Below are 72,089 nucleotides of genomic sequence, written 5' to 3' on the forward strand. Positions count from 1 at the left end.
CAATCTATCTTTTTTCCTTCCCAAATCTCTGTACCACTTTGCCAGCTCGAACCTCTCTGAAAAGTGCCAGGATGGAGAGGAAGGGGCATGAGCCAGGGAATCCCAAGACCAGGGTCATACTCCTAACTGATTCTGATGCCATGTGAGAATTTGGGGAAATTCCTTCTGTTTTTGGCCCTCAATTTCCTCCCCTGCCAAATGAAGGAATTGGACTAAGTGATCTCTAAGCGCCTTTCTGAATGTGGGAGTCTGTGATTAGAAAATTCTGGGAATCAAGGGCAGAAGGAGCGAGATTTCTCCCTCTCTGTCTCTTCTTCCTCCTCTGGACTTGCTCATGGTCCTTCAGTCTCCAGGCCCCTTGCCAGCTCTAGCCTCAGGGTGTCAGAATCCTACAGAAAGCAGGAACTTCCCTCAAGGGGGTTGACCCTGTAATTTCCTGCTCTTAATTTCCTGCTCTCTATCTAAACACCCTCCTGCAAATATTTACCTCTGGCTCTGACAGGTGCTGGTGAATGGCAGACTCTGGGATGGCTGCCCTCCCTGCCCCATCCTGTCCTGACAGGGCGACTAAGGCCAAGAGGAAGCATCTTCCTCTCTGACAAACTTCCCAGGGAACCTGGGAACCTTCAGTCTGGAGGAAGGAGAAAGGAATACATGCTTATTAAGGACCCACTATGTGCCAGGCACTGTGTTAAGCACTTTATAAATGTCATCTGCACAATTGTGTGACTCTCGATGAGTCACTAAACTCTGTCTCTGTTCCCTCATCTGTAAAATGAGCTAGAAAAAATAATGGCAAACTACTCCAGCATCTTTGCCAAGAAAACCCCAAGCAGAATCACAAAGAGCTTTTTTTTTTTTTTTTAAACATCTACATGTATGTCTGCACAATAACTCTGTGAGATAGGTATATATTCTGGGAACAGACTGATGCATTAGCATGCACACGGAACTGCTGGTCAGGAGATCTGGATCCCAGTTTTCCCAAAGGAGGCATTCAATATATGTTTGCTGACTGAGCTTGGCCCAGAGAGAGTTAGTAATCTTCAGAAGAGGGAAGTGATAGGGAGTTAGTCTTGTCTGTGGAGTAATCAGTGGGATGAATTAGAAAGAATAAAGAGTATTGTTATTGTTGTTTGAGTTATTTCAATTATGTCCTATTTTTTGTGACCCCTTTTGGGGTTTCTTCCATTAGCAAAGATAGTGGAGTGGTTTGTCATTTCCTTCTCCAGCTCATTTTACAGATGAGGAAACTGAGGCAAACGTGATTAAGGGGATCTTCCTCTTCCAGGATCACATAGCTGCAGCTAATAAGTGTCAAACTGAAAATTGAGTACTATTCTGGTTTAATTATCTACTTTCTAAAGGCTTTTTTTTTTAAAACAGGTTCCGACTTGGGATGGGAAGAGTTTAAGATAAAAAATGTATAGTTCAGGAACTGGAAGAAGCTTCATAAATGACAGGCTGAAGGATGTACTTGAAAGTGCTTTCTCCTGTTGTTCTTCACATTTTCTTTCCATCTCTTAGGCTCTCTTTACATAGAATCAGTATTGGGAGCAAATCAATCTTGTAAATGGCCTAATAGTCTGAAAACCTATTTCAGTAATTATGTGCTTTTGAAATTGGAAAATCCTTCAACTTAAAATTTAGCTTTTTATGTCTACCATTAACAAGCACTGATACTAGTCATAATTCTCAGAGAAGTGGTTTCATTTCCTAGAACTTCTTGTTCTAGAGTAGATCCATTGCTGGCTCAAATTTCTATTATAATCATAATAATATATTATAGAAGGGTGAATCAAATGTATAACTTACAGTTATAAGCAAACATGGTCATAATAGTACATTATTGAAGGGAGAATCAAATGTATAACTTAAAATTATAAACAAATGAAATTGTATAATTGAAGTGGGTACCAACTAAAATAATAGCTTTAGATTTAGGTCCATCTTTATTAATCATGAAATAAAAAATATGAATTGAGTAAAAAAAATCTTCCTGGACTGGTACTTGTGGTTGGGACAGTGATGACAGAGATCTGGTAGATGTTAGATGCCTAAAGGCCGATAATTCTGAGTCAGAGGAGGAATGAGGTGGAACAGAATCAGAGCCAGAAAATGTGTATCTAAGCACTGGAAATACAAAAAGAGGCAAAAGTTAGTTCCTGACCTAAAAAAGCTTACAATCTGTTGGGGAAAAAAGCATGCAGATAAATCTATAAAAACAAACTACTGAACAGGAAAAATAGGAAATAATAGAGGGAAGGTGCTGCAATTAAGAAGAATTGGGGAAGGCTTCCTGTAGAAGGTGACATTTGAATGGAGACTTAAAAGAAGGCAGGGAGGTCAGTGGTTGGGCCAGAGGATGGAGACTATTCCAGGTATGGAGAGAACAGAGCAGAAATGAAGAATCTTGTTTCTGGAACAGCCAACAGGCCAGATTAGATTGGAGAGTATATGATGGGGAGTAAGGTGTAAGAATCCTAGAAAGGTAGGAAAGAGTTAAGTTATGAAGGGCTTTGAATGCCAAATAGAGCATTTTGTATTTGCTTTTAGAGGCAATAGGAAGCCAGAGTTTATTGAGTAGGAGTGTGAGATGGGCTGAATTTTGCTTTAAGACCCATCTTTTTAAACTGTGATTTATTTTATTTTATTTTTTAAATTTTATTTTATTTAATAATAACTTTGTATTGACAGAATCAATGCCAGGATAATTTTTTTTTACAACATTATCCCTTGCTAAACTGTGATTTATGACCCCATTTGATCTCATGACTGAATGAATGGATTGTGACATTATGATTTATTATCAGTAAATCAATATTATCAGTAAATAAATCAGTAAATTTGATTTGTATATCTATTTTATAGATCTATATACCTGGGATCACATAAAAATTTCCCAAGAGAAAAGGAACCAACAATGGAAAAAGTTTAAGAAACCTTGCTTTAAAAAAGTCACTTTAATGGCTGAATGGAGGGTAGATTGGAGTGGGGAGAAACTTGAAGGGAGGCAGGCCCTCTAACAGTTATTGTAATAATAAAAAATGAAATGATGAGACCCTGTACCTAAGTGATGGTGGCACAGGGAGGACAGAAGCGTGTATCTGAAAGATGTTGTACAGGTAAAATCCACAGGCCTTAGAAACAAGAAATGAGAGATAGTTAGAAATGCAGAATGACTCCCAGGTTGAGCCTGAGGCACTGGGAGGATGGAAGGTAGGAAATCTGGAAGATAGGAAGCAGGGTGCATTTAGGGGGAAAATAATGAATGTATTCCTGACTGTATCCCGAGAGCTACATTAGAGCCAGGATCCCTTCCTCCTTATTACGGTAGAAGTATTGATGGAGATGGAGGGTAAGAAAGGGTCATTTCAGCAGCTCCAAATACTGTTTGGGGACTTAAGAAGCAGCAGATTTTCTAGAGGAAGAAAGCGTTGAATGCTTCACTGTCCATGATTTGAGAGGGGGAGACAACTATTGTATGTTTCTGGGACAAATATTTTTATTTAGAAACCAAGGTAAGGATGATACAAATAGACAACCATTGCACTTCAGGTGCCATAAGACACAAGATGGTCAATATTTCTTTTATGAAGTTCAGAGGCATCTAGCCAGTAGGTGCGTTGGGGGCTGTGTTCTGGATAGGAGATAGGAAGAATAGAGATCTCCAGGGAGGCCCCATGAGGTCTCAGATCCTTAAAGTGAAGCCATTTGAGCCTGCTCACAAACTCCCTCTTTTTTTGGATAGGAGTTAGGTTTTTTACTTTATTAACTCAGGCACCAGGCTTTTCTCTTCCCTATGCCTTCCACCTCTGTGGAGAACTTTTGTAATTTCTTTTTCTGAGACCAGTCCTTAAGTATTGAGGCCCAAGATGAGTCTTGGTACTTTCAAGTCCAAAGTCATCAGGGAATAAAGCAGCTACAACTCCAATATATGACTAGGGGAGGAGAGGTAAAGTGTTCTGTCTGCCCAGGGAGAGAGATAAGCCTCTCAATGTCAGATGATGCTATATAGAAATCTCTTTAGCATGGAATAGCCAGAGGAAAGTCTGGGATTTTTTTTTCAGCAGCTTAAAGCAGATTTGTTTTATATTTTTAATTAAATAAACATTTTTCTGAAATCACTGTCACTTTCCAAATAGTCTTCACTCCCTCCCCTCATGGAATCCTTTCTGTAAATAAATACAGAAAATTTCTTTGTTTGACAATGTATGCCTTATGCTGTAACTATAGTCTGCCATGTCTCTGCTGAGAGGAAGGAGTTGAAATAGAAGTTGAAGAAGGAATCTTCAAAGGAAAAGACTTGGGGAAACTTAGGTGGTGCAGTGGAGAGTGCATTAGCCCTCTAGTTGGAAGGAATCAAATTCAAATCTGGTCTCAACACTTACTTATTTGGCAAGTCACTTAACTCTGTGTCTAAAAGACAACATCCCTCCCCCCCAAAAGAAAGAAAAAACTTAGAATTTGAAGGAGCAACTTCATCTATTCTTGGGTTCTTTCTTTTTAGCTGAGGTAACTGGGATTAAGGGACTTGTTCAGGGTTACATAGTTAGTGGGTGTTAAGTGTCTGAGGCTGGATTTGAATTCAGGTCCTCCTGACTGCAGGGCTGGTGCTCTATTCATGTGCCTTCTAGCTATCCCCATTCCTGGGTTCTTAACATTTTGTTTGTATGTGTGTATGTGTGTGTGAGATGATCTTTTTGTCAGTCTGGGGAGAACTATGGACTCCTCAGAATAATGGTTTGTTATCTATATTCATAGGAAATGGCAAATTTCAGTTAGAGATGAGTGAAACTAAAGATGTAATTTTTCTTCCTCCAATTTCACCAATTACCTGCGATCTATACAGATCTATACAATCCATCGAGGAATCAAATGCAAGAACTCCTCATCTAGTTAAGTTACAATGGGTAGAGAGAGTAAGGGGGAAAAAAAGATATACCAAAGGCTTATCATAAGATGTAGGATGCTCAACATCAGAAAATAGTAGGCTGTGAAAGAGAGAAACTCAAGTTAGAAAAGAGTTAATTGAAAAGCTATGATGGACAAAATAGAGTTCACCTATATAAAAACATGGAATGTGTTTAAAAATTCTGTATATAAGTGTAAGTGTAAGTGTAAGAACCACTGTGGGAACTTCATAAAGTTCATTATGGCTGCTGGTGGTAAAGAGATGGGGAGAGATAATTCTGGATAATCCTCTCTCTGGGACCCCGCTAGATCCTGCAGAGCTATAAGATATAGTCTCTATAAGTTGTGATTACTTATCAAGCTTTAGAAGCCAATAAGTTAAGTCAACAATCACTTATTAAGCACCTACTAAGTGCTGGGTAATGTGCTATTGGGGATGTTCTCCTGGAACTAGTCACCAGATGAGTAGGCAGGACCAGTCTAGGAGTAGAGTACTTGGTATATAGAGTATAGATGGAGAAGTAGCCTTGTTTTTGGAGTAAGTGGATGGGAAGGTGATTGAAAGGCAGAGAAGAAAGTGAGGGAACTTAGCATGAAAGCTAGGAGAGTTTGAATCAGCGCATTAGGGTTTGTGGGGACATCTCTGGGAACTGGAAGATGTTTCTGATTTGGATACCCAGATGTTTGTGGGATCTCTCTTCCAAGGAGGATTTGGGTTGCTCAGTAGAATAAACCTAAATCTAGTAAGATTTGGGAGAGTGAGAACTGATGAAATCAGGGGAGGTGGGAATCCAGCACACCTTTAGGTTAGCAAGAACGAGTGCTCACTGGGTCCTAATGTCAGCTCCTACAGAATAACTCCACTTTGGGGGATAGTAACGCCAGAGCCCTGGCAAATGTGAAATATCTGAGGCACAATTCTGAGATCCTACGAGTCTCCAAATATGGAAAGAGACCACTTATCATACTAGGAAGGGGAGACAATAGGGAGAAAATCCAGAGCCAAAGCATCTGGATATATGGGAGAATGAGTCTGTGAGAGGAAGGACTCCCCCATATCTAGGATTCTATATTCTAAGGTCCCTTTCAGCTGACATTCATATGACATTCCATATATTAAGGCATGAGTGCACTCACTGTGACGTTGTAGAAAGAGCATTGGATTTGAGATCAGAGGGATAGGGTTCTGTGACTTTCAAATAAATCATCTCAGATTGACCTTCTGTAAACTGAGGGAACTGGATCTTCCAAGTCTAAATTTATAATCTTTTCCCAGTTCTGGCATCCTAAATTCTAAAGTTTTTCCAAATGACATATTCTAGTCTTTCCATGTGATTGATACATACATACATACATACATGTTTGTGTGATTATGTCTGACCTTATGCACATCTCTAAAAGCATTTAAGTATATATGTATGTGTATATATATATACACATATAGATACATATGTCTCTATATATGTATCTCTCTGTCTGTATATAGATACATATATTTACATACATGTACCTATATCTATAGCCCTATCTATTTATTTATAAATTATATATATAATTTAAATATATTAAATAAAATAAAATAAAAAATATATATATAAATTATAAATAGATAGATATAGGTATATTTGAGAGTATGATTCCCAGGCCATGAGCAGATGTGTGGGAATGTCTGTGTGCCCAGACCTATTTGGGAGGGTGTCCAAGGTAGGCTGGTCTCCTCCCCTCTGCTCTCCCCACCACCTGGGGCCTCCCTGGGTCACAGCGACCTGGTCACACTCCAGAAACAACCTACTGTTCCCCGGGGCCTGCTGAGCCTAGTCCAGTGGATCTGCCCAGAGCTCTAGAAGTGGAGGCCACTCAGTCAGAATAAACAGCTTTAATTCAGGACGTCTCATTACAGGAATTGTTTACATCTGATATAAATACACATGACATTTTCTTCTACTAAAAAAAATAGTTTGGGGATTGGGGGGAGGGTGGTGGTTTGCAAATATTTGTCACCTTCTGGCCTAGTGGAAAGAGCCCTGGCTAGTCGGGGCCTCTGGAGACTCCGATTCTGTCCTTGCTGGGTTACCCCCTAAAAATCATTTCCTCTCTCTAGGCGTCTCTTTCCACTTTGGTAAAATAAGTGTTCAAATCAACTCAACAAACATGACTTACTATGCTAAGTATGGTGAGGGACTGTGCTGGGAACTGGGGAATACAAAAACAGGAACAAAATCACCTCTGCCTGAGGATATCGTGTTCTCCCAAGGGGTACAACCTGGACACAAATAAGTAAATGCAACATACATACACCAAGAGATCTAAGACATTTTCAGTAAGGAGAGAACACTAGGTCTAGATTGGGAAAGACCTTGCTCAGGACTTGGAACACCAGCAAGCTTGCGTCCCTGACCTCTCACCCTAGAGAAAGCCTTCACAGGCGAAAAGCTGTATCTTCCAGCCCATACCTAATACCTCTATCTTTACCCAGGCTTATGTCACAGACCAAGAAGCGGATGCTCCCGGTGATACTGAAGCAGGACAGCCTGGAAGATCTTCATCAACATCGCCAATTATTCCTTATTCCTATGGATTTGGGTCTTAGAGCTTCAGGGAGCCAGGAACATTCAGCTAAATAGTAGCATCTTTCCAGTTCAGGAGGTCTCCCACCTCTTACTCTGGATTCTCCTGGAAGCTCGTTTTAAGGATTAGGGGTGGACCTAAAAATATCCCAGAACTTCCTAAAGAAATATATCCAGGAAGTTTCTCTGCTTGGGCAATGCTTCCCTCAATAAGAGGGCAGGGAACTAAGCTGCTGGCCAGGGTCACTTCCCTAATTCTTCCTCTATCGTCTTTAACATTTTTCTCCTACAAATTGGAGTTGGAGGAATCAGCTCAAGGCACAGGGAGAAAATGCTCAAAGGTAGAACCAGCTTTACACATAGGAAGAATAGGTAGTCATCCTTCTGGTGGGAACTGGATGTTATTGAGAAAACTTCCTGCTTAAATACAGGGAGAACATTCTGATCTGAGCATCTCAAGTCAAAAAGGATTCTTAGACATTTAAGTTCCTGGACTAGCCTTGAAGTCTTTAGATAGTCCATCAACAAGCATTTGTTAAGTTTTTACTATATACCAGGTACTGTGCTCAGGGCCATGGGTACGAATCAAGGCAAAGCAGCCTTCCAATCCTTCAAGGAACTTCCATTCTAATGGAAGGAAACATATAATTTATATTTACAAGATGGATATAATGCAATGGAAGGTAATCTCAGAGAGAAAGCATTGCCGGGGGAAGAGGGAGCAATCAAAAGCTGAGAAAGGCCTCTTGCAGAAGGTGGGATGTGAATGGAATCTTAAAGGAAGCCCGGGCATGAAGGTGAGAAGGAGCATTCAAACATGGTGGTCAGCCATTGGGAAAGCATTGAGTTGGAAGGTGGGTTGTCCCATCTGAAGAAAAACAAAACATCTGAGCATGTTGATGCTGGAGTGGGAGTGGGAAGAAAATATCAAGACTAGAGAAGTAAGAACTAAAGAGGGGATATGGATATTTCTAAATATGAACTCTTCAGTGTCTCCATTTTGTCAAGGACCAACTAGCTTAGAACTCAGAACTATAGGACTTCAGAACAAGGACTCATAGACTTTGTCCAATCCAGGGCTTCTTCAATTTTTTCCACTTCCAACCCCTTTTCACTTGAGACCTTGGGTATACAGATATATAAAATAGGTATACAAATCAAACATTTATAAGTCACAATTTTACATTCAGTTACATGACCCCATATGGGTTTGCAACCCACAGTTTAAGAAACTTAGTCCAGTGCCCTCATTCTACACATGAGGAAACTGGGGTCCTAATTTATGATATGCTGAGAGTAATTAGGAGAGCCTGGATTTGAATCCAGGTCCTCTATACTTCATAGCTGGTGCTCTCTCCAATGCGCCACACCAGGTAATTCCTTTCTGACCTAGGAGGAACTTCTAAAGAGGTTACTGAATGAGTAGGATTTCTGGAATGATTTCTTAGGACCTCAGAGAAGGACGAGCTATTAGGACGTTCAAAAATTAGCTCTCAATAAACAGAACCATTGGTTTTTAGCAATGGGACTGTGACAAATTTAGGGGAGGGATTCAGCACTTCTTCCCTTCATCAATGAAGCATGATTTTTTTTTTTTTTTTTTTTTTTGGTGGTGGTGGTGGGGAGGCAGAGCTCATAGAATAAAAATTACTAATATTTAGATAGTACTTTAAGGTTTGCAAAATGCTTTAATATTTTTCCTTACTACAACTTTGTGAGGTCAGTGCTATTATTATTTTCATTTTACAGATGAGGAAACAGAGGCAGACAGAGGTTATGTCTCTTGCAAAGAGCCACATGGCTAATATCTGAAGCAGGATTTGAATTCAGGTTTTCCTGACTCCAGGTCCAGAATTCTATCTACTCTACTGCCTCCATGCTAGCAGCTAAGGCATGACCTATCTATATTCCAACTCAAAGGCTATATTTGCGGAGGCAGACTGGGAATGGAAATTCAAGCAATACTGCTTGAAGGAGGCAGGGTACTTTCAAAGTACCCTCTACCTATCCTGAACACAAAGAGATGTCTCTGATCCACTTTGGGCAGGCTCTAGATTAATCTCTGGACTAAGAGCTTTCCATCAGTACAGCTGGAGGTCCTCAGGTTCAGGAAAATGTCCCTGTTTAGTCTAAGTTTCTATGTATACCAAACATGTAAGTCAGAAATTCTAATTGGACACCCTACTTGGAACTCCCTCAGAAGTCTACTCTCCTTTTATTCAGGTGGGACACACATAGGAGACTCTGGTGTGGGGCTACCATCAGCAGTGGGAAGCTAATGCTTAAGATGAAGAGAGGTGATGATGTTTAGTGAAAGGATCCCTTGATTGAGAGCCAAATCCATCCTTAAGCAAATCACTTCTCTGCATGTTAGTTTCCTTCTCTAAAAACAATGGGGACAATTGACATCATTGTGCATTTATTAATCACTTTGTTCCCAGCTCCAGGGTAAGATCAGGATAGAGACCTTTTCCTGCAATCCTTCCAGTCTGTTTTAAAGCTCAGACAATGGACTAGATGGGAAAGTGTTTCTGAAAAGCTTCAGATCCTAGACCAATGTGAGGCTCAGGGGACGTCTGTATATATTCATCCTGAGGTGATCATGGATGGTATCTCCTCTATCCCTCTCCATTTGAGGCATCTTTTGTTTGCTCCTTTCTTACTTTGATTCTTCCCCCTTTCCTTTCTCTCCTCTTCTCCCACATTTCCCTCCCAAATCTCCCCTTCCTGTGCCTAAGACCTATGGGGGCAGACTGTACCCACATACCAAATTAGCCAAAATTAGGGAAATGCCTAGAACTAAAGAAATAATTGCTAACTAACCACTCAGTCACCAGAAAACACTATTTAGGGGAGGATCAGGTAACTAAATCTGATGTCCGTTTGCCCAGATGTGTCTGTAAAAATCTGATGACATACACATCACAGGCTGCTCTCACCCTCTCTACTCCCCCATGAGGTAGGAAGGTCAGACATTATCTTCCCCATTTGGTAGACGAGAAAATGAAGGCACACACAGTTAAGGGACTTGTGTGAGTTCACACACGGAGGCAGAGGCGGAATAGAGGTGGAAGCCCACCTGGAACCATCCTTAGAATGTCATCAGAGTCCCAGTGGAGTTGGAAAGAATATTTCTGAGCTCTTATGTGAGCTTAGAGCTCACGTGAGTCAAGACTTGATTTTATAGATGAGGAAACTTTTCATCTCCACCTGAGCGGAGACTCGACTAAGATCACACGGAGAGTCAGGAGCAGAGCAAAGTCCACGACTCCAATTCCAGGATTTTTCCGCGACACCTTGCGCGTTGTCCGGTCTCTCCCACGACCCGGCTACACTCGGGGCCCGTCGGTGGGAGCGCGGGGGCAGGGGACGATGGCGTTGTGGAGGGAGCCCTTGGAGCTCTTGTGCATGCTGATGACCTCCCCGCTGGTCTGCTCCGGCTCGCTTCTGCGGAAGAGGCCCCGGACGGTGGCCTGGAAGCTGTTGGTCACAAAGCAGTAGACGATGGGGTCCATGCAGCTGTTGAGGCTGCTGAGGGTGATGGTGACGTGGTAAGCCACCAGCCCCGCTTCTTTGGACACGGCTTGAGGACGGAGGGAGACGGCCAGCTGGCGCGCGTGGAACGGCGTGAAGCACACCAGAAAGATGATGAGCACCGAAAGGAGTAACTGGACGGCGCGCATTCGCCGCTCGCGGCTCTGGTGCATGAGGTTGGGCTTGGACAGAGCGCACATGATCCTCCCTGTGAAAAAGGTGATGACCACCAGAGGCAGGAAGTACTCAAAGACGGTCAAGGCGAAGAGGCGGCAGCAGGAGCCTCCCTGCACCGCCGCGGTGAGGACGGAGAAGGTCACCACCACGGCGAAGACCCAGATGAAGACGCAGATGCCTTTGGTACAGCTGGGGTTCCTCCATTTCCTCGAGGCCTCCAGCTGGACGATGGCCAGGTAACGGTCCACACAGATGCAGGTGAGAAAGAGAATGGAGCAGTACATGTTGACGAAGTAGCTGAAGACGTGCACCAGAGAGCAGTTGAGACAGTTCTGAGCCCCATAGTAGATGATGAACCTCGTGGGCAGTGACAGGCCCACCAGCAGGTCTGTCACCACCAGGTTGATGGTGTAGATGATGGAGGTGGTCTTAGTCTTTGTACGGAAGCAGAAGACGTAGAGGGCCAGGCTGTTGAGGGCCACGCCCACGAGGAAGATGGTCCCATTGACGGCCATCAGGGCCACCCACAGGCTGGGAAAGCTGTCGTGGAGCTCCTTGTCCAGGAGTGAGAAAGCGTAGAAGAACTGGCTCTCTTCCAGGCTGCTATTGGCTGGAGTTGTGGCGTTGGGACCGACAACAAGGGAGGATTCCTGAGGGGAGGAGGATGGCATGATGGCAACCAGCACCTGCAAAGAAAGCAATGAGATGGAGAGGAATATGAGCCCGCGGTGCAGATATCCTGGACCTAGTACGTGGCTAACGGGGCTTTGTCCCAAAGTGTCGATTTTTTTGTGAGGGATGCTCCTTCTTTAGTACTCCTCTGGCCTCTCAATTCTCCTCTAGCCTCTATATTATATAGCACAACTTAAGATCTCAATTACTGTGTTTCCCTTCTCATAAAGTTGCCTTCTCCCTCAACCCGTAGAACCCCTTTCCTGGCTTAAACTTTGCTCCCCCTCTCCACTGGCTTTGTTCAGCTGGAAGTACCATTAAAAAGCACCAGTGGCACAGTGGATACAGCACTGAACCCGGAAGTTAGGAGGTTTGAAGATTGTAATAGATGCTCAGAGCATTTTATGCAAAGGACTGAATAGAATGGGATGGGATTATTCCTGGGAAAGATAATAGTAGCACATTATAAATATGCTTAGGATTTAACATATATTTTAACATGTATAATATGTACAGAACTACTTGCCGTCTGGGGGAGGAGGTGGGAGGAAGGAGGAGAAAATTTGGAGCACAAGGTTTTGCAAAGGTCAATGTTGAAAAATTACCCATGCATATGTTTTGAAAATAAAAACTTTAATAAAATAATAAAAAGATAATAGCACATTTATCTGGTATTTTAAGATTTATTCCCAACAAATGAGAGAAGTAATTATTAGTCCTATTTTGTAGAGAGGGAAAATGATTTCAAATTTGGTCTCAAACACTTGCTAGTTGTGTGATGATCCTGGTCAACTCAACCCTGATTGACTCAATTCTTCCTCTCTCCCCCAAAACATCATATCCAACTGTTCCTTTTCTTTTTAATGGAGGAAGACACTGAGGCTCCAGAAAATGGAAGTTCAAGGTTATCCAAAGAATCATTGGTGGAAGTAAGACTAAAATCCAAGCCTAATGATTCCTAGTTCAATGAAAAAATAGTCCAGTTATGGATGTTAGTAGGCAACCAGCCGAGGTAGGATATACAGGATAATAAGAGTTCCTTAAAAATTGTAGGAAATTCAGTGTGGTGCAAGGAAAAGAGGGCAGGGTTTGAAATCAGTAAAACCTATATTCATTTTTTTTTGATTTTTAAAAAATAACTTTTTATTGATAGAACCCATGCCAGGGTAATTTTTTTTTACAGCATTATCCCTTGCATTCATTTCTGTTCCGATTTTTCCCCTCCCTCCCTCCACTCCCTCCCCTAGATGGCAAGCAGTCCTTTACATGTTGAATAGGTAAAACCTATATTCAAATACGACCTCTGAACTTAATTTCTCTCAATTTTTACATCTGTGAAATGAAGACAATAGCACCTGCCTTTATGGGATGTTATGAAAATCAAATAAGATAATGTTTATAAAAAGCTCTTTGCTGACCTTAAAATCCTATATGAATGCCAGTTGTTTTTATCTAATTAAATGTCATGATTTTACAGGTGAGGAAACTGAGGCCCAAGGGACTTACCCAATGTCATGTGACTAGTAAATGGCAGAGTGGGTGTCTGAACCCACAGCCAGACTCCAAAACATGAGCCTTTTCCACAATTACATAGCCTAGCTTCCTGCTGCTGGTGGGAAGCAAATGGGACAACTTGGCTCAAAACTCCTTTTTTCCTGCTTCCAAAGCTTACTAGCCATGTGACTGTGAGCATGTATATCATTCCTCTCAGCATCAGTTTACCTTTCTATAAAATAGGGATAATTACTTCTCTCATTTGTTGGGAATAAATCTTAAAATACCAGATAAATGTGTTACTACTATCTTTCTCCTGATTAATCCCATCTCACTCTGTTCAATCCTTTTCTTTAGAATCATAAAATGCTCTGAGGACACCTCTAGAGCATCTATTACAATCTTCAAAGCAGTCTTTTCCATAGCATCACAGGAATCCAATCTCTCATAAATCAGCCCATTCCATTGTTGGACAGTTCTGAGGGTTACCTCCTTTTAACTTCCATTTTGTTGCCAAGTGGCTCAGTGAGAAAAGTAATAGACTAGAATTTAGGAAGATCTGAAATCACACTTTCTCCTTGTGTGACCCTGAGCAAATTACAGGAGTCTTTGCTTCCCTCACTTTCCTCATCTGCAAAATGGGAATAATAATAATAGCACCTTCCCTTTCCCCAGGATTGTTGTGAGAATCAAATGAGATCATAGTTGTAAAAAATCTTTGTGAACTTATATAAATATTATATCAACTATTGATTCTGCCCTCTGGGGCCAAACAGAATAAGAATATCTCTGATATTAACTGATATAATATCCATACCAAATGATGACACAATTTAAAATTTAAATTCTCTCCCTAGCCTTGTCCCAAACTCCCACTACACATATTTCACAAATCAGCAACTGTGACTCAGAGAGATAGTGACTTGTCTGAAGTCAGATAATTTTGGGGGGCTGAAATGAGACCACAACTCAGGGCGATGACCGTTCTGTTGCACTCTGTGGGCCATGTGGAATATGATGTTCATTTCTGGGTGCCATGTTTAAGGAGAGACATTGACAAACTGGAATCGGTCCAGAGAAACAAGTTCAGGGTGAGAAGGGGACCGAAAACCCTGCCATATAAGGATAACTTGGAGGAACTAAAAATGTTTATCCTTGATAAGCTAAGAGAGAACCGATAAGGCTATTCTTGTACCTGAAAGGGGGTGAGGAGGAAGAAGGATTAGGATTATTCTGCTTGGTCTCAGAGGGGCAGTGGGGAGAGGAGTCAGATCAATTTTCAATATAATTCAATTTAAGAAGTATTTATTAAGTAGCCACTACAGGCTTTGGGCTTAGATGCTGGGAACATTTGTAAGGGACACCTCTCAATGTCTCCAGAGAGGATTTTTGTTCAGGTAAGATTTAAGGTCAGATGCTCTGAGTTCCAATTCTAAGATTCTGGGAGAGATTCTTCATTCCTTTGGTCAAGGGAGTCCACAATGGGGGAGCCATGCCTAAGGCTGGGGGGTTCACAGCGCAGACCTTGTCAGATGGAATGACAGCCTCAGCTGAGAAGAATCCAGGGCCATGTTCCCAGACAGCCTGGGTGTCATTCAAATAAACACCAGGGCTTCCATCTCCCAGCACCCCACCCCCTGGGTCTAAATCCCTGCAGCAGCTGGGCCTGAAGTTGTCCAGTTCCTCCTGGCTTCTCCTGGACCCTCCCCAGAGTCTCTGCCTCCTGCCCAGAGAATGGCTTTGAGCTCTGTTTACATTGCTGCCTGATGGTGTTTAAGCCCCCTCCTGTGATCGCTTGTTTTATTTATAAACTAAGGGTTAAATCAGAACCTTCACTGCTGCAGGGACCTGGCTGGCTCAGTTCAGCCAAATAAGGAGATTTTTTTGCTTTTTCGGGGAGAAATCATAGAGGATTCTGGGGAAGGAGTGAATTCAGGGTCTCCTCTGCCTTTCTTCAGGGAAGCCTGGCTGAGGAGGGGGAGGAAGAGAGGCTAATTCCCTGAAGAGGCAGCCCTGGTGGGCCCTCTGCTTTCCCCAGGTAGGTGGTCTGGGAAAATCACAGAATCTTCAACCTGGAAAGGACCTCACAGGGGGATCATTTACAAGGATTAATACTGGTTTTTGCTTGAAGACCTCCAATGTTAGGAAACTCAGTCCATTCCATTAAAAGGCTCTATTGAGAAGGGACTAAAGAAAGGGGAAAATAAGGACTAGGGGAGTTTCAACTTTTCCTTCAAAGGGGGTCAACTTTAGTGCCACATACTTTAGAAAATATTTCTGAACTCTTGAGTGAAGATCTGGATGGGAATCTTATTCTGGTCCGGGGGGATTTGTGATTAACTATCTTTTAGTGCAGCCTTGGAGAACAATGGAGCTCACGAATGCCACAGTGTTTCTGAAATAGGAGACTTATAAAAACAGGGACTGTGCTGGAGTGGAACCACTGCCACTTAATAGCTAAGGGACCTTTCAATGCTCCCAGGACAATTTTTCTCAATTATGGATCAGTTGATCGCTGATCTATTTTGGCAGAGAGAGTATCTTCTTCATTGGGAGTTTCTTGCATCGCAGGTCCAGTCCAAAATGAGGAGCAAGATAATTGGAATTGTCAAATTGAAGTCCTGGGCCTGAATATGAGTTCCACTACTTATTAACTGTGGCTTTGGACAATTTCTCTTAATTTATGTAGCCACAGGTTTCTCTCCAGATGGTCCCTCCTAACTCTAACATTCCATGAGATGCAATGAAATAATTGTTGCTGCTATTATCATTGTTATTACTTTCATATCATTCCCCTAGTGGCTCCCTATTTCCTAGTCCAGTAGATACAAGCTCCTCATTTTGGTATTCAATTTCTTCTTCAGTTTGACCTAAACCAAGCTCTCTCTCTCTCTTTAGCTTCCACAATTTCTCTACAAGAATATTCTACTCTAGACAGACTGGTCTTGTCTCCTGCAACCCATAAGCTCATTTCTAGCCTCTGAGTTTTGAATCATTCTGTTTCCCTGGACCTCAATTTCATTTTATCTACACTGAAGTTGAGGGTGTGTATAGAATATGTAATCTCTGTGGCCTTTTCCAAATCTTATATAGTTATCCCTTCCACATTGCAGGGGTTAGGGATATGGTGCTCCCACGATCTGGAAAATCTGTGTAAGATTATTTGGCCTTCCCTTCATAGCAGATAAGTCTGAATTATTATGTTATTAAAAGATAGAATATACATAATGTTTTAACACAATAACTATACACATTTTATTCATTTCTGAGTTTCTAAACATTTTCTGTGTCATGTGCTGGCCTTTGAACGTTGTCTGCAACTTCTGCAAATCTCCCTAAAAATTCCCAATTAAATTCTTAGGCCAATCCCGAGATATATCTAAACCTCGATGGGGAAAGTTGTGATGTGGAGTGGTACCTGCCTTCTTTCCTCCAAGCCATCTCTTACCTATTCTTTTTTTGGGGGAGAGGGGAAGGAAATGAGATTAGGTGATTTGCCCAGGGTCACACAGCTAGTAAGTACCAAAGGCTGGATTTGAACTCAGGTCTTTATCCACTGTATCACTGAACATCACCTAGCTGCCCCCTTTTCCTCAAGGTGCAGTCTAAAGTCACTTTCTCCAAGAAATTTTCCCAATTTAATCCTTATCCACAAAGTCATCCTTCCATTCCTTGAAATTACCTAGCCAGTTATATATCTTTCACATTTGTTGATATGGTGTTTTGAATTTGTCTCTTTTCTCATTTCCGCTGACAAGTCCAAAAGACAGAAACCATATCTTTTCCAACTTTTTTATATCCCTTTAGTGCCAAATATAGAGTTGACTACACAATTTAATTCGATTTTGTATCTGGGTCTTAGGCAAGGACCTTAATTTCTGAAAACTTCTTGTCACCTTCAGCATCAAGCCCAGAGTTTTGCTTTCAGTAGGTGATTGAGAAATGGCTGTGAATGAGAACATCTCCCTCTTCTTTCACAGAGAGAGAACTGAGGACTAAAGAACAAAAATTTGCCCCAAATCACCTGGCTAGTGGGCTTTGACTGAACCAGGCAAGATTATCAAGTAGGAGGGCTCTCTAGTTTCAGCTTCTGAGTTCTCACCATTATACTGTACTGCCTCTCACATCACCAAAGAGTTTTTAGTTTCCCTAGGGGTATAGCATGGATGCAGATAGATGTCCATGTAGAATGTCAGAGAAAAAAGGGGAGACCCAGAGAAAGAAAATCTGAAATCTGAAAATGTAAAGCAGTCACCAAGTGTTTGCTGGATTAAAAAAAAAAAAACCAAACATGATAAATCTTTCTCAGTCACTTGGCTGAACCTTGACCTTGGTGAGAGATTGATTTCTGATCTTGACATTACTTTGTAATCTTGATGACAGGCAATCCTAACTATGGTTCCAGACTGAGCCTTTGCCCTGATATCAGACTGAGCCGAGTCCAGACCTAGTATTAAAGAATAAACCTTAACTGTGACCATAACTACACAGACTGAGGAGTTCTGACCTTGATATGAAGGGGAAGAGAAAAAAATAATCCTTAAGCAGCTATAACCGCTTTGGATGCTAGATGGCACAGTGGATAAAACACCAGGTCTGTAATTGGGAAAATTCATCTTTCTGAGTTCAAATCTGGACTCAGATTTAATAGTGTGTGATTGGGCAAGTCACTTTGCCCAACCTGTCTCAGTTTCCTTATCCTGGAGAAGGGAATGGCAAATCCCTCTAGTCTCTTTGCCAAGAAAACTCAAATGGAATCATGACGAGTCAGACATGACTGAAAAAATGATATATCTGAGTTTTATAAATATTACCCCATTTGATTTTCACAAAACCCTGGAAGGTAGGTACTATTATAATCCCCATTTTACAGCTGAAGAAACTGAAGCAGGCAGGAATTAGGGGTCACAAAACTAGTAAGTATCTGAGGCCATTTTTGAACTCAGTTTTTCTGATTATAAGCTCAGAATCCTATCACTGCACCACCTAACTGCTTCTAAAAGACAGAGACTTTAACCTGAGCTCTAAAATAGAGCAAACCAAGCCCAGTTTTTCTGTGTCTTCCTCTATGGGTGTCTCTTTTTGTACGTCTGAGTTTCAGCCTCCCCCACTTTCTCTCTGTCTCTGTCTTTATATCTCTGTCTCTGTCTCTCAGTCTCTTTCTCTTTCTCTCTCTTCTATCTTCCCTTCCCAAGTCTCTAAATATAGCCTTGGTATTGGCATTTGGGGAAAGTAAAAAGAGAATTTGCCATCTCCTTGTTCAGAGTCCAGGACTGCTTCCCAGTCACTTGGCCACTTGCCAAAACTTGTCTGAGATTTATGATGTGTTGAAAAATGCTTCTTCTCCATGATCTTCACCAACCCCTTTCCCTTTCTAGGGCAGTTTCTCTCAGTTTTAGGGTGTGGTTAGTGAAGAGATTCCTAAATAATCATAGGGATTTTAAAAGAGTTTGAGTAATATGAGAGGGAAGAGAACAGGAGAATTGGGGGAACTCTAAGTCTGAAAAGACCAAGACCTGTTGTGAAAGACCCCTTAAGGTCCGAAGAGGTGACAACTTCTGACACAGCTTTTGGTCTACAGGACAAATTTTGCCCTAGATCTCAGGGAGCCCCTCCACTATCTCCAAGTGCAAAAGTCACCTCCATCTGGATGTTCTAGTAACTCAACACATCCAAAACTAAACTCATCACCTGTCCCTCCAAACCTGGCCCTTTTTCTTTCCCTTCCTCTAAATAAGGGGAAAGAGACAGAATGACATAGTAGATAGAATGCTGAACTTGGAGTTGGAGGACTCTTGCTTTTAATATTTACCACCTATATGACTCTTTGCAACTTTCCATTCTGTCATCTGTAATGAGGTTAGACTAGAGAGACTCCAAGATCCATCCCTTATCAGTCCTAATTCCATCACTCTATGCACCTATAATCCTAAGACCCTCCCAATGACCCAGAGAATTATTTTTGAATCTTGCCTCTTCCTCCCTCCCTACATCCAATGAGCCACTAAGTAGAAGGAAAAGTGGTGAGTTGGAAAAATCACTGGTTGTGGAGTTAGAAAACCTTGGTTCAAATCCAGACTATACCACTTCCTCCCTGGGTAAGATTCAGCAAGTCAGGACCTCTTCTGAGACTGGTCCACGATGAATTTCCTTATCTGTAAAGTGAGGGGGTTGGATCCCAGGATCTCTAAGTTTCTTTCTAAATCTACGACTCTATGATCCTTATTGCACGATACTATGTATCTTTCATTTCTTGAATCTATGATTTTATGGCTATATGGAGCTCCCTAAGGAAGACCTCCCTCCCCATGAATACAGATCTACAACCATTTGGTCTGCATATTACGGTCTTAGAGGATTGTCTGAGGCATTGGAAGGAAAGGGAACTTGTCCAAGATTATAAAGCCAATAAATGCCCCTCAGAAGGGGGATTTAAACCATCTATTCATTAGGCCATGTTTATCATATGTATCATACTGTTCATATATATATTTCACACATTTAAATGTATAAATGTCTGTATAGATATGTCTGAATATATATGTATCTGAATATATATATGTCCTCTCACTCTATATTAAATTGTTAGTTCCTTGAAGGGCCGGATAGTGTCCTTTTTATCATTGTATCCAATATTGGAGACAGTAATTTATACCTAAAAGTTAAGCCATTTTTTAGTAATGTCTGATTCTCTATGACTCCATTTGAGGTTTTCTTGGCAGAGATGATGGACCGGTTTGCCATTTCCTTCTCCAGCCCATTTTACTGAGACAAACAGGGTTATGTGACTTGCCTAGGGTTATACCGCTAGTAAGTGCCTGAAATCAGATTGGAATTCATAAAGTTGAGCCTTTTTATTTCCAAGCCCAGTATTCTATTCATTGTGCTATCTGTCTTAGTTTGTACCTAATAGACATTTAATAAATAGTTTTGAGTAGATTAGATGATAATGGGATGGGAAGAGAGCCCAAAGGGAACCGTATAAATGGCAGCTATTGTCCCTTCTTTTAGATACCGAAGTCTGATTGGAGAAAATACAGCCTCTGTCTTTTGGTCTTCTCATTACTCAGATGAGACCTGAGTCCCTTCCTAGTTTCCCAAAGTGCCCACGCAGCCTTGTTGAAAGAAAGAAGGCAGAGTCTGTGACTCGGAGCCAATTGGCCATGGGCCCAGCCAAGGAGTAGGCTGATTCCATGGTTCCTAAAACGCCCAACATATTGTTGGTGCTCCCTGATGCAAATATAGCCTAGAGAAAACAAATTTCAAGCAGGGGCTCTGGCTGGACCCTACCCAAGACTTCCCAGTAAAAGCATTAGGAAGGATTTGGAGACCACATGGCCTGAGCGATGGGGTGCCAAGAAGGTCTTTCTGGCCCTAAATATTTATCCTCTAAAGGAAAGAGCTCTATTCCCCCTATATCACTAACTTGTGTAACCTTCAGCAAATGACCTCTGTGAGCCTCAGTTTCCATATCTATAAAAGAAGGGTTACATTTCAGTCCACATCTAATATTGTATCAGTTCATGAGAAACTCCTTCCTGCAGAACTGGTGGGGACTGACTGTGCTCCCTTCTCCAGGGAAATTAGTATTTTGTTATGGGGTTATAGGAAGGATAATGTTTAACCCAAAATGATAAATCATGAATGATAAAATCTTGAGAAGAATAATTGACTCTACCAAGCAAATATTCTCATGGACTAGAAGCCCCTAAATTTGTTGCCAGTAGCCCAATAGCTAGGGGCTGAACTGGGATTTTTGAGAAGTGCTCTTGCAGGATCCAAGGAAATTTATATCCTTGTTTTCTCTCTAGTTCAGTGCCTTCCAATAAACACCAACAATATGCTGGGTACTTCATAAATTGGCCTGTTCTCTGACTGTGCCATAGGATAAGTCTCTCATGCTACAAATTGTCTTCTCTCCTCTGGAAAAGTGTTTGGGGAGAGGGGCACTTTGGGAAATTAGTGTGGGGGGGGAAGGATGATCAGGTCCCAGTTGGGTTGTGAGATGCCTGTAGAATAAGGGTGTGTTTTATCTTTCCCCTTCCCTTAAGTCTTAATCCTCTCAAATTCTCATATCCTCCCCGTTTGTTATAAATCCTAGAACTGCAAGATGTGGAAGGGCTTTTGGGACCAAGAACATAGAACGTCAGAGATGGAAGATTCATCTTAATATATTGTTAGAGATCTTGGAACCTAAAATCTAGAATGTTAGTGTGGGAAGGGATTTAGAACCCAAAATTTTAGAGTGTGGAGGAATCTTACTTCATAGATCTAGAATGTTAGTATGGGAAGGGACTTAAAACACAAAATTTTAAAGAGTGAAGGAATCTTAGAACTTGAAATCTAAAATGTTAGCGTGGGAAGGGACTTAGAACAAAATTTTAGAGAGTGAGAGAATCTTAAAACAAAATGTCAGAAATGGAAGTAAGTTTAGTACATTAGGGAAACTGGAGAATGTCAGAACTAAATGGGATCTCAGTGATCATTTAATGTAATGTCCTCATTTTACAGTTGAGAATACTAAATTCTTAAAAAATTTGATATGCATGGTTAGCTACTTAATGACCAAGTCAGAGCCAACCACTTTCAGAACTGAATTCTATTCCAGTCTCTCTACCTCTTCCTAAGAAGTGAGACTGAGTAAATTGCCCCACTTACTTTTCTCATTTCTGAAATGAGATAATGACAAGAAAATGAAAATGATAAATGCTGGAGGAGCAGTGAGAAAACAGGTTCACTAATGCCCTGTTTGTGAAGCTGTGATCTTAGTCCTATTACTCTGGAATTCTAGCCCCTTCAACCCAGGAATAGCTAGAGTTATACCCTAAAGAGATCAAAGAAAGAGAAAAACAACTATAAGTTTTGGACATATTTATAGCAACTTTTTTGTGGTGGTGGTGATGATAAAGAATTGGAAACTAAGGGGAACCCCATCAATTAGTACATGACTAAATAAGTTTGAATGTGATGGAATACTGTTATGCTATAAGAAAGGATGAAGGGAATAGTTTCAGAAAAACCTGGGAAGACTTATATAAACTGAGGCAAAGTGAAATGACCAGAATCAAGAAAACAATTTATAAAATAATAACAATATTGTAAAAATAAACAACTTTGAAATACTTAGGAACTCTGATCAACCCAATGACCAACCACAATTCCAAAGAACTTATGATGAAACATTATATCTACCCCTCAATAGAGAACTGATAGACTATGAAATAGAAACTTAAGCATATTTTCTTTTCTTTCTTTTTCTTTTTAAAACATGATTAATATGGGGATTTGTTTTGCATGACTTTACATATTGGCAATAAGTTTTATTTTCCTTTTTATTTTGTTTTTCTTGCCTTCTCAATGGATGGGAAGAGGAGAGAGAGTTCGGTGCAAAAAAAATTAAAGTTGAATTTCCAAAGAAGGAAGGATGTTTTGGGGGAGCATTTTAGGTGCCAGTACTTGGACACTCACGGGGTCTCGAGTCCTTCCCCACAACATCACCCATGGTCATTGTTCTGAACTCTTATAGTCAGGAAAAGCCAAGACCAGAGAGATGAAGCTTCACAGCAAGCAGGTCAGATTTAACTAGTATTAAGTCCATTGTAAGAGCACTGGACTTTAAATCAGAAGAAATCTGTCTATGATATTTACTAATTTTGGCCCCTGGACAGGTTGTGGAACCTCTCTGATCCTCATTTCTCCTCATCTACAAAATGGGGCAACATTTGATATATATAGATATATCTATATCTATGCACATTTACATATACACACAGAGAGATGCATAAAAATGTGAGTTATCATTACAACCTTACAGAAAATCTCAGAACCAGAAGGGACTTTAGAAGCATGTGATCCGGGGTCCTCTCTACAATGTCACTAACAAGTCACCCAGTCTTTTCCTTCCCTATTACTTTATCCTCTCCCCCTTTTCCACCCCAATTCTTACTATCTTTCTCTCTCTAGTGCTTCAGTGTCCTCTTGGATGTGAAATCAGAGAATGTGGTTTCCAGATCTAGTTCTGCTGCTAGATTTGATTCATGACTTTGAATCCTGAATTCATGAGCCTAAGCTTCTTTATTAAATTGGAAGGAATAGTCTCTATCCAGCCAGCTTCCAGAGTTGCTATGTATAAGGAACTGTGTAGATAATGGATGAGAAAGGGTCTTGAAAAGTACAAATCCTATTAGAAACATGAAGGATTATTGTTGTTGCAATGACTTGAAGTGTTTGTCAACAGGAGCTCATCCAAGAAGAAAATACACATAGACACAGAATCACCAGGACTGATACTATGATTAGAGGGTTATGGTCATCTCCTTATTCCTTTTTTTAAAAAAAAAACCTTAGAACATAGGTATCAAATATAAGGCTTCCATGACACTCCCAAGTGTCATGAACCAGATTAAAAAGTATATGGAAAATATTTAACATCAAGAAAAAGAAAAACCATGATTCATAAAGAAATGTATATTTAACAATAAGCAGAAAAAGAAAATAATAAGAAAGTTAAAAAGAACACTGTAAAGCATAAATAATATGCTAATATGGAGGCAGTTAGGTGATGCATTCGATAGAGCGCTGAGCCTGGAGTGGGGAAAAACTGAATTCAAATCTAATCTCAGACATTAATTAGTTGCATGATCCTGGACAAATCACTTAATTTTGTTTACCTCAATTTCTGCATCTTTAAAATGAGGGGAGAAGAAAATGTCAAACCACTCTGGAATCTTTGCCAAAAAAACCCCAAGTGGGTCACCAAGAGTTGGACATAATTGAAATATTAGCAATTATTAGCTCTTAGTAGAAATTATTCTGCTCTACTCCCTCCCCCAGAATTAACAGGACTTCAAGACATTCCAGGGTCTCTCCCCAGAGAGTCAAAGACCTTTTCTCATTTGGAGATTTATATTTCATTCTTCCACACAACTGAATAGGTTTTTAAAAGTTTGTTTTGAGGGCTTTTTATGTCCAGAATGGCTAATTAGAGAGCTAACTTAAAACTGCCAGTAAGGTTCTGAAAGATATTGTGACAGAGAGGTAAACATGATAGATTAGAAATCAGAGGATTTGGCTTTGAAAATCCCAGTACTGCTGCTTATGTGTCCTACCTAGGCCAGATTGCAGAGACTGGAATCCAAGGCCTTCTGCTCCAAATGCAGTGCTCAGTTCAACTCAGGGAGGGTAAATAATGAGACAACCTTATTTATTTGGATGGGGTTGCCATGGAGATACTGGGGCCCTGGCCCACTAAATTATGAGCAGAGATGATGCTGACATACTGTGCCGAAGAATATTTATTTCCTTGGCCTGTTGAACCAGCTACTGAGAAAGAGACCATCATCTTTCATCTCTGGGCTACTGGGGCAGGGATCTGTATATTGATTTGACGCCTTGTGGTGTGTGAGGGGATATATTTTAAACCTGGCGAAGGGTCAAGGTGTCCAGCTGGGAGCATCTGGAGGATATGCTTCCTATTGGTTATTACTTCCAGCTTACCTGGAGCTCTGCTGCTTTCTTCTCCCAGAAAGGCCTTACAAGCAGAGGGTTAGGAAAATGTATGAATTGGGACAGGGGAGGAAAGGGAAAGGAGTGATGGATCATAGCACTTAGAGCCAGAAGGAGCTTTACAGATGGTCTAAACCAAACCCTTCATTTTTCAGTGGAAGAAATTGCTGACAAGTGATTTGCACAAGGTCATAAAAATAAGTAGCATCGACGGTCTGGGACCTAAGGGTTGTCAGGGAAGTGATTCTACAAGTTGCCATATGTGGAGCATCTAAGGGTCCTGATCTTTGTCACAAGAGACAGGAGAAAGCCAAGAAAACAAGCTTCCTAGAGTCAAATAGCCCTCCTATCTCAGTATTGTCTCAGGCTCTGCAGCTTTGGAAAGGGATATGTAATACGCCTGGTGAGAAGACATTAAGGATCGAATCACTGCCCTGAAGGGGAATAGAATTTTAGTTGGATAATAATACTCCTGGCTATAAACCCTGAAGTTTTTGTTGTTGCTTCCTGCATAATATCACAAACCTCTGTCCCTAGTTCTTTAGGTATTCTTACCTACCAAATCTAATCTTTTAAAACTATTGATCACTTCCATTTCATGTTAATAAGGGATATTATTTAGATCGTACTTATACGATCTAATAATGATTTCCCCTATTTTCGTTGACTTAAATCTGAATTTTGCAAAAAGAAGTTCATGATCAGATAACAGTTGGTTCCAGGTCTTCTTTAACTGACTTCATCTCTAGTTGAAAAATAATAATTAGCCTGATGTCAATATTGACCATCTGGTGATGACCATATGTACAGATGACTTTTTGGACTATTGAAAAAGAGGTTTCTTTAATGCAAATTAAGACAACTCTGAAGAATCATTTCACACCTCTCACATTGGCTAAGATAATGATAAATATTGGAGGAAATGTGGGAAAACTGAGACACCATTACATTGTTGGTGGAGTTGTGAATTAATCTAACCATTCTAGAGAGCAATTTGGAACTATGTCCAAAGGACTTTTAGGCTATGCATATTCTTTGATCCAGCAGTGTCTCTACTAGATCTGTATCCTAAAGAGATCATAAAAAAGGGAAAGAACCTATATATGCAAAATGTTTGTAGCAGCCCTTTTTGTAGTAGCATGGAACTGGAAATTGAGTGAATGTCCTTCAGTTGGGAAATGGTTGATAAGTTATGGTATATAAATGTAATGGAATATTATTATTCTATATAAAATGATGAGCAGCCTGATTTCAGAAGCCTGCAAAGGCTTATATGAACTGATGCTAAAGAGAACATTATACACAACAACAAAAAAATTATGTGATGATCAGCTGTGATGGACTTGATTCTTTTCAACAATGAAATGATTCAAGGCAAATCCAATAGACTTGTGAGGGAAAGAGCTATCTGCATTTAGAGAGAGGATTATGGAGACCGATTGTGGATCACAACATAGTATTTTCATCTTTGTTTTTGTTATTTACTTGTTTGTTTTTCTTTTTTCCCCTTTTGATCTGATTTTCTTGAGCAGCATGATATATGTAGAAATATGTTTAGAATAGGTTACATGTGTAACCTTTATTGGATTACTTGCTGTCTAGGCGAGGGGGGAGAAAAATTCAGAACACAAGATTTTGCAAGGATGAATGTTAAAAATTATCTTTGCATGTATTTTGAAAAACAAAAAGCCATTATTATTTTAAAAGAAAAAGATATCTTTAAGAAATTAGAGATATTCTACTGATCACCTCTTGAAAGAGATCCCAAAGATTCAAAAGATCCCTAGAAAAATATTAATTTCAAATTCCAGGTCAAGGAGAAAATACTGTGAGCACCCCAAAAGAAACAATACAAGTATATTGGGGCCACAATCAGGATAACACAAGATTTAGAAGCGTCTACATTAGAGAACTGGAGGGCTTGGAATATGATATTCTGGAGAGAAATGGATCTAGGATTGCAACCAAGAATCATCTACCCAGTAAAACTGAGAATAATCCTTTAGAGGAAAAGGTGGTCATGCAATGAAAACAGAGGATTTTCAAGTATTTGTGATGAAAAGACCAGAGCTGAATGAAAAAATTTCAAGTTCAGGATTCTGGAGAAGCAAAAGGAGGTAATCAGTGATATCATAAGAGACTTAATAAGATTTATCTATTTACATTCCTACATGGGAGATTGGTACTTGTAACTCATTGGAATGTTCTTATTATTATGACAGTCAGAAGGAGTATATATAAATAGAGGGTATGGGTAAACAGTTGAATATGAAGGGATAATATCTTTTTGTAAAAAATGATGAAATTAAGAGATGAGAGAGGAATATTCTGAGAAAAAGGTAAAAGGAGAAGTGGAATGGTGCAAATTATCTGCCATACAGTGAAAGGGAAGAGTGAGAGTAGAGAGTGAATAAGTGAACCTGTTTGGCTCAAATAGGAAATAATACACATTCTCAATAAGGGTATAGATTTTACACTGCAGGAAAATAAGAGGAATGGGATAAGGAAGGGGAAGAGAGTGATAAAAGAGAAAGCATATTGGGGTAGAGAGTGGTCAGTAGCAAACTCTTTTGAGGAGGGACAGGGTGAAAGAAGAAAGAGACTAAATAGGGGGGAATACAATTAGCAATAATAATTGTAAAAATATTTTTGAAGCATGTTTCTCTGATGAAATATTGTTTTCTGGAAATGATGAGCAGGATACTCTCAGGAAATAAAAAACCTGGAAAGTCTTCTGTGAACAAAGGGAAATATCCTGTATACAAAGTAATAGCAATGTTCTGGGATGACAAGCTGTAAATGACTTCATTATTTTCAGTAGTACTATCATCCACATTTACCCTGAAGGACTGGATCAAAGATGATCAAAATCAAGGCATTCTTTAATACTCTCTCTTTCTCTCTCTCTCTCTTTATTTTCAACTTAATTTTTCTTGAGGTTTTTATTCTCATTAGGGTAGGAGATCTGTATTTTCTTTATGGAAATGTTTTGTAAAACTTCACATGTTGTTTCATAATTGTGGATGGAGCTAAGGGAGAGAATTTAGAACTTAGAACTTAGAAATCTTAAAAACAAATGTTAAAAAAATTGTTTTGAGTGTAATGGGAAAATATTAAGTAAATAAATTAATTGAAAAGGAAATTAGAGCTATTAAGGAGACATTTCATGCAAAAATGGACATGATAAAAAGACAAAAACTTAACATAAGTAGAAGAGATTAAGAAGAGGCAGCAAGAATACATAAAAGAATATACAAAATACAAACAAGATCTTAACATGGAAAACCATGATGGTGTGATTATTGATCTAGAGCCATAAGTTCTAGAGAATAAAGTGAAGTAGGCTTTAGAAAGCATTATTAGCAATAAGGCCAGTAGAGGTGATGGAATTTCAGTTGAACTATTTAAAATTCTAAAAGATGATGCTATTAAAGGACTGCATTCAATATCAGCAAATATGGGAAATCCAGCAGTGGTCACTGGATTGAAAAAGATCAGTTTATATCCCAGTCACTGAGGAGGACAATGCTAAGGACTGTTCAAATGACTAACAATTGCAATCACTTCACATGCTAGGAAGGTTATGATTAAGATTCTGCAAACTAGGCTTTATCAACCCATAAACTAAGAATTACTAGAAGAGTAGGATGGTTTTTGAAAAGGCAGAGGAACTAGAGATCAAATTGCTGACATTTGTTGCATTAGGGAGAAAGCAAGGAAGTTTCAGAAAAACATCTACTTCATTGACTATATTAAAGCCTTTGGCAGCTAGGTGGTTCAGTGGGATAGAATGCAGGCTCAGGACTCATTATTTTGAGTTCAAATCTAGCCTCAGACATTTACTAGCTGTGTGAACCTGAGCAAGTCATTTAATTCCATTTTCTTCAGTTTCCTGCTTTGTAAAATGAGCTGGAAAAGGAAATGGCAAAACATCCTAGCATCTTTGCCAAGAAAACTCCAAATTGCATCATGAAGTCACCCATAATTGGAAATGACTGAATAAAAAAAATGACTGAAAAAATTCAAAAACTAACTTTTGTGTGGATTACAAGAAAATGAGATAAGTTCTTAAGGAGATGAGAGAATCAGATCATGTTACTTGTCTCCTAAGGAACATATATATATATGGACAAGAAGTAATAGCTATAACACAAAATTGAACAACTAATTGATTTAAGATTGCAAAAGGAGTATAATAAGACTGCATATTGTCATATGAAATGCCAGGCTGAATGGATAAAAAGCCAGAATTAAGTGCTGGGAGAAATATCAACAATCTCAGATATAAAGATGCTCTAATGGTAGAAACTGAAGAAAAATTTAGAAGCTTCTTGATGAGGGTGAAAAAGGAGAGTGTAAAAACTGGCTTAAAGCTTAATATTAAACAACAACCACAAAATCAGTCTTGGCAACTAGTCTCATTATGTCCTGGCAAATAGAGGGAGAAGAAATGGAGCAGTGTCAGATTTTATATTCTTGAGCTCAAAGATCGCTGTAGACAGTAACTACAGCCATGAAGTTAGAGGATGCTTGCTCTTTGGAAAGAAAACTAGCAAATCTGGTCAGCCCAGGAAAAAGCAGAGATATCACTTTGCTGCAAAGGTCTACATAGTCAAAGCTTTAAATTTACTTGTAGTGATGTATGGCTGTGAGTTGATCTATAAGGAAAGCTGAATGCTACAGAATTGATGCTTTATAATTGTGATGCTGGAAATGACTTTTGAGAGTCTCTTGGACAGCAAGGAGAATAAATTAGTCAGTACTTAAAAGAAATTAAGTACTGGAAGGTCAAATACTGAAGCTGAAGCTTAAATACTTTGGTCATATAGTGAGAAGATGGTGGTCAATGGAAAAAACCTTGATACTGGGAAAGATTGAAGGAAAAAGGAAAGAGGGATGGCAGCGGATGAGATGGACAGTGTCAATGAAACAATATGAACTGGATAAACTTCAAGAGATAGTGAAGGTCCTGGCATGGTATGATCCATGGGCCATAAAGAGTTGGACATGACTGAATAACTGAAAAACAACAAAATGGGCCTTGATGGCTTCTGGCCACTTTTCTTTCCTTTTCCTTTTTACTTCTCTTACTGTCGCCACCCATTCTATGGAACCTTGGATAAGATGACAACATCCCCAACCTTTTTTTTTTTTTACTTTACATAACATTTTCATGTATATGATCTCATTGCAACCCTATAAAGAAGTCAGAGAAGTATTATTATTCCCATTTTACAGATGAACAAACACAAGCTCAGATGGATAAACTAACTTTCCCAGGACCACGTGACTATAATTGGAAGAATCTATCCTCAAAACTAGATCTCCTGACAGAGCAGCATAGAACCACAGAGTATGTGTGATATGTGCACGCACATGTGCACATACACACAACACACAACATACACACAAACACCCCCCCTCTAGTTTTCTGTATACTTCATTTCATTAACTTCTTGGATTGCCACCTCATACTGTTGATTAATACTGACTTCAAAACCCAAGATGAGTGCAGGATTGAGGGGCAAACACATTGTAAAACATTTTGTAAGCTATACAGCGCTATGTAAATGTCAGCTAGAAATATTTCTTCCAATATAATGAGAAGAAGGAAACCAGCATTTATGAAGTACCTCCTATGTACCAGGTACTGTGCTAAGCTAAAATATTCTCTTATTTGATCCTCCTGAGGGAGGTGCTATTGTTATCCCCATTCTATGATTAAGGAAACTGAGGAAGAGTTTAAGTGACTCATCCTAGCAAGTATCTGAGGCTGGATTTGAATTCAGGTCTTCCTGCCTCCAAGCTCTCCCAACTCTATCCACTGTACCACCTACCTGCTGGAGATGATAGAAATTAGTCTGTTCAAATAGTGTATCCTTAAGGAAATCTTTCCCAGTCTCCTAAGTCAGTAATAATAATGATAACAACTACAATAATAATTATTATTAATAATAATTCATATGGGGGCAGCCAGTTGATGTAGTAGATAGAGCCCTGAAGTCAAGAGGACCTGAGTTAAAATCTGTCCTCAGACACTTAACACTTCCTAGCTGTGTGAGTCACTTAACCCCAATTTTCTCAGCAAAAAAATAATAAAAATAATAATAATTCATATTTCTCCAGCACTTTAAGGATTATAAAGCACTTTTCTCAGAAAGCTTTAGGAGGCTTGCCTACAGGGCCACACAGTGGACACATGTAAGAGGCAAATCCCACAACACTTTCTCTAAAGCCAGGAAATTGTATTATAGCTATCTGTGTTTATTTTATTATTTCACTAGAATGTACAAGGGCAGCACTATGTTTTAGTTAAATGTTGTATCTCTGTGGGATCTGGGAGGGAGAGAAAACAAGAGCTTGTCGATTAAAAAAATGAAAAGGAAATTAAAGTTACAAGAAAAAGATTGTGTCTCCCTCAACGCTTACCAGGGAATTCTGCAAACAGTAGGTGTTTCATAAATGGGCAATGTATTATATTAGGGACTGGGGCCATTCTAGGTACAAATATTCAGGGAGCATTTTAAATTGGAATCATGGAGTGTCTGAGTTGGAAGCGACTTCAGATGATTCATATGGTGTATGTGTGTGTGTGTGTGTGTGTGTGTGTGTGTGTGTGTGTGTGGTGTAGGGGAATGAAGTGTATACCTCTGGCTTGGGGATAAAATAATTTTCTCCTGACATCATATTATTGTTGAATTGTTTCAGTCACGTCCAACTCTTTATGACCCCGTTTGGGTTTTTTTTTTTGGCAAAGATAGCAGAGTGGTTTGCCATTTCCTTATCCAGTTTTTTACAGATAAGGAAATAGAGGCAAACAGAGTTGTTAAAGTGACTTGCCCAAGATCTCATGGCCAGTAAGTCCAGATCTGATCTCAGGAAGATGCGCTCTATGCAATTTAAGACATCCAGCTGCCCTTTAATAGTAGTCTAGAAAAGTTGAAAGAGCTGGGGTCTCCTTGTATGGGACCGGGCAGTTTCCTTGTATCTGAACTGATGATCTTTTTTTTTTTTTTTTTTTTTTGTGTGTATTTCTGAATATTTAAGTTTTCTTACCCATTGTGAATATCCCCTAGAAAATGTGCTCTCTCTGGACTCAGTTTCATTGTCTGTAAAAAGGGGGTAAGGGATGATCGATAAGGGCCTTTTGACTCTAAATGTTATCACGCCAAATAACCAGTCTGGGGGCAGACAAATTTTCCAAAACCCAGTCAGGACACCTGCAAGGACAGAGAAAGAGGAAGTGTTCCTCTCCCTGCCCCTGGGGACAAAGCTACACTTAAGGGCTTTCTTGCCCCTCACAATATCTTGGTGCCTGAAATCCCACCATTAGAAAGAACCATGGATTTTAATACTTTAGCACAGATTTTAGAGGTCAGCTAATCTAAAATTGTTCTTATTCTACAGATGAGAAAACTGAGGTCCAGGAGAGGAAAAAGTGATTTGCCCAAGATTCATAGTAGCAGGTGAAGAATACATCCCAGACCAGAACCTGAAACGTGTGGCTTCCAGCAGAAATCCAGCAGAGATACATTTTTCATAATGTTAAATGTATGTATGGGGTGGGGTAGAGAAAGTCACAATGGAATGGGAAAAGATTGTCGAGTTATGAACTGGAACAAACCACCTCTTCCTCTCCTTCCTCTTCTTTCTCTCCCTCTCTGCCTCCCTTTGTTGCTATTTTTTTGGTTATACTATAAAACCTCCCCTTTTACTGGCAGTGAGAGTTCTCTCTAATTCCATTTTCCTCCCTATTTCTGCATCTCATCAGCTGCCCTGCCAGCAACTCCAGGACAAAGATAGAATCTCCCTGGTATTTCTCTGTGACGCATCTTCCCATGTGCTTTTTCCCTCCCCTATTTCAGCTTCAGCAAATAGCTCTCATCCTGACTCTCACTCTGCTCTATAACCTCGGACTGCTGAGCCGCTCTCCGACATGCTTATTAACCTCTCTGGGCACTGTTTCCAAAGGGGAGAGCGTGGTTTTGACCTGTAGCATTATGAATCACCCTGGGAAGGTTCCAGGGAGCCAGAGACACAGAATAAAGAGCCACGTCCCTTTCTATACCCACTACTCCCCTGGGACAGTATCCAACGGGACAAGCTAGAACTGAGCCCAGAGAGTAAGTAAAGGCAGATGTGTTTGTATGTACCTGTGACTGTATTTGTATGCATCTGCTTCTATGTCTAATGTCCAGCTGTAAGGACCTTAGGACATAGAATGCTAAAGCTCAAAGAGATCTGATTGCAGTCTAATCCAGCCTCCTTATTTAAGAGAAGAAAGTGAGATTCTGAGAATGAGGAACTCAATAAACATTTATTAAGCACCTACTATGTGTCCGCATTGTGCTATACTGAAGATATACCAGGATTGTATCTCTTCAATCTGAGCTAATAAACTATCTCTATCAGATAGGTCTCTCTCTCTCTCTCTTGCTTCCTTCCTTCTTTTCTTTCTTCCTTCCTTTTTTTCTTCCTTCCTTCTTTTCTTCCTTCCTTCCTTTTTTTCTTCCTTCCTTCCTTTTTTTCTTCCTTCCTTCCTTCCTTCCTTCCTTCCTTCCTTCCTTCCTTCCTTCCTTCCTTCCTTCCTTCCTTCCTTCCTTCCTTCCTTCCTTCCTTCCTTCCTTCCATCTCTATATGTCTCTATATGTCTGTCTCTGTCAGTACCTGACCTCAAGAAACTCACAATCTAATAAGGTAAACAACAGATATGAAGATTATTTGCCCAGAAAAATAGTGAGTTTGAGGCAGAGTGGAGTTAGAATCTAGGTGGATATAGAGAGAAAGGGGATGATGGGTGTGTGTGTGTGTGTGTGTGTATGTGTGTGTGACAAAGAGAAAGAGAGAAGAGAGAGGAGATAAAGAAACAGAGACACACACACAGAGATAGAGAGAGAGAGAGACAGAGACAGAGAGACAGAGACAGAGACAGAATAAGAGAGAGAGAGAAAGAGAGGAGAGAAAGAGAGAGGTGAGAAGGAGACACACACAGAGAGATAGAGAGAGAGAGGAGAGAGAGGAGAGAAAGAAAGACACACACACACAGACACAGAGAGAGACACAGAGAGAGACACACACACACAGACAGAGACAGAGACAGAGAAAGGGAGAGAGAGACAGAGAGACAGAGACAGATAAAATCAGAGAGAGAGAGAAAGAGAGGAGAGAAAGAGACACAGACATAGACACACACACACACACACACACACACACACACACAGAAAGAGAGAGAGGAGAGGAGAGGAGAGAAAGAGACACACACAGAGACAGAGAGAGAAAATTTTTTTTCCTTTTTTTGGAAGCAAGATTAATTGGCTTGCCAAGTGTCTGAGGCTGAATTTCAACATAGGTCCTCCTGATTTCCAGAGCAGGTACTCTAGCCCCTAGTTGCTTCCAGCTGATAAAATCCACATGTTTATTTTCTCCTTCCTTGATTCCAAGAGCTCTTGCAGCTTGTCTTTTGCTTCTGCCTCAGCCTCAACTCCGACTTGTGGCTTTCAATCTTCCGAAGTGACTTCTGGCTCTATCTAGCTCACCTCCCACTCGTGACTTCTTCTGAACTGACCCTGACTGGCTCACTGAAGCTCTTTTTACGGTCGGTGTAAGAGGTTGACTTCTCCTCTGAGAGAGTGGGATTATGGCTTTCTGGCTTGTGAATCTCATACTGAATACTGACTTGTGAATCTCCCAAAAGTGTGAACTCCAATGAGTACTTGAATACATTAGTGAGCTAGAGAATTTGCTAAGTACCATGCTAAATAAGGATAAATCCTTATCATTTTGTAAGGATTCTAACAATAACTTAAGTGGAATGGAAATGGGTCATAAGAGTTGAGTAAATCAAGGATCTGGGAAGTTGGGTATTTGAGGGAACATCAATATGTTTGCTGAAACAAGAACAAGGTCAAGAGTTAGAATTAAGAGAGAAACTGTGAATTAAACACTGAACTCTTTGAAAAAAGAGGGAGCATGTCCTGGAATCAGTCAGGAACTGGATTGGGTGATGATTGTATGTTTTTATTGTTTGCTGTTATTTGTCCTCCATTCTCAAGGAGAACCATGGCATCAAGGAGATGACGCCATGCCATGAAAAGTGAATTTGATTTAAGTGAGGGAGACCTGTGCAAGGTCACCTACCTCCCTTCCCTCCAGACAATCTGGGTCCAGTGGCCATCTTTAGATTAGGACGACTGGAATTTCAAAGTGGGAGAAGCTTCTGAATCATGACAGTAGGGAGAGAGTTTAGGAGTGGCCATGGGAAGCAAGGAGTATGCCGATTCCCTCACTATAACCAGTGAGTCAGAGGGCATAAAGTGCAAAAAGGGTGGCCAGTCTCATCTGGAGGGAGCCAACATGTAGTGAGCACAGAGACAAAAGGAACAAGAGAGATGAAAGGAAGTTTGGAATGGGTATTTCAGAGGGCATGGGGTTAGGAAGTTCTGAGGTGAGACACTGGGAGACCATGGGTAGTGTCTGAGGTAAGTGGGATCAAGAAACCAGACAGCTAGAGTTGGAGTGATGGGGATGCTCTTCAGCAGTAGGAATTTCAATGTGAACTGAAATACTAAATGCTAAATCAAGTATCTCTTGGTGATCGCAGAATAGAACAGGACTGGAAAAAGCCCAGGGCAGTAAGGCTGGCCTGGCTCCAAGTCTCCACTGGCACTTAACAACTTTCCTCAAGAGCAAAGCTGATCACCTCCAGGCCAGGGAGGGATTATTGGCCAAAGACCTGCTTATTTCCAAATAATGTTCCCATCCATCTCACCTCAGGGCTAAAATTGCACCATGAGATTCTACCATCCATCCATCCATCCATCTATCCATCCATCCATCCAAAAATTTGCTTTGGATGAAGCCACGCTGCCTCTGCCATAATTGTTTCTTTGACTACTATCTCTCTAACGTTCAAAACTAACCTCATTTTTTTTTTCCTTTTTGACAAGCTAATACGGATCAAGGGGAAGCAATGGCAATAGTTTATGTAGAACTTGGCAAGGAATTTGAGGGCATCTAAAAAGGCAAACTATGAAGAAAGGTCTCAAATTCATGCCATAATGAGGAGCACTATGAGGTACTATGGGTGGTTAACCTGGACAAGAGAAGATTCCACATGTAAAAGGAATGGGCAGCTAGGTGGCTGCCTAAAGTCAGAAAGAAATCACTTCAAATTTGACCTCAGACACTCATTTTGTGACCCAAGGCAAGTCACTTAACCCTGTTTGTCTCAGTTTTCTCATCTGTAAAATGAGCTGGAGAAGGAAATGGCAAACCACTCTGATATCTTTTATCAAGAAGACTCCCTATGGGGTCATAATAAGTCAGATACGAATAAAACAACTGAACAACAACAATGTAAAATGTTATTATGTAGAAAAAGATTAGACTTAATTCTCTTTGACTCCAGAGAAGGTAGAGAAGTAGGAATATTGCGTATAAGTTACAAAGAGGCAAGAAAAAAATCCTTCCTAATAATTATTGCCACCTTGAAGTAGAATGGAAGTTTCAGGAATCAGTGGGATCCCCCTTATTGGAGATCTTTAAGCAGAGATTATAAGATCACTTGTGGGAATTCTTGTAGGAGGGATTCTCTTCCAGATATGGGATGGAGCAATTGGCCCCCAGGATCTTTTCCCAGTTTTTAAATTCTAGGATCCCATGATTCTGTGACTTCCTGGAAAAAGCATCAGCCCAAGAAATCAAAATTCTTTGAATCATGAAGTTTGACCCTCAAAAAGCATCTAGCCTTCGTAATCTAGCCTTTCCAATCACTTCTATATACTCTAAAATCAAGTGACCAATGGCTCCCTTGTCCTTCCAAGAACAATTCCCAATTCAAGATGTTTTCTCTGGCTATTTCCCATGTCTGGAATACTCTTCCTTCTCTCTTGTCTTCTTATTTTCTTGGCTTTCTTCAAGTGTCAAACAAAACCACACATTCTATAGGATATCTTTCCCTTTCCCCCCAATGTTTTCCCTTTATCGTTTATCTCCAATTTATCCAAAAGACAACATTGGGACATATTTGTTGGCTTGTGGTCACCCCCATTAGACTATTAGATTAACATGAATCAGATTAGATTAGCTCCTTGAAGTCAGAGATTGTTTTGCATATATATATATATATATGTATAAAATCTAGCACTTACCTAAGAACATATAGGCACTTAAAAATAGTCAATGATTGACTGACTAGTCCATCCCTTAACCTCAGCTAGAATGCCTTTCCATTACTGACAAGTCACCAAACACCTCCACTGATCAGGAACCCATTATCTCCTGAGGGACGCATCTCTCCCTCCTTTTCAGATAGATTTGGTGGTTGAACAATTCTTCCTTCTTGTAAACCATAATCCTTCTGAAATATGTTAGGATCCATCAGTCCAGTGTACTCAACCCATCCCTTGTGCCCAGTGCTGTGCTAGCAATATGCAAGGATCCAAGACTGGTGTCTTCTCAGTAGAGTCGAGGAAGGAGACTTTTGAGCCTGAACCATATCAGAAGACCTAGGCTTTTCTCATGTTCTGTCACTAATGTGCTTTGTGGTGATTGTTATTTGGAAAGCGGAGACACTAACTCTAAATTCCATTTGGATTCCTAAGACAGAATCACGTAACCTAGAGTTGTCAGGGAAGGCTGCCTTATTTGAAGTCCTCTAGGATACTTATTGACCAGCCAGCTAAAAGCAAAGATTAGTGGAAATTAGATCTAGGTAGCATAAGAGAGAAGGGCAAATTTAGGGTGAGTGAGTGAGAGAAGGGAGTATATGAAATCATCTAAAAATGAAATACATCCTGGAAAGGCAAGCATTTTGAATTGCTCCAGCTAAGGTAAAACACCTCCTCCTACTTAGAAATGGGGTGTGCTGGAGCCAACATGAACTGAAAGCCAAATGTTAAAATTTCATTGTGAGCATTTATACCTCAAGGATCAGCAAAGCTACAAATTAGGGACCGGTTTATTATTTTGTTGATTGTCTAGACTTAAGAAAATGATAGAGAAAACATTAACAATGAAGATTCAACTTAAGAATATGTCTGTTATCTAGTACAATTTTCCCCACAGAGTCCATTGTTAAACATTTACCTGCATATCAATGCTTAGAATCCTAGATTCAGAGATTATCAGGAGTGGAAGGAACCATAAAACTAGAAAGTGAGAGCTCAGAAGGAACTAACTTATAACCCCGATTGTTAGAAAATAGAATATTAGCTCTGAGATTCAAAGATTGTCTAGTCTTGGGGTGGGGAATGTCCACAGGTCATATAAGGTCTTGTTCTGCCAGGGCAGCCACAGGTTCTGATGAGCTGAAAGTCAGGAACAACAGTCTTCCATTGGTTGAGGTTTGGGGGTTTTTTTGGGGGGGAGTTTTGGCTGAGGCAATTGGGGTTAAGTGACTTGCCCAGGGTCACACAGCTAGGAAGTGATAAGTGTCTGAGGTAGGATTTGAACTCTGATCCTTCTGACTCCTAGGCCAATGCTGCTAGACCATCTAGCTGCTGTTTTTAAGTTAATAGTTTTGCATGAGCTCTTTCTGTGGTAGTAAAGAATTGGAAAATGAATAGATATTAACCAATTGAGGAATGGTTGAACAAGTTGTGGTACATGAAGATAATGGAAGATTATTGATTATAAAAATCATGAACAAGCTGATTTTAGAAAGGCCTGAAAAGATTTACATGAACTGATGCTGAGTAAAACAAATAGCACCAGGAATACGTTGTACAGTAAGAATGTGTGATGATCAACCATGAAAGATTTGGTTCTCCTCAGTGGTTCAGTGATCCAAAGCAATCCCAATAGATTTTGGACAGGAAAAACCACCTGCATCCAGAAAAGGAACTAAGGAGATAACATAAATCAACACATGCTATGTTCCCTTCTTTTTCCTGTTTGTTTTTTTTTTAATCTCTCCAATGGTTTTCCCCTTTTGCTTTGCTTTTTCTTTCCCAACAAGATTCATAAATCAACGTCTATGAAAAATAAATAAATCTTTAACAAAAATAAATAAATTTTAAAATTAATTTTGTATGGTCTGAGAATGATGTTATAAATATCCAAATGGCTCTTAGCAGAAAAAAGGTTCCCTATTCTGGTCTAGTCTACTCATAATCATCATCAATAATCCATCAATCAAGAAGCATTTGTTATTTATGTTGTTAAGTCATTTCTGACTTTTCACAGCCCCATTTGAGATTTTCTTGGCAAAGATGCTATAGTGGTTTACCATTTCCTCCTCCAGCTCATTTTACAGATGAGGAAACTCAGTGAAACAAGGGTAAGTGACATACCCAGGATCACACAACTAGTAAGTGTTTGAGGTCTGGTTCAAAACTCAGGAGAAAGAGTCTTTCTGACTCCAGGCCCAGTATTATATTCACTAGGCTGCTTAGGTGCTCTAGCAAGCATTTATTAAATGCCTATTTCATGTTAGGCATTGGAGGATAGTAGTTAGTGAGTCAGTCAATAAATATTTACTAAGTACCTACTGTGCTAAGTGCTAAGGGGTACCCAAAGAGGCAACGGACAATCCTTTTCTCAAGGAGTTCACAATGTAAAGGGAGAGATAATAAATATATATGTAGTATATATGTACGTATACATATAATAATGCAAATAATAATATAAACACACACTACACATAAATCAGTAGTACAGGATAAATAGAAATAATGAACAGAGAAAAGGCTTTAGAATGTAAGGGGGGTAGGGAAGGATTTTCTAAAGGAGATGGGATTTTAGTAGGAACTTAAAGGAAGCCAGGGAAGGCATTTTGGTGGAGATGAGGAGGACAGGTATGACAGGTGTGGGGGACAGTCACAGAGAATGTTTGGAGTCAAGAGATGGAATGTCTTCTTTGGGGAACCTCAAGTTTCCCACTTGATTGGGGATCTTGTCATTGGATTGAAGAGGATGTTCTGGGGACTAAGGTTTTGTGGTTTGTACTTTGTTCTCAAAGAGGACCATGACATTCAGGGAGGTGACATCACATGAATGAGTTGAATTTAAATGAGGAAGGTCCATTCAAAGTCACTAGCCTCAGTGTCTCCCCAGGGCCATTTGGGTTCAGTGGTGAGATAGAGATCAGGGTGACTGGAGGTGTCCCTGGATGCAATGGGAGGCCTTGGTCTTTTTAAGCTAAAGTCTTTGATGGAGGCGATACTCATTCAGTAATTAAAGTTGGATAAGAACTGAGGCAAAGAATGACCTCTTTTACCTCATTAAAAAAATAATCAATTTGAGAGGTGAAGATGCCCAGGGTTTCTGATCAAAATAAAATCAATTGCTATTTGCATTTACTCCGAGTCAGTCAGGGCCCAAACAATGACCAAACAGGGCTTAGCCTGGGACCTATGTTGGCCAATTAATGCGAGCCAGACTTAACTGAGTTTGAAGAACTTTAAGAAAATCTTTAAGAAGAGCAGTTGGTGGCCTAGTGGGTAGAGTACCAGCCCTGAAGTCAGGAGGACCTGAGTTCAAATCTGGTCTCAGACACTTAACACTTCTTAGCTGTGTGACCCTGACCAAGCACTTAACCCCAATTGCCTCAGCAAAAAAGAAAAGAAAGTCTTTAAGAAAGAAATCTAACTGATAAATCCCAAGATATTTTAGAAGGGTTCTGTGTTAAAAATGTATGTATATATTATATTGTTTTGGGCAGAGCATTTGCAATAAGGGTATGATACCATATGTGGACAGATAGAATGGAAAGGAAAAATGAGAAAAAAAAAGACAAGCAGGAAGAGAGAAAGACAGAAAGAAAGATAGAAAGGAAGGAAGAAAGGAAGGAAGGAAGGAAGAAAAAAGGAAGGAAGGAAGAAAAAAGGAAGGAAGGAAGGAAAGAAACAAAGAAAAAAAGAAATAAAAGAGTTGGGTCCCCACTAGGGCTGTACTAGTTTCTGATTACCCTTCGGTTCTCAAAAGAGGACCATGACATTAGGTAGTGATACCATGACAGGCAAGGGAATTGGAATCAAATGAGGGAGGGCTGCAAGGTAACCTACCTCACTTTCTCTTCCAGAGCATCTAGGTCCAGTGGCTAGATATAGATCAGAACAACTGGAAATGACCTGCCAGGGGGACTAAAGTGTAAGGAGTCTAGAAAGGTAAGAGGGGGGTATGTTATAAAGGGCTCTGAATGCCAAGCCAAAAGACAAAATGTCTTCATGGACATTACATTCTATTGGAAGAAACAAGACATACACATTTAAGTATATATCGTATATATGCAAGGTAAGTGAAAATGCAAGGTAATTTTCAGCGGGGAAATTCCCCCAGCATCTGGGAAAATCAGGAAAGGCAACCTGATGTGCATGGTGTTTGAGGTGAGTTTGAAGAAAGCTAGAGAAGGTGATGAGGAAGGATTTGGTTTTTAGCATGGGAGACAGTTTGAGCAAAAGTTTGAAGAGAGGAGAAAGAATCCTGTGTGAGGAAGAACAAGTAAATCAGCTTGACTAGAGGATCAAGTACATGAAAGTTTTGAGATGTAATTAGTTAAGAAATAAAGGTGGGTTTTAGGCTGTTAGGGCTTTAAAAACCAGAAGAACTTATCCTTGGAGTAATAAGGAGCCACTAGAGCTTATTAAGCAGAGGAAAATCCCTTCAGAATTTGAGTAAAAAATAGAAAAGATTTGAGATTGTTGTTGATTAGTTGTCTTTCAGTTCTGTCCGATTCTTTGTGACCACATTTGGAATTTTCTCAGAAACCTATTGGAGTGGCTTGCCATTTTCTCCTCCAGTTTGTTTTACAGATGAGGAAACTGAAGCAAATTGAGTTAAATGACTTGCTTGGGCTCATATAGTTAATAGGTGTCTGAGGTCGGATTTAAACTCAGGAAGATGAGTCTTCCCGACTCCAGGCCCCCTATTCCATCCACTTTGATGCCTACCTGAGATTTGAGATAGGAAAAACAATTAAGAGTGTTTTTTAACAGTCCAAACAAAAAATGAAGAGGGCCTGAAACAAGCAGGGGCTATGTGAGTGGAGAGAAGGGGATAGATGCAAGAGATGTTACAGAGGAAGAAATGGCAAGATCTTGTGAGTGTGTACGTGGGATGGGAGAGATGAAGAATTCAAAGGCTGTGAAGGTGAGTGACTGGAAGGATGGACAGAAATAGGAACAAACAAAAGCATAATGATCTCCAGGGATAAGCCACCCACTACTTCCCAAGACAGACTTTTGGACACCTTCATTAGAAGTCAGTCTTACATTGAGCTGAAATCTGCCTCTCTGCCATCTCCCTTTGTGCATTTAAAGCCAAGGTGACCAGTGATTCCTTTGGCTTTCCCTTAACATCGGTGGAAAGTCCTTGTCCAGAGGCAGAGACCTGGGCGCAGTGACCTTCTGAGATGACTTTGACAAGGGAACCTTTCATTTTCTATTAACTTAGCACCTTAATTAATCTTGGCCTTTTCCATTTCTATTTCTCCACAGAAAGGGTCATGGTCATCTCTAAGAAGCCCTCCAACAACTTCATTGAGCAATAATAACAGCAATAAAATACACAAACACCAGAGATGTGGAAGGGTCAGAATTCACCAGAAAAGATTTCTTGGAAGAGGCCAAGAAATTTACAGGATAATTTCATGGGAAAGGGGGAGGAACAATAAATGGCAAACAGAAAATCAGGAGTATCAAAGTAAAAATGAAACTAGAACAGGACCTAGAAATTTCTAAATTTAACTCATATTTCCTTCCTTTTCTCCTTTCACAAAAGATGGAACTAAGGCCCAGAGACAAGTGGTAAGTAAGTCTAAGGTCACATAATCAAAAAAAGGTTCTTTTTTTCCTTTCCCTACATCTATCTGGGATGTACAATGTCTAATTGCTGACATTTCCAGTGTCTCCTATCTACCCATCTTTTCTTTATCCACTTAGGGTTTATAAAGACTTATATTCATATTAGTGAAATATTATATGCCTATTTTATAGAGACATAAGAGGAGTCAGCCTATCAGTCAACTAGCATTTGTTAAGCACCTACTATGTTAGGTATTGTGCTAAGTACTGAGGATATAAAGGAAGGTAAAATCAGCAGTGTAATACATGAAGGGATCAGTTTTGCAGTCAGGAAAACCTGATTATACATCCTGGTTTGGACACATGTAATGCTTAAAGGGGCTAGCTTTGCAGTCAAGAAGAACCGAGTTTAAATTCTGCCTTTGACATATGATGTCTGTGTGACTCTGGACAATATCCTAGGCAGCCCTTAATATCCGATCCTCTTCCCACTCTTCTAATCTTTTTATATCTTCCTTCCTTCCTCCCCCCCCCCAACTCTGTGAACCAGTAACACTGGCCTCCTTGATTCTCCAAATATGATATTTTCTTTCCATCCAGACTCCAAGTATTTTCATTCATTGTCCCTAATAGTCTTCTTCATCTCCATTTTCTGTTAGCTAAAGCCTCACCCTCTGTAAGAAGTCTTCCTCTAACTTCCTTAATCTTAATACCTTCCCTCTCTCTGGTAGTATCTTCTACTCATCCTTGTTTGCATACATGATTGTTTGCTTGTTGTTTCCCATTAGACTTGTGAGCTCCTTGACAGCAGAAACTAATTTGTTGCCTTTTTTTTTTTTCACATATTGAGAGCTTCCTACAATGCCCAGAACATAGCAGGGGCTTAATAAATGCTTGACGATCAATACACTGCCACATCCACAACCTGCATCAGTGGAGTTCCCTAGAATCATGAAATTGTGGGTCCTCACTTCTCCCCAACACCCATTAAATAAAAGGAAACAGATGTAGAAAAATGGCTTATTCAAACTGACACACGGAAGAGGAACAAGAACCCCCAAATATCAGGGGGTGATAGAAAGAACACTAGGTTTAAATGAAAGATCCCTGGGTTCCCAATCCATTTCTGCTATTTACTCCATGTATGATTTGGAACAAGTTACAATCTCTCTGGGCCACAGATTTCTTCTACTCTGTAAAATTAAGGAGTCAGCCTAAGTTATCTGTAAGATGCAAATCCTAGAGTTTTTATGAAGATTCTATCTATTGATGATTTCAGAAAGACCTGGAGAGACTTACATGAACTGATGCTGAGTGAAATGAGCAGGACCAGGAGATCATTATACACTTCAACAATTCTATATGATGATCAATTCTGATGGACGTGGCCCTCTTCAGCAATGAGATGAACCAAATCAGTTCCGATGGAGCAGTAAGTAATGAACCAGCTACACCCAGCGAAAGAACTTTGGGAGATGACTACGAACCATTACATAGAATTCCCAATTCCTATATTTTTGTCCGCTTGCATTTTTTATTTCTTTCACAGGCTAATTGTACGATATTTTAGAGTCTGATTCTTTTTGTCCAGCAAAATAACGGCTTGGACAGGTATACATATATTGTATTTAATTTATATTTTAACATATTTAACATGTATTGGTCAACCTGCCATCTGTGGAAAGGGGTGAGGGGAAGGAGGGGAAAAGTTGGAACAAAAGGTTTTACAATTGTGAATGCTGTAAAATTACCCATGCATATAACTTGTAAATAAAAAGCTATATATAAAAAAAGATTCTATCTATCATTGTCTTTCTCTAAAAACCTCAGGAGTATCTTTCAGTCTTGTTGAACTTTCCATAACTTCTGTTTGGCCAAATGAATGAAGTGGGGGTCCTAAGAGAAGTTTTTCCACTAGGTTATCTTGGAATAATCCCAGGTAGGCAACTGACAGGTAATCTTGAGGAAGTCAATTTGTTACTGTTTTCTCCTTTATAAAATAGGACTAATACCTTTCCTCCAGGACACACAAGGTTGTGGTGAGAATTAAAGTCTGTTCAGAGCCTAGAACTAGCAGACCAAAGCTATAGGTCCTCCTCCTCCTTCTCTGACCATTCTTTCTTGGTCTCCTTATTCCTATCCCTAACTGTATAAATCCCCTAAGACTTTGTTCTTAGCTCATTTCTCCTCTTATGCTTTATCATTTGGTAATTTCTTCCAGAATCCTAAAATCTCAGCACTGAAAAGGACCTCAGAGGTCGTATTATTATTACTGTTATAGTTAATATAGTATGTTAAGATTTTCAAAGCACTTTATAAATATCATTTAATTGTATCCTCACAACTGTCCTGGGAAGTAGTATCCCCATTTTACAGATAAGGAAACTAGGAGAGGTTATGTCACTTTCCAGGGTCATGCAGCATGATCTTAATTGTTTATCAATAATGTCAAGGATATGTTGTCTGATAAAATGATAGAGTAATTGGCACTGGCAAATGATACTGAAGCAGTAATCACTGGTGATTGCTTGTTTGGAGAAACATACTGAATGGGGGCTCAAGCACAGACAGGTCTTCCTAAGTCTCTGTCTCCTTTGCTCCCTTTCTTTTTCTTCTTCTTTCCTCTTCCCTTCCTTCTTTCTTCTCTTCTCCTCCTTCTCTTTTCCATCCTCCAATCCCTTCTCCTCTCTTCCTTCTTCTTTCCTCTCTCTTTCCTTCCCTCTCCCTCTTCTTCTTCTTCTCCCTTCCCTCTCTCTCCCTCTCTGTCTCTCTGCCCCTCCTTCATGCTCTCCCTTCTTTCTCCTTTTCTCTCTCCCCCCTCCTTTTTTCTCTTCTCTCTCTCCCTTTCCTACCTTCTCCCTCTCCTCCCTCCCTCCCTCTCTGCCTTTCTCACACACAGATAGATGCATCATAGTTACCAAGTCATAGATTCAATTTCTATAATATTTTCTCCTATATCACCCTCCACTCTCAGAGTTTAGGCATTATTATTTCTAGCCCCAATTGCTGTAAATTGCTTTTTTTTATGCATCTAGGGAGGCTCTTTGACTTCTTCATTTGTATGTAGGTTTATGAGTAGGAACTATTACATCTTTTTCTTTGTATCTCCAGTACCTAGCACAGTGCCTGGCACACAGTAGGCACTTAATAAATGTTTGTTAATTTTTTTCTTAACTGATTTCCCTGGCTCTATCTAATTCAGACCATGCACGGGTATTCTGGGACTGTTGCTGCCTCTACATTATCTCTCTGCTTAAATTGCCACATACCCTATAGACATTTGGCGCAGTTATTTCTTCTATCAATCCTATATTTATTTTTTCATGATCTTAGGGTGAGGATGTATGAACTCTGTGAGCTTCGAAAGGTCAGAAAAATCACTAGATGTCCAGGGGAAGGACTCCATGGTAGAGACGCTGTAGTTAGTCAAGCCGAGCAAAGAACCAGCAAGATTTCAAGGTGAAACTTATAGGATCCAAAGCATTGGTGAACCAAAGAGGAATCAGTCCAAGTACTGCATGAAGGGGAACAATTCCCCCATTAGCTAAGTTAGTAGCCACCTGTTACCTATGTCTCTATGCTTTTGTTCTTGCTATATCTTCTCAGTAAATATCCCTTTGTAAAAATGAATTGATCTTAATTGTTTATAAATAATATCAAGGATATGTTGTCTGATAAAATGATAGATTAATTGGCAAAGGCAAATGATACTGAAGCAGTAATCACTGGTGATTGCTTGTTTGGAGAAACTTACTGAATGGGGGCTCAAGCACAGAGTAAAAAAAAATACCCACCCCACCCCATTTGCCCTCAGGGTACCTCAGAACCTGAGGGAAGAGGTAGCCAAGCTCTGGAGACCTGCCCGGCACTTTTGAGTTGAGTTGGTCCTAAAGATAATAAGGACTACTTTGTGGCCAGCACAGGAGTTGGTACAAGATAAGATCTTTATAAATAATTGTTGACTGCAATTGTATAGAATACTGAATGTTATAGTTGAAGAGACCTTAGAGGTCGTGTGGTCCCCAAAAGCCAGAATTGCAAGCATCTCAGAAGTCATGAGTCCATCATGTACCTGAAGTGAACATGTAACTCTGTTTAAAGACATTCAATGATGGGAAACTCACTAATAATAATAGCTAACATTTATATGGAACTTACTATGTGTCAGATACTGTGCTAAATGCTTTACAATAAGGAAATGGAGGAAAAGAGATTACTCAGTTGCAAGGGATCCTAGAAGTTATCTTGTCCAAATTCTCATTTACAGATGAGGAAACTAAGGCAATTTGAGGATAAATGACTTGCTCAGATTCACAAAGCTAGTAAATGTATGAGATGAGATCTATACTCTTCCTGACGTCCTATCTAACGCTCTAACCATTTGCACTACCTACTCCATAGGGTCGTTGGGAGAAAAAGTGCTTTCTCAACCTTAAAGGCACCAGAGAAATGGGGATTATGATCATGACTGTCTTTTCATGAGGGTGGGGGTCATTTGGTTCAGTTCCCTGTCTCCATGTCAGAATAAAACTAGGGGGTCTGGACGCTGAAAGGATTTGGAAATGCCTGGAGAATCTCAGTGCACTGGGGCTGCACTGGCTCCTTCCGTTCCCAATCCCATCCCCAGCGAGACTGCAGCTGGTCTTTGTCAATAGGATCTCCTCCTCCTCCAAGTCCAGCCTTGTCTGAGGCCCGTGCCTTGGACCGATGCCACGTCTCCACCCTTTCCCTGGCTGAAGGTCAAATCTGCTCAGTCCCTTGTGGCTGGATACCACCCTGTCTCATCCCTTTCCCTTCTATCAGTTGCCCATGAGCCTCTTGGGGAAGGGCGCATGTCCCTGGTCTCCAGCCCCCACCAGACTGGGATCTGTCTCTCCCCTGCATTCTCACAGGGCCAACTGGGGATTGTGTTCCTGGCAATCTGCCCTGGGCAGTTGAGGCTGCTCCTGCTGTTGGCCAAGGAGCAGGTCAAAGGGAGCCTGTGCAGATCCGGGACTGCTCTGGGTGGACCCAGTGACTTTCAATGCACCCTCTAACAGGTTACCCTCCTCTGAGCCTCTATTTCCCTAGTATGGCACAGAGGAAGAGAGAAGTAGATGATCCCAAGAAAAGAATGCAGTAGAATAAAAAAAAAATCAGTCCTTGCTCTGCTAGTTCCCATCAGCATTTTGCTCAACTGTCTGGGTTTCCAGTTTCTTCTCTGGAAAATGAGGGGGTTAGGCTAGATTATCTCTAAAATTCCTTCCAGTTTCATTCTATGTCCTAGAATTTGTCAGTGGCTTATGTTCCCCAAGAAAGGGGCAGAGAAGCTTCTTCTTGGGGAAATATGCCTCCACCATCCCTGAGAATTAAGTGAATCCCTTAATCCAGACCCTTGACTCCACCTACGTGAGATATAAGAAAGGAGTTGATCCCACGATCCCAAGGGAGAATGCTGTGCCCATATTTTTGTTATCCTTAACATGGTATAGTGGAAAAACTGCTAAGCTTGGGGACAAAAGGCTTGAGTTCAAATGCTTTACTCCCTAAGTAATTTAAGTCAATTCACCTCAGCTCTCTCAGCCTCAGTTTCCTTATCTGTAAAATGAGATGGTTGTACTGGACGACCATTTTTGACTCTTTTGTCCTTACCATTCTTTGATTCTAACGTCTAAATATTTCTGTAGCAACAGAAACTGAGGACTGAAATGAAGAGAGACTTTCTGAGGCATGAATATATTTTTGGCTGTTGGACAGATACCTTTCTCCATCCCCCATTATCCTCTCTGATCCAGTCTTGCTATCCTTTCCTTTTCATGGAGAAACTTAAAGAATCTAGGAAAACAAATGGAGAATCATAGGTCTGTGGAGTTAAAGGAGATTTTAGAATATAGGTCAAGGAATGTCAAGAGGTTGAAGGAACCTGAGACCATATCTTATTTCTGCCATTTATCTTGGGCAAAACACTTAAATTCTCTGGTGGGGCTTAGACTAGATAGCTAGAAGCTGGTTTCTCCTGCTATGTCAGAACTAAAGTGTTAGAATCCTTACAAGTTGTTAAGTCATTAGAGTTGATAGAGACAATAATTATCTAATTTAGCATGGTTCAGTATCATTGATCTGATCTTACAAGGAGATATTATGGGCCAGAACTTGAAACAAGGTACTAAGTGGAACTGATAGAAACAATGCTTATGTCCACATTTTGAAAGCTCATATAAGTAAGAAGCTCTCAGGGCCAGACACAGAGCACTCTGGGAAATTGAGAGCCAGGAGCACTCTGGGAGATACAGAAGCCCACAAGCCCATTCTCAGAGGTGGAGTCAGATTCATTCCAACTTTTACCTTGGTGTTGGCTGGAGGGTGAAAAAAGCAGAGGCAAAGGACAACTGCAAGAGCTCTTGGAACCAAGCAGAAAGATAGGCCTCTAAGAACAATTAAGCTGTTTTGGAGGAAGCAATAAAAGATCTGAACTTTTATCACCTGGCTGCGTTTGAGGTAATTATTACTTTTAACTGAAACTAAGGCTGCCTCCAGAAAACCTCCCCTGAGAAACCTGCTCTCACAGAGAACCATCTTATATTATAAAAAAAAAAAAAAGAACACCACATAAAGGGATCTTAGAAAACGGAATGTAGAGCTGGAAGCAAGCTTAGAGATTATTTTACAGAGAAAGAAACTGAGGCTCAATTGAAATGATTTGTTCACATTTTCTCATTGGAAAGTCACAATAACTCTAGGAGGAAAGAAAATCATGCATAATTCCCATTTTACAAAAAAAGGAAATTGAGACTTAGCGAGATACTTGGTCCCCAAGTCAGTGATAAAATCAGGACTAGAAAACAGGTCTCCCAAATCCCAGTTCTGGGAACTGAAAAAATCTATGTAGTTCATCTTCTAGTTAGAATCCTTGTCTAAATGCTTCTTCCTCCTCAACTATAAGTCAATCCACTTTTTTCTCACTAATTATATGCCAGGCATTATATTAAACAGTGGGATACAAAAAGAGGCGAAAGACATTCCCTGTTTTTAAGGAGCTCACATCTAATGAAGGAGAAAACAAGTAAGCAAATAAATACAAACAAGCTATATAAAAGATAAGTAGAAAATAACTAACATAGGGGAAAATACTAGAATTAAGGTTTGAGAAAGGTTTCCTATAGACCCCTATAATAAGTCCCCAACTTACATTTATAGAAAGAACCTTGCTTTAGGAGAAGTGGATTCTAACCTATCCCTGCTGCTGACTTGGTAGATGAGCTTTAGGCAAGTCTGGGTTTCAGTTTCTCCCTTTGTAGAATATAGGGAGTTGGGACAGGTACAAGAGAAAGAGCTTTGTTTCCAGAGCTCTGACACTGTGTGACTTTATGTAAGTTATTGTACCTTCATAGACTTCAACTTCTTTCACTGTAAATGTGTGTTGGTTGGAGGGGGTATATGGGAGGTATTAGTTGGCCTCCAAGGTCCTTTGTAGCTCTAGCTCTAAAATCCTATCTATATATAGTTTCCGAGGAGCCTTTCCATCTCTGGTAGTCCAAATTCTGTTTCAAACTTCCCCTCAGTAACACTATTCAATCTAGCTTCTTAAGGTTCTCTTTGTAGCTCTTGATTCCAACTTCCCATTTCCATTGGGCAAGAAAAATATTCCTATTTTTTCATCAGACCTAAGATTTCCTTCTTATAAGGAACTGTGGACAGTTCCTCTACCAAACCCCTTCTTTGAGATTTATAGCTTTCGAGAGTTGTCTGGGGCATTGGGAGGTTAAGTGTCCGGGGTCACAAAGCTAGTGAGTGTCAGAGGTGGGACTCGAACAAATATCTTCCAGACTCTGAGAGCAGTACTTTATCTGCTTATGTTAGGCTGACTTTCAAAATGAATAAAAGGTTGACAAATAGCTCTTTAAGGGTTTGCAAAGCGCTTTTTGGACATCAGTTCTTTTGAATCTCACCAACCCTGTCCCTCTTGCGAATTGTTTCGGGTCTAACCCTGTCCTCCTCTAACCCGGCCCCGCCCTTATTTCAGTTTGGCTCTTCGGTCCATACCCTCTCTAGATCACTGGGGATGGGCACGGAACCCTTCTGCCCACCCTCTTCTCAGAACCAGCGCCCTGATCCCAAAGCCCGGGCAGGAGCCCCCCGCCTCCACTGCCTCCCGGTGCCGGGGGAAAGAGGAACGCGGCCAAACTTTGCTGGGAGATAACGGGACAGAAGGATGCTAGCTCACTCACTCACTCACTCCCTGGTTCGCTGGAAGAGCTGCAAGGAAGCCTCAGCTCCACTGCGGTCCCTCTCCTCCGTCGGTCCGGTGTGCTTCAGTCCCCCGCCGGTCGGATGTCCGTCCCGTCTGTCCCTGAAGTCACTCGGAGAGTGGGAACGGAGCCCGAGCAGGACGTCAGGAGTTTGCTGAGTCTCCCCGGCCCCTTTTGGGCAAAGGCGGCTCTAGCTGGGGGCAAGGAGGCGGGGCGGGGGATGGGTGGGTGGGGGGAGCGGGGGAGGCGCCGCAGTGGGGGCTGTTCTGTGGGAGTGCTCGGGACTGGGGGCTGGGACAGGTTGCTTTGCTCCTTCGTCAGGTTTGGGGAGGCTTTAGAGACCGGGATTGGGTGGACACTAGGGGGGAGGGCCTCTTGCCCGGTCTTTGGGGGTCAGACCGAAGGGTCTCGACCCTATCTCCAACGAGCTAAAGAACGAGCACATGTGCGTCCTAAGGCAAGGTGTGCACCCCCTGGCTTGGAACAGGGCAGGAGAGAAGATGGGGCGTATGACCAGAATGCCCCGTGTTGCGTGCCAGCCTGCACCGTGTGCCTGGGCTCCTTCCAACAGCGAAGAAACATTTCTTATGCACCTACTGTGTGCCAGGTACCGTGTTTTGTGCTGCAAAACAAACACCAAACAACAACAACAAAAAATTCCTGCTCTGATGGAGCTTACGGTCTAATGGGACCACAACCTGCAAACAAGTAAGAACAAATAACAGACAAATGATAAGGGGAAAATAGTCACCGCCGGCACGGCAGAAGATTTAAGTTCTTGCAAAAACTAGGATTTTAGCTGAGTCTTTATTTAAGGAAGCCAGGGAGGACAAAAGGGAAAGCATTCTATGTAAACCAGGGCAGTGAAGTTGCCTGGGAACTGAGGGAGTTAGCTCGTTGAAGGAACAGCAAGAAAGTTAGTGCCATTGGCGAAATGATTTGGAGTATTAGAAGACTGGAAGCGGGGAGGAGTGGGGGGCGCAGTTTGTGAAGGGCTTTGAACTCAAAGAGGATTTCATGTTTGACCTGATAAAGAATTTTAGGAATTGATTGAATTAAAGGTGTGTGGTCAGATCTTCTACTTAAGAAGATCAATTTGAAAACGGAGTTGAGAATTCAGAGCAAGAGGGAAAGGACCTGCAAGGGAGACCACCCACCAGGCTATTGAAAGAGTCCAAGTGTGAGGTGATGAATGAAGACCTGGGCATTGGTTGGTGACAGGGTTAGAAAGAGGAAGGAAAATATCCTAATGAACTTAAGAAGGTAATTTTTTTAAATTAAAGCTTTTTATTTTCAAAACATATATATGGGTAATTTTCAACATTCATCTTTTCAAAACCTTGTGTTCCAAATTTTCTCCCTCTTCCCCCTACTTCCTCCCCCAGATGACAAGTAATCCAATATATATATGTAAAATATCTAATTCTTCTATACATATTTCCACAATTATCTTGCTGCACAAGAAAAATCAGATCGAAAAGAGAAAAAATGAGAAAAAGCAAAATGCAAGCAAACACCAACAGAGAGAAAATACTAAATTGTCATCTACACTCAGTTCCCACAGTCCTCTCTCTCTGGGTGTAAATGGCTCTATCACAAGACCAATGGAACTGGCTTGAATTGTTGAATTCAGTTCATTTGTTGAAGAGAACTGCATCCTTCAGAATTGATCATTGTCTAATCTTGCTGTTGCTATGAATAAAGAGTTCTTGGTTCTGCTCATTTAGCTTAGCATCAATTCACGGAAGTCTCTCCAAGTCTTTCTGAAATCATTCTGCTGGCCGTTTCTTATAGAACAATAATAAGGAAGATAAAATTGACAAAACTTGACAACATAATGCATGTGGAAGAAGTGAAAGTGCAGTGGAAAGGATAATACCTATGTTGTGAACCTGGGTGATTAGGAGGAGGGTGATACCCTTGTCAGTAATAGGGAAATTAGGGAGGGGGAAAGGTTTGAAGGGAAATCTGAGTTTAGTTTTGGACATGTTGAGTTTAAAATGTTTATGGGACATCTAGTTCAACAGGCAGGTGAAGATGGAAACTGAAAGTCAGCAGAGAAATTAGGACTAGATAAAAGGACCTGAGAATCTTTAGAGACATAGTGATTGGATCCATGGGAACTGATGAGATCACCAAATGAAATAATAGAGGGAAAAGAAAAGAGGGCTCAGGACATTTAGTGAGTGCAACATGGAAAGGAAACAGGAAAGAAGAGGTTAGATAATCAGTAAGGAGAACTAGGAGAGAGAAACCCAGAGAGAAAGGAATATCTAGGAGAAGAATTGATAAGGTCAGAGATGGCAGAGAGGTCAAAAATACTGAAAATTTTAAGAAAAAGAAAACAAAAAGATTTGGCCTTTTAAGAAATTATTGGTAACTTTGGAAAGAGAAGTTTGGGTGGAATGATGAGGAAAGAAGCTAGATTGTAGAAAATTAAGAGAGTGAAAGAGGAATAGAAGCACCTATTATGGATGACCTTTAGAAATAGCCACAAAATGGAGGGGAGATAGGGATGATAGCTAGAGGAGAAGGATGGGGGAGACATAGGCATATCTATGGGATAGATATAGGAAGAGTAGGGGTTGCAGCAAGAAGGCAGGAAGAGACTGAAGATAAATGTGAGAGTAATTTTCTGCATTGGTATCCCATGAATTTCTGGATAGGTGCAGTGGATAGAGCCTTGGCTATCAAGTCAAAAGGTCTAGATTTGAGTCTTGCCTACTCTCTCTTTGCTTTTGCCCTGCAAACAGTTGGTCTTTAATCAATGTTTGTCGAATGAAATTGTTGAACTCGGATCTCTGCCACTTTATCTGGGTTATCTTTCTATAATATCAAATTGCTTTCTCCACTCTAGCTCTTGTCAGACAATGTCAAAAAGAGCTGTTTGGTTTTTCTTTGGGCCAGAGGAAATCAGCTTGGAAGTTGGGTTTTTTCTTACTTTTTTAGGGGAAGCTCTCAGGACAGAACGAAGCTGGAAAACAATGTTCCCCTGGCAAGGAAAACATGAGGCTCATCTTGTACGAGTGGCAAAGGTTGATGAGTAATAGCTGATGGTTTATGGGACTCTCTGGGTGGGGAATCGTCTTGTTTCCAGGTCGGATGTTGGAGTTGAACTCTGTTTTACCTACTCGATGATCAGAATCTAACATTAACACAAAGACCTGAGATTTAATTAGGAGGAAGTATTCCATGTGGTGCTTGATTCATGATCATGAGTCTTTGGTCCTGAAAAGGTAATAGTAGATTCTGAGCTTTGCACCATGGGGGGCCCCATGAAGATATCCATAATCTTGGGTAATACATAGTTCAGGAAACTATTAATGTTTAGTTTGGGACAGGCTGGTTCTTTGCTGGAAGAAAGTTTAGATAAGATCACCGGCATATTTGGAAAGTGATCATTCATCCTTTCTTTAAAGACCTCCACTGGGAGTTCCTCCAACGGTAGTCTCTGAAGAACTCTAATTGTTAGCAAATTTTTCCTGATATTAGGCCTAACTTTCTCTCTTTGCAAATTGAAAACGGGGTTCCTATTTAAATTTTCTGTTCTCAAGTAGAACAGATCTAATTTTGCCTTTCAAAGTGTTTCAAGAGAGCTATTATGTCTATTCTGAGTCTTCTTTTCTTCAGGCAAAACCCCTACTACATTCTTTCAATTAATCCACATATTGGATCTCAAGCTACTGACTTCATAATCCTTGAACACATTGTCCCCTATATTTAAGATGCTCTTCTGTGTCATCTGTCTCCTAGTTTTCCTAGCTTTCTTCAAGTCTTAACTAAATTCTTACCTGCTATAAGAAGTCTTTCCCAGTCCTCCTTACTCTCAGTGCCTTCCCTTTGAGACTCAATGTATCCTATCTACATATAGTTTGTACATAGTCATTTATATGTTGTCCTTTTCGTTAGACTGAAAATTCTGTGAATTCCCTTTCTTTGAATCCCCAGTTTTAAATATAATGTCTGGAATGTAGTAGGTGCTTAACAAATTTTTAAATTTAATTATCAAAAAAGAAATTGTTAACTTGGTATAATTTACATCTAAAAAGGTTTTTTAAAGTCACAAAACATGTATATCTATGGACTTCCTACCTCCACAAAGAAGTAGGTTAAAATATCTTTTCCTATCTCTTCATTCAAGTTTTGTTTAATCTTTATAACTTTGTTATTTTTACCTTTGATTTTTGATGCATCTCCCCCCCCCCCTCCGCCTTACATTGTAGTTACTATGTACATTTTGTCCTCTCTCCACTTACATCGCCTTTCATCAGTTCATATAGATCTTTTCTATATTTAGTTTCTGTATTTATCACACATCATTTCTTACAGCATAGTAATATTTCATTACATTCACATCGCAGGTCATTTAACTCTTCCCCATTGATGGGCATTCACTTAATTTCCAATTTTTAGCTATCAATAAAAAGTGCTGCTATAATTTTTTTTTAGGGTAGTATAGTTTTTTTTAAATTGGTGGCTTTCTTGGAGTGTTAGTCCATTATGGAATCTCTAGTTCAAAGAATATAGACATTTTAGTCACTTTATTTAAATAATTACAAATTGTTTTCCAAAATGCTTAGAGCATCTCACAGACTCATCAATGATGTATTAATGTGCCTCTCTTTCCATATTCCTTCCAACATTGACTGTTTTTTTTTTTGTTTTTTTTCCTTATAACTTTTTATTGATAGAACCCATGCCAGGGTATTTTTTACAGCATTATCCCTTGCATTCACTTCTGTTCCGATTTTTCCCTCCCTCCCTCCACCCCCTCCCCAAGATGGCAAGTAGTCCTTTACATGTTGAATAGGTTACATTATATCCTAGATACAATATATGTGTGCAAAACCGAACAATTTTCTTGTTGCACAGGGAGAATTGAATTCAGAAGGTATAAATAACCTGGGAAGAAAAACAAAAATGCAAGCAGTTTATATTCATTCCCCAGTGTTCTTTCTCTGGGTGTAGCTGCTTCTGTCCATCCTTGATCAATTGAAACTGAATTAGCTCTCTTTATCGAAGAGATCCACTTCCATCAGAATACATCCTCATACAGTATCGTTGTTGAGGTATATAATGATCCCCTGGTTCTGCTCATTTCACTTAGCATCAGTTCATGTAAGTCTCCGACATTGACTGTTGCTAATTTTTTCAATTTCTGCACATACAGGGTATGAAATGGCATAACCTATTCTAGATGTAGCCATACTGACTCTGTATTACTTTTGACTCTAGATATCCATGAACCATTCCATTAATAATACATTATAGAATTTTGCCTGCATAGGCTCACTGGCCTATGCAGGACCTTTCTTTCTTTACTTTTGAAAATTGGGATAATATTTTCCTTCATTCAGTCCATCATGACCTTTCTTGTTCTTTATGTTCTTTCACTGTCACAAAAGATCATTGCAGTCATCTCCCACTACCCTAAGATATAGTTCATTTGGTCCAAGTGATTTTAATTCATCAAGGGCAACCAGATACTCTCTTTACTTACCTTGGATATCAATTTTCTAATAGCCATGTTTGTTCTATACTGTCCATTCCAAAGGTAATTTACTTTATCAGAGAATAGAAAGCTTCCCCACGTATAAATTCACTTATTCCTTGACTTTCTATTATATCAGCTAAGTGGCTCATTGGATAGAGTGCTAGACTTGGAACAGGAAGACCTGGATTCAAATCTAGACTCTGACCTTCACTAGCTGTGTGACCCTGGGCATGTTATTTAATCTTTGTTTGTCTTAGTTTCCTCATTTGTAAATGGAATAATAATAGTACCTACCTACCAACGTGAGTGTGAGGATCAAATAGATAATATTTGTAAAGTGCTTTTCAAAAGTTAAATTGCTATATAAATGTTAGCTATTAAATGCCTACTATGGGCAGGGTACTGTTTATTTTTAAAAAGTTATAATCCTTTTCCTGGAGAAAATAACTTCTATCTGTGGCTATACAATGGAGGTAATTTTAAGTATAATACAAAGAGATCTAGATAAAGTGCTTTAGGAAAATCTGAGAAGAGAGAACATACTTTCAGGGAAATGGAGATCGAGGAAGGCTTCAAGGAGGTAACATCTGAGTCTCAGCTTAGAGGAGCCTTGAATGAAAGATTTTTGGGGGCATGAAGAAAGATATATATATTCTATATTCTACATGAATGTCTACATGAATACCCAGAGGAGGTAGATAGCTTGGAGATGTCAGAGAAAAGCAAACAATCCAGTTTGGCTAAAATGTGGACTGGGTAGGATGTGACATGAAATAACACTATTGTAAAGTTGGTGGGAGCTTACTTAGTCTGGCAGACTAAGGAGCTTTAGGTGATAGTGAACTATGGAAAACTTTTGAGCAGAGCAGTGACATAGCACTCTAACACCTGCATACTAGTATGATTAGGGCAGTAGGCAGTACAGTGGATAGAGTGTCGGGCCTAGAGTCAGAAAGACTCATCTTCAAGAGTTCAAATTTGGCCTCAGATTCTTACTGTATGACTCTGGGTAAATCATTTAATCCTGTCAGTTTCCTCATCTGTAAAATGAGCAAGAGAAGAAAATGGCAAATCAACCTTATGTCTTTGCCAAAAAAATCCTAAATGGGGTCATGAAGAATTGGACTTGACTGAAACAATCCAACAACAACAACTGGTACAATTCTGTATGGCTATTTGAGAGATATATAGACAAAGGGAAAAATAAGAGACTGAAAGACTACTATGTTAATAATCTAACAAGAGGTGTTGAAGTCCTAACTTAGGTCATGGTCATATCCCTGGAGTGAAGGGGAAAAGTAAAAGCAGGGACATGCTGGAGGCTTATAAGAGCCATTTGTTAAATTTCCAGTGTTAGCATTTCCATCTCAAAAACTGGCAAATGCTAAAAATCATGATTTGACTAATTATTTCATTGATTGTTTAAAATGAAAATGATGAAGGAAATGTTAATAATGCAGATTAAATTTTAAAATACGTTAAGCATGTTCTCCTCCCCTAAACTTCATGTATAACCCCCCTAAAGCTGGTTATTAAATATTGACCACCATATTTTTAGATAAAAGAGATGTTGTTGAGCTAGAATCCTTGGCAATTGAATGCATTTGGGTTTAGGGACTAAGAAGTGTCAAAGTTGATTTAGAGGTTACTAACTTGTATGACTGGGAGAATTTTGGTTTCTTTCACAGAAATAAGAAAGTCAATAATTTTTCATTTGAGAGATACTGAGTTTGAGAAGCACATTCAAGTAGAAATAACTAACAAGCAGTGTAGGGGAAAGAGAGATTTGGGAATCTTTTGTTTAGAGATGATTAGATGATTGGACCCATAAGAGCAGATGAGAGAAACAGATGGACACACACACACACATCCCCACATCCACACACACACAGATACAGAAAGATACCAAGATGGAAAAACAGAGAGAAAAAGAGAGATAGATAGAGACAGAGACAGAGAGACACAGAGAAAGAGATAAAGACATAAAGAGGAAGAAAGAAGAGGGGGAGAAAAGACAGAGAGGAGAGGAGAGAAAAGGAGAGATAGAGAAAAAGAGAAACAGACAGAAAGAAACACATGGAGAGAAATAGAGACAGAGATATATAGAAATTCAAAGAGCCTTACAAGAAAATCATACTTAGATGGCAGAAAAAAGAATATGTATCAGTGAAGGAGACTGAGAAGGAGGCAGACCGATGGAACAACCAAGTAGCAGTGTAGCAAAATGAAGGAGAAAGTGATTACCAGGTTAAATGCAGCAGAGAAATCAAGAAGGATCAGGGGTGAGTAACTGGGTGATTGCTGGTAACAATTTTTTTTCTTTTTTTTCTTTTTATGGTTTTTTATTTACAAGATATATGCATAGGTAATTTTTCAGCAATGACAGTTGCAAATCCTTTTGTTCCAACTTTTTCCCTCCTTCCCCCCACCCCTTCCCAAAATGGCAGGTTGACCAATACATGTTAAATATGTTAAAGTATAAATTAAATACAATATATGTATACCTGTCCAAACAGTTATTTTGCTGTATAAAAAGAGTCAGACTTTGAAATTGTACAATTAGCCTGTGAAGGAAATAAAAAATGCAGGTGGACAAATATAGAGGGATTGGGAATTCTATGTAATGGTTCATAGTCATCTCCCAGAGTTCTTTCTCTGGGTGTAGCTGGTTCAGTTCATTACTGCTCTTTTGGAACTGATTTGGTTCATCTCATTGCTGTAAGATAGCTAGGTCCATCAGAATTGATCATCATATAGTATTGTTGTTGAAGTATATAATGATCTCCTGGTTCTGCTCATTTCACTTAGCATCAGTTCATGTAAGTCTCTCCAAGCCTCTCTGTATTCATCCTGCTGGTCATTTCTTACAGAACAATAACATTCCATAACATTCATAAACCACATTTTACCCAACCATTCTCCAATTGACGGATATCCACTCAGTTTCCAGTTTCTGGCCACTACAAAGAGACCTGCCACAAATATTCTTGCACATGCAGGTCCCTTTCCCTTCTTTAATATCTCTTTGGGGTATAAGCCCCATAGTAATAGGATCAAAGGGTATGCACAGTTTGATAACTTTTTGAGTATAGTTCCAAATTGCTCTGGAATACTGGATGTATTCACAATTCCACCAACAATGTATCAGTGTCCCTGTTTTCCCACATCCCTTCCAACATTCCGCATTATCTTTCCCTGTCATTCTACTGGCTACAATTTCAATAAAGTGATGGTGTTGGAAACCAGACTGCAAAGGCCAGAAAAGAAAATGGGTTATGAGGAAGAAAAGGCAGTGAGCAGACAACTCTTTCCTAGAGTTTAGCAGTAAAAGAATGAAAAGTTAGCAGGGTCAAGAAAGATCTTTGAAGGATAGGGGAAGGTCTGACCATATTTTTAGGCATGAAATAGGGAAAATTAAAAGATAAGAGAAAAACAATAGGAGAAAAACAGGGACAGAAACAGAGAAAAAGAGAAAGAAAGAAGTAGAAACAAAAAGATAAGAGAAAGAAAAGTGAGAGAGAGGAGAGAGAAATAGATAGAAACAGACACACAAAGAGACAGAGAATGATCAATAGGAAAAGCCTCCAGGGATAGAAGGGGATGATATACAGATGACAAGTAAAGGAATTAACCTTGGCTAGCAAGAACAAAGACCATCTTATCTTTTAAGCTTTAAGCAAAAAGCCAGTGAATGAAGATGTAAAAGGTTTTTGACTTCTAGGGTAGAGAAGAAGAGGGAGCTTAATAAGGTTTTAGTCCAAGTAAAGTAGAAGTCAGTCTCTGTAGAGGTGGAAGGTACTGGGGCTAGAGCTGAGGCCTTGAGCTGAGGGAAGAAGGTTTGGAACAGCTGATGTGGGAGTGGGAGAAGGATTCCATCAGGGACCAATACAGGGAGGGCAATACAGCAGTTAAAGGATGTTAAGACTTTGTAATGATTGATCTAATGCATATTTGTGACTTCAGTCAGTGGTATTCAATATTAGCAGGATATGAATAGTGGAAGAAAAGGGAGCATGGATTCAGACATGCAGGACAGTAGAATTGTGACCTACTTAAGGGCTAGGGTGCAGATTATGAAGGGAAGGAGTTTGATGAACTAGGAAACTAAGAAGTTAAGTGGGCCATAAGTTTATATTTGAAGCAGCCCAGAATAAGGGCACAGGTTAGGGTCAAAAATTGCTGAAAGGAAGAGAGCGCTTTAAAGGTCAGTAAGTTGTATGATCCTGACTAAATCACTTCACCCTGTTTGCCTCAGTTTACTCATCTGTAAAATGATCTGGAGAAGGAAATGGCAAACCACTCCAGAAAACCCCAAATGGAGTCACAAAGAGTCATTCACAGTTGAAATGACTGAAAAATAACAATTGACTCAATGAAGAATAGATAGAAAGATATTAAACTATTGTTTTTTGAAGCACAAGGAAAGCTAAGGAATTTGGAACTGGGACCTAAAGAAAACGATAGGTAGAAAGGACAAAATTGTATATAATTCAATGAAAATAAGTTGGTCAATAAACATTGGTTAAATGCTTATTGTTTGCCAGGAGCTGTGATGAACGTGGGGAATACAAAGAAAGGCAAAAAGACATGCTCTCAAGGAACTCCCAGTTTAATGATGGAACCCCTCCCCTCCAAAAAAAAGGGAGATCCAATGATCTCCAAGTCTTTATTTCACCCATTATAGCTAATGTCCTGCTTTCATTCCAATTTTCCTTGTGATTCCTTTTCAGTTGGTTCAACCTTTCTCGAAAGGGAAAGGAGTGTGTGTGGGGGGTCGGGGTATGTGTGTGTCCTGTGGAGCCAGAGTAGTTGGAATGACAAATTTAAAAAGAAGCAAAGTATTTTTAAACAGGAAATGTGACTGGGAGATGGTATTAACTCCTCTCTGTCAAACATCTACCCTCTTGGGCCCAAGCTGGCAGAGAAACCCAGATGAGGAGGCCCGGCCAGGGGAAGAAAAATGGAAGGAGGTGTGAGGGAGAAGTACTTCGGGCTGTGGGGAGGAGGTGAAGTTCATTTGGCTCCTTGATCTCTAATCATTCTTGGTTACTCTCCTTCCCCTCACTCTTCTCTCCTTCTCTGTCCCTACCCCACCTCCTGAGGAATCTATACTTCTAATCAGAAATCCAAGACTACGATGAGAAACAGGCTGAATAAAACTAATGGCAGTTACACCCTGAGATTTATGGTCCCCGATCAAGGGAGGGGAGGGGAAGATCAGACCCTCCTAGAGTCTTTCCCTGAGCAGCCAAAGTTACTGCTCCTTAGAACCCAGCATCTCTCTGGACATTAGTTTCTCAAGATGTAGGATTATCTTTTATGAGTTTTTTTTCAACATCATGTACCCCCCCAAAGACTGATGAAGCTGATGAACCCATCATATTTTTTAAATATCAGTATCATGTTTTTTAAATTCATAAAATGATACATATAAAGAAAACCAATTCTCTTGAAATAAAGATATATTTTTTTCTCTGTTCAATTTCACAGACAGACTGAAATCCATTGAGAGAGAGACAGAGACAGAGACAGATGCAGGCAGAGAGATACAGAGAGAAAAAGAGACAGGGAGACAGACAATGATTATTGGGAAAAGCTTCCAAAGGAGAAAAGAGGGAATGATGTCCAGAGAAAAAGTAGAGGCGTTAACCTTGGCTAGGAAGGCAAAAACTACCTCATCTTCTAAGCTTCAGGCAAAAAGGAACTAATGAATGAAAATGTAAAGAGTTTTTGATTTCTGGGACTGAAAAGGGAGTTTAACAAGGTCTGGGTGGAAGGTATTTCAGGTTAACAACATCTATTTTAAACTCCCTCCCATTTCTAAAGACCTATTGATCTTCAGTTATCTGAAGTCCCCTCCAGGTCAAAATCAGTAATCCTGGGATCAAGGATTAGGATTGGCAAACCTGGAGTTTAACTGTGGGTTTAGGCTGGTTTAATCCCCTGAATAGGGACTAGGGAAAAATGGGAAATCTTGATGTCTTTTGTTCTTCTTGAAAGAGTCCCCCAAACTGGGTGTGTATATACGTATATGTGTATATATCTATATCTATATGTCAAGGTATTTGGAGACACCTTGTTTTTCAGAGGTGCTGCCTTGAGGTTGGTATACCAACAATCCTTTGCACTCTAGATGATCTCACTCTCTGGCAAAGTGTATTTCTTTGACCAGCACCAGGTCCTCACTGAGAGATTTATGATTTTATTAATCAATAACTTTTTAGATTTGTTGGAACTCTCCCTATTTTCCAGGGATCTGAGAGTCATCTATCACATCTCTTGATATGCTCACAATCTTTTTAAAAAATTTATTAAATTAATAAAAAAATTTTAAATTCTGAATGAATCAAACCAAGCACTATAATTCTGTTCCTGCCATGCTAATTCTGGTTCTTAATTTGGAGACCATTCCCACAGAACCCAGGAAATGCCAGCATTGTCCACGCATGAACTTGTGACGGGAACTGCTATTCAAGACCCAGGAATGACTGTGTTGTGGTCCGACCAACTTGTGGTTTTATATTTATATAGCCCTCCCTTTGCCCCAACATGTTAAGACCTCCTTCTCAAAGCAAGGGGAGGGGTTTGCTTCTGCTTGCAAGTATTTTCTTCACTCTGAAATTAATTAAACTTATGTTTGATCTCTGACTCTCCTGTCTCTAATCTGCTCTGTTTGGTTGGCCATTCACAGGTTAGAGGCCTGTTTTGATTGGGCTGACTATCTATCTATCATCTATCTATCTATCTATCTATCTATCTATCTATCTATCTATCTATCCATCCATCCATAGACAAAGAGAGAATGTTTTACTTGACTACACATATTTATTTTTTCTCCCTATATTATTTTATTTTCCAAATATGTTTAAAGGTTATTTTCAATATTCATTTTTCTAAGATTGTGTTCTAAAATTTTCTCCCTCCCTCTCTTATCTCCTCCCCATCCCAATACAGAAAACAATTTGATATAGGTTATCAAGTATCAAAGTGCAATCTTTTAAAACACATTTCTGTATTTGTTATGTTGTACAAGAAAAATCAGACCAAAAGGGGGAAAAACCACAAGAAAGAAAGAAAGAAACAAAAAATAAAAATACTATGTTGCAATCAACATTCAGTCTCCATAGTTCTCTCCCTGGCTGAGATTGGTATTTTCCATTTCAAATCCATTAGAATTTCCTTAAATTAACACATTGTTAAGAAGATCCAAGTCCATCATAGCTGACTTTATCACATAATCTTATTGTTAATGTATATGTTTTTCTGTCTCTGCTGACTTCACTGAGCATCAGTACATGTAAGTCTTTTCAGGTTTTTCTGAAATCAGCCTGCTCATTATTTCTTATAGAAAATAATATTCCATTATATTCATAAACATAACTTAAATAGCCATTCCCCAACTGATGGCCATCCATTCAGTTTCCAGTTCTTTGCTACCACAAAAAAAGCTGTTACAAGCATTTTTTGCACATGTGGGTCCTTTTCCCTTTTTTATGATCTCTTTGAGATACAGACCCAGTTGGGACACTGCTGGATCAAAGAATATGTCAGTTTTATAGCTCTTTGATTATCGTTCCAAATTTATGCATATTTATTTCAAAGGCTTTCTTTTTCAGTAGGGGAGGGAAGGGAAGCAGAAGGGAGAAAAGGTAGATTTTTGTTAATCGGAAAAAAAAAATTAAAAGAAGAAGAGCCTCCATTCCCTATACCCTCCAGACCAGGCCAGATCATAACCTTCCAGTTGGCAGAGACCAAGGTAAATTAGAACCATTAGGTGAAAAAAAAAATAAAAATGCTTCCCCCCTCTCCCCCGCCCCCTCCCCGTCAGACTCTGGGCTTCCTTTCTATTCAGGCTTCTTCGTCTCGACTGTCCCCTAATAGCTGGCTCTCTGTGTGTCACTAAAACAAAAATAGATGTATCTGCCTTGTAAGGCTGTGGGGGTCAGAGGATTTACAGGCTCAGAGACTCTGGGACTCTGGGACTTCAACAAGTTTCCTTGGAGGCTGCATGCTCTTCCTGGCAGCCTCCCAGAAGGCCCCAGTGGATTATAAAGGCTGAAAAATTCAGAGTTAGAAGGAATTTTGCAGATTACCTAATCCAGTCTCCTGGTGTTTAAAATTAAGAAACTGAGGTCTGAAGCGGGGTGGGGGTGGGGGGGCTAATGATTGAGTCAAGATAGGAAATTGTCTCAACAGCCACCCTTGGGCCTCTCATCGAGTACCTCTCTTGGTCCCTTATTTTAGGCAAGCCCCAACCATTTTCCTGACAGCTGTTTGTCTTAATCTACGCAACCTTCCCTTTGCCCTGCCCCTACCCCCAGGTCCTGAACCATGATGAAATCAATTACACCTGAAAAGATTCTGTCAATCCACATTCCTGTGGCCCAGCTCCGCCTCCCTGTAACTTTGCAGACTAAAGAGAAAAAAAAAAGACTTTTATCACTGCTGTTTAATTTTGTCTCTCCTTAAATTAGAATGGAAGCTCTTTCAAGACAGGGACTGGCTTAGTATTTAACACAGTGCTTGTCATAGTTGTTCAATCGTCATGTCTAATGCTCCATAACTCCATCTGGGATTTTCTTGGCAAAGAACTGGAGTTGCCATTTCTTTCTCCAGCTCATTTTATAGATGAAACTGAGATGAACAGGGTTAAGGGAATTGTTCAGTGAACTTCCCCTTGGCTAACAGTAAGTTCTTAATACAGAGGCAGCTGATGGCTCAGTGGATAGAGCACTGAGCCTGATGTCAGGACAAGCTGAGTTTAAATCCAGCCTCAGTTTCCTGTCTGTCCCTGCTACACTGTCCGGGTTTCACAGGTATACAGTAATGAAGTAGATGGTCCAATACGTCTTCTCTCTCACACTTCCCTTTGGAGCCACCCAAACACTGATATAGCTCTGACAATGCATTCATCGACTTTCTCTCTCTCTCTGTCTCTCTCTGTCTGTCTGTCTCTCTCTCTCTCCTCTCTCTCTGTCTCTCTATCTGTCTGTCTCTCCCCCTCTCTCTCTGTCTCTCTATCTCTCTGTCTCTCTTTCTCTCTCTCTCTCTGTCTGTCTCTGTCTTTCTATCTCTCTCTGTCTCTATCTCTCTGTCTCTGTGTGTGTGTGTGTCTCTCTCTGTCTCTTGCTCTGTCTCTCTGTCTCTCTTTCTCTGTGTCTCTGTCTCTCTCTGTCTCTCTGTTTCTCTATCTCTGTTTCTGCCTCTCTCTCTCTCTCTCTGTCTGTCTCTCTCTCTGTATATATATATATATACACAACTAACACAATTATCCTAACACAAACTTATCCACAGCATTCACAATTTCCCCCCTTGCTGTGACCAATAGATGGTGTGCAACGCTGACTGGTGGAGAACATCTATTTTCTTGGGTGCTAAACATCAGGCCAAAATTAACACAAGTGACAAAGAGTCAATCCATACTCTGTTGCATCTCATCCTTAGAGCTTGCGTTGAGTTGAACTATCATCTGCAAACAAAAATTCAGCCATCAACTAACCGTCCTTCCATTTTTAGTCTTGGCTTGGAGCCTTTTCAGGTTAAATAGATGACCAGCTATGTGGTAGTTAACTTTGATGTTGTATTCATCCTCACTGAAAGCACTTAATAACATGGCTAAAAACTTGCTGAAAAGCATAGGAGCAAGTACATAGCTCTTCTTCATTCTATTGGTGACTGGGAAAGTGCAAGAGTATCATTCATTATCTAGAACTCATGCAAGCATGATGTCACAGAACTGTTGTACAAAACTAATGAACTTCCACAGGCAACCAAATTTGCCATGATCTTCCACAAGCCCTCATGAATGATAGTAGCAAAGGCTATTAGATTGATTCAGCAGCATGCAAGGAAACAATCACTTCCTCTTTGATTCTAGAGATCACTTGGCAAGATAAGGTTACCAGATGTTGAGATCCATTCTTTTTTTTTTTTTCTTCTTTTTTAATTATAGCTTTCATTTCCAAAACATATACATGGATAATTTTTGACATCTATCCCTACAAAATCCTCCCTTCCCCTCCTCCCCCAGTTGGCAAGTGATCCAATATATGTTAAATATGTGCAATTCTTCCATATGTATTTCCACAAATATGCTGCACAAGAAAAATTAGGTTAAAAAAATGAGAAAAAAATGCAAGCAAACAACAACAAAAAGAGTGAAAATTCCATGTTGTGATCCACATTCAGGTCTTACAGTCCTCTCTCTGTAGATGGCTCTCTTCATCACAAGACCATTGGAACTGTTCTGAATCATCTCATTGTTGAGAAGTCGCATCCATCAGAATTGGTCGTGGTATAATCTTGCTGTTCCCATATATAATGATCTCCTGGTTCTGCTCATTTCATTTAGCATCAGTTCATCTTAGTCTGGTGAGGTTCATTCTCAAGCTGAGCTGTCAAGCATTCAAATTCTACTGCAGATAGCACAACTCTGAGCTAGCCACTTTTTTGAATGCCAAACATATGTTTGCCTAAAAGATGATTTTATAGAGAATCCACACAAGGGAAACACTCATATGGAGATCAGAAGAAGTGATACAAGAACATGCTCAAGGTCTCTCTGAAGATCAATTATGAGACATGGGAGATACTGGCACAGGACCACCCAGAATGTCATGCCCACAATCAAAAAGGGTGCTCTATAGGTGAAGCAAAATTGCAGTTGCTCAAAAGAAATGTGAGTTGCATAAAGTCTATGTAAACATTTGGAGTGGAAATATCTTAAATTTAAGCAACTCATGTTTCTTTGGAACTACTGGAGGGTTAATAGCTATCTAAATAGATTAGATTTCAGTTATTTTAATGGCATGTCATTTTAAAAATCCTTTTTATTCTTCTAGTTTTGGATTAGTTTTATTCTTTGTTAGTGATCTGACTAAATAAAACTGATTTAAGAATGACTGTCCTATTAATAACAAGTTGTTTCCTGCCTGTAAAAACATAACACCATTTTTTATTGTGCTATTTGGTGCTTATTATGTTCAATGCTTTCCAAATCTTTTTTTTTCTCTAACGAAACTATTTTGATATATAGATGTGGAATCCTCTCTGGGTTACTCCTTAACTTTTCTCTTTCTTCCTTACATAGGCATAAAATTTCAATATATTCTACAAGCCTTTGATCTTGAATTTCTTGCTTTATTTTGAACTTTATTTTCCAACATATTTAAAAATCTTTTTGATAGTATTTTATTTTTCCAAATAAATGTAGCATTTTTCAACATTAGTTTTTGTAAGACTTTGTATTTCAATTTTTTCACCTCCTTCCCTTACTTCCCCCTTCCCCAAGATAGCAAGCAATCTGATATAAGGTAAATATGTACAATTCTTTTAAACTTATTTCCATATTCATCATGTTGTGCAAGAAAAATTAGATCAAAAGGGAAAGAACCACGAGAAAGAAAACAAACAAAAAGTGGAAAAAATTGCTTCGATCCATATTCAATGTCCATAGTTCTCTCTCTGTGAATGATGTATTCCATCTCAAGTCTAATGGAATTGCTTTGAATCACTGCATAGTTCCAACATAATTTTTAAAGAAGTTATTCTTCCAAAATTCTTAGTTTTAGATAGATGTCACTATCCAAGAGTGGGATAAGGATATCCTGTGATTTCTTTTGTGTAGGAAATTTCCAGGTGGAAAAACTCCTTTTATTTGGCACTTTCTCTGTAACTTAAAAGATTGCTTAGGAACTGAAAGATTAAGAAACTTCTAAAGCCATACAGCTGATATAGATCAGGAGAATTTAAACCCAGATATTTACAATCCAAAGCCAGCTAAACACTATACCATTCTTCCTGTCATCTGTGTGAAAGCATCCTGGGCTCATAATGAGCAAACCATCATAATGCCATACCTCCTGCTTTCAGGCCAGCCTCATTCTCCTCTCCCGAGTCCCTGAGCTTTGATTGGAGGATTTTTTGTTTTATTTTGGCCAGAAATAGGCAACCAGCTTACTTCTTTGCCTCACATAGCCTATCTCCCTTTCTGGTTCCTTCTTGTGTTATCTTCAATGACTAGAGTGTAAGCTTTTTGAAGGCAGGCACTATTTCACATGCTTATATTTGTATCTCCAGCACTTAACACAATACCCAGACCATAGAAAGCACTTAATAAAAGCTTTTCATTTCCTTAATTATTTATTTATTCACTTCTCAGACATCAAGGAATTAAAAGCATCTTTTACCGATCAAAGTATAAGTTAATTTAATTGGCAATGTCTTATTGAGCATTTTATGAAATCTTTTTACTTCATCCTTTTTAACAGATGTTGACACATAAGCTACAATTATTTTCATGGCAATAAGATATTGGCACAGGACAACAATTATTCTAAAAATCTAAGATTGTATGATTTTAATATGCTACTAGCAATTAATTGCTACTAGCAATTAATACTCTTATATTAGAATCAGAAGAGTTGGAAGGCATTGAATGTCCCCTTGTTTCCCTAAGGGGCTTCTCTGTTCTGGCCCTAGAATGAAGTCCAGACCAAGTTCAATCTCTGGGGACCCTGACCTCTTAGAAGAGCTACTTTCTAACTATCCTCCTTTTTGGTTTGGGATGTCCTTCTTTCCTAATGTCTGGCTCAAGACTGAAGTTTGTTTATCTAAGCTCAGTTTAAAACAAACAAGTTAAAATCGGCAAGGGACCCAGGTACAAGCTTGTCAACTTAGTCCCCTTATTGCTGCCATTCAGAAGTAGTCAGAATCAGGAAAAAGAAAGATATAGGCCTATTTCTCTTACCTTCTCAGAGATAGTAAGTCTGTTTCTGATACTATTTGGAGTTGAAGGAACACAGAAATCAGAGGGTTATAATGTCATTCCTTTTTTTAAAGGTCCACTGAATCATCAGTTAGTTCTTCTATCTCAGTGGCTCATAAGGAAGTGTTTCATCATTTAAAAGATACAAAAGTGATAAGTCAGTATGTGAGCAATAGGAAGCAGGAAATTCTTATGTTTTAATATTTTTATTTTCCTCAGTTACATGGAAAACAATTTTTAATGTTTGTTTTTAAAACTTTGAGCTCTAGATTCTCTCTTCCTCCTCACACTTCCCCCCATTGAGAAAACATAGATGAAGCTACACAAAAATTTCCAAAAGTCTTGTGAAAGAAAACATAAATTCCCTCCTCCCAAAAAACCCATAAGGAAAAAAAAAGGTGTTTTTTTTTTTAAAGTATGCTTCAGTTTGTATTCAGACACAGTTCTTTCTGTGAGTATGGATGACATTCTTCATTTTAAATCCTTCAGAGTAGTCTTGGATCAATCTACTGGTGAAAATAGCAAAGTCCTTCACAGCAGATTATCCCACAACATGTATTATTTTGTACACAGTATATTTCACTTTGCTTGAATTCATGGAGGACTTTCCAGGTTTTTTCTGAGAGCATCCTGCTCATCATTTCTTATACAACAATATATTCCATCACAATCATATTTGGCATTGTATTCATCCACTCCCCAATTGATGGGCATCCTCAATCTTCAATTCTTTGTCCTGAGAAGAGAGCAGCTATAAATATCTGTAAAATGTTTCTATGAATATTTATGATGCATATATATTTATTTATAAAATAATTATAGGTCCTTTCTCTTTTAAAAAAATGTCTTTGGGGATTCATGCCTAGTAGTGGTATTGTTAGGTCTGCATTATTTTATAATCTTTTAGGCATAGTTCATATCTTTTGATCATTTACTGACTGGAGAATGGCTCTCATTTTTTACAAATTTGACTCAGTTTTTCATGTATGAAAGAAATAACGCCTTCATCACAGAAACCCAGGAAGTAGGGAATTCTTATCCTTAATATTCTAAGTCCTTTCAGAGGCCATGAACATGTGATTCATCAGAAGCAAGGTCAGTTTTGTATATGTGGTCCTCCAATCCCTTATATGAGTATTTTAGGATTTAAGAACAAGGGTTTCTGGAAAATGAATGGATGCCCATCAATTGGAGAATGGCTGGGTAAATTGTGGTATATGAATGTTATGGAATATTATTGTTCTGTAAGAAATGACCAGCAGGATGAATACAGAGAGGATTGGCAAGACTTACATGAACTGATGCTGAGTGAAATGAGCAGAACCAGGAGATCATTATATACTTTGACAACGATACTGTATGAGGATGTATTCTGATGGAAGTGGATCTCTTTGACAAAGTGACCTGAGTTTCAATTGATAAATGATGGACAGAAGCAGCTACACCCAAAGAAAGAACACTGGGAAACGAATGTGAACTATCTGCATTTTTGTTTTTCTTCCCGGGTTGTTTTTACCTTCTGAATCCAATTCTCCCTGTGCAACAAGAGAACTGTTTGGTTCTGCAAACATGTATTGTATCTAGGATATACTGCAACATATCTAACATATATAGGACTGCTTGCCATCTAGGGGAGGGGGTGGAGGGAGGGAGGGGAAAAATCAGAACAGAAGCGAGAGCAAGGTATAATGTAAAAAAATTACCCTGGCATGGATTCTGTCAATATAAAGTTATTATTAAATAAAATTAAATTAAAAAAAAAAGAACAAGGGTTTCCTGTGACCCAAACCCCTCTGAAGGAAGTCCCCTGTCCTCTGCTCTTTGGTATGGGCCAGTAGTAAAAGCACTACTCCAGAATTAAGAGTATAAATTGTAATCCTGCCTCTGACACTTACCACCTATGTAAAGTTGGGCAATTTACCTCCCCAAGCCTCAGTTTCCTTATCGTAAAATAGATACTTTAGATTAGATATACTCCAAGTTCCTTCCATTTCTAGATTTTTGATCTTTTATTAAGGAAAAGGCTGTCCTATTGAAGAGGGTCTTCAGGTTAACTTCAATAAACATGCACATGGACCTGTACCCATAATAAGTTCCTTTTCTTCCCCTCTCTAAATTTTTCCCCATATTTCAGAGAATAACTTCAGTTCTATTTCTCACCTATCTATCTCTCACTTCCCAATCTATAATACTCTCACCCCTCTGAAATCCTCCATCTCTATTTGTTCTACCCATTGAGTACAGAGCATTTCCATCTCCTGCATTTTCACATTAACATATACTTTCTCCCAAGCCTAGAAAGCATTCCCTTCCTGTCTCTGTTCTCTCATTCTCTCTCTCTCTCTCTCTCTCTCTCTCTCTCTCTCTCTCTCTCTCTCTCTCTCTCTCTCCTCTATCTCTGTCTCTCTGACTCTCTCTTTCTCCCCTTTTCCCCACAAATCACGTTTTACTTACCTTTCTGTGTAACTATGACCTCTGGATTTATATTGACTCAGTTCCATAAACCTTATCTCATTTTGTTCTCTCATGGTTTCTTTTGGGTAATATCTAAGTATAATTCATATCTGAATCTCCATAAATATAGTTAGAAGGACCCAGTATTAAGCTCCTAATATTGCATGCCAGATAGACTTTTTGCCCATAGAAAAATGCAAAAAGTGCAAAACCACAAAAGTCCAACTATAAATGTTTAATATCTAGTTCTGGGGTAATAAAGAAGAGGAAATGTATCTGACACATTTTAAAGCTTAATTTGCATCATTTTTTCTTTAATACTTTCTTAAATCTAGACAATCAACAAAATAATAAACCAAATCCTGATTTGTAGATCCAATTTATGAGATAAAATGCTCACATAAAAAAAAAAATCTGACTTCACAACAGCTCTGCACTGTAGCCACAAATAAACAGTACAACTCTCAGCCAATCTCATCATCTCGGCTTTACCTCAATGTGTGTATGCCCAGATCTTAAGATTCTGGGACACAGATGACAAAC

At 39.7% G+C, this 72,089-nt stretch overlaps 1 protein-coding gene across 1 annotated transcript; it reads right to left on the reverse strand.

Annotated features, from left to right (window-relative positions):
- Positions 1–6,775: 6,775 nt before the first annotated feature.
- On the reverse strand, positions 6,776–50,990 carry GPR20 (G protein-coupled receptor 20). Its single transcript, XM_051971160.1, has 2 exons — positions 50,812–50,990; positions 6,776–11,878 (listed from the first exon to the last, which is right to left on the reverse strand). Exon 2 carries the CDS (start codon positions 11,861–11,863, stop codon positions 10,811–10,813), a length of 1,053 nt encoding a protein of 350 aa, XP_051827120.1. The 5' UTR covers positions 11,864–11,878; positions 50,812–50,990; the 3' UTR covers positions 6,776–10,810.
- Between the last annotated feature and the right edge of the window lie 21,099 nt (positions 50,991–72,089).

The sequence above is a fragment of the Antechinus flavipes genome, chromosome 1 (genome assembly GCF_016432865.1).
Source record: "Antechinus flavipes isolate AdamAnt ecotype Samford, QLD, Australia chromosome 1, AdamAnt_v2, whole genome shotgun sequence".
Taxonomy (NCBI): Eukaryota; Metazoa; Chordata; class Mammalia; order Dasyuromorphia; family Dasyuridae; genus Antechinus; species Antechinus flavipes.

Coding starts and splice junctions, on each gene's coding strand:
- GPR20 (XM_051971160.1), bottom strand. CDS start 11,863: ATGCCATCCTCCTCCCCTCAGGAATCCTCCCTTGTTGTCGGTCCCAAC.